The sequence below is a fragment of the Lepisosteus oculatus genome, chromosome 25, assembly GCF_040954835.1.
Source record: "Lepisosteus oculatus isolate fLepOcu1 chromosome 25, fLepOcu1.hap2, whole genome shotgun sequence".
NCBI lineage: Eukaryota > Metazoa > Chordata > Actinopteri > Semionotiformes > Lepisosteidae > Lepisosteus > Lepisosteus oculatus.
In genome coordinates this window covers 10827009-10899097 of record NC_090720.1, presented here as the reverse complement: position 1 = coordinate 10899097, position 72089 = coordinate 10827009, and the positions used below count along the sequence as shown (strand labels likewise).

The window sequence follows — 72089 nt, the reverse complement described above, 5'->3', positions numbered from 1 at the left end:
ACACATCGCACGTTATCTGTACACCTCCATTTTAAAAGAAAATAGTGTTCAGGTAAATATAAATGAGTTTTTATTGTTCTCTGTGTCTATATTAATTGAGGGAGAGACAAATGCAACACACTGGGCTTTCACTGAAGAATGAAAGATTCACAGAGTCAAAAAAGTTAAAGAGGGTGTAATGGTGAAATAGGACATGGCGTGATAAAATCAGACTGCAGTTCAGAACTATACACTATTAGGTCACCATGTGATAACTACTGTATACAGTAACTATACAATAACTGTGTGCTGCTCTAAAACAACTAATATTGCATTACCAGTCTGAAACTCAATGTTCTCAGTTTGCCTCTCAGCTATATAATGATCAGATCTTTCGTACATACAGTAGGTGTGATGTAGGGGCATCGTTGACATCATGTGCCCAGTGTCACGTTTGCAGAGAGCGAATAACATAAGAAAGTTAATAAACAAGGTCATTATGTCCCATCTGGATAATTTTCTTGTCACTAATTGATCTGAGGATCCTTTCCTTTCTCTACCTGAAAGAAGCAAAGGAATCAACTTTCACAGTATGGCTCGGCAGTGTTTCACACTTTCACCACCATTTGTATATATAAAAAACTTTTGTCCCGCTCATATCCTGTTCAAAAATAAAAAAAACAGTTCTTTTTGACAGTCAGAATAAGACACTCCTTTAAGTCTGAGAATGTACAGAATTCTGCATTATGTGTTCATTAATCTATTCTCTATTCTTGAATGTTGAATATTTCCTGTAAAGATGGATGATTTTCTTTGAATAATAAGCTGCTAGAACTCAGGAGGGCAAAGGTGTACTGAATAGACTCTTTCTTGTTTGTAACCCTTTCTTTTGAAAGCTGTTCATAAGAGATTGATGAGGCTCAGAGACTGTGATGTTAAAAAAGTCTATTTTCAAAAAGAAGCCACACACAAGTGGATCGGGGCAACGTCAGCTGTCCTGCGGGCACTGTACCAGTCTGTGGGGGTGAAGCGGGAGCTGAGTTTGAAGACAAAGCTCTTGGTTAACCAGTCCATCTACGTCCCTGTCCTCACCTATGGTCATGAGCTGTGGGTAATGACCGAAAGAACGAGATCGCGGAAACAAGCGGCAGAAATGAAGTCTCTCCGCAGGGCCGCTGGGACGACTCTCCGGGAGAGCCTCAGAGGAGAGTCGCTGCTCCTCCAGATCGAAAGAGTTGAAGTGTTTTGGGCCTCATGAGGACGCCCCCTGATTGGCTTCCGCTGGAGCTGGTCCGGGCTCGTCCCACTGGGCGGAGACCCTGTGGCAGACCCAGGACACGCTGGAGGGTTAATATCTTTCAGCTAGCTTGGGAGCGCTTGGGAATCCCCCAGCAGAAGCTGGAATCTGTTGCTGGGGACGGGGAAGTCTCGGCTGATCTACTTGTCTTGCTGCAACCGAGACCCTCACCAGGAGTAAAAATGGATGGATGGATATTTTCAAAATGTATATTTGTAAATCAACCAATAGCTTTACATTAGAAATTCCTAAATTCAGGTATGATGACACTACAAACCAGAGAGCCAAGTCAAAGCACAGAATGGAATCATCTAACTTCACTAGCAACTGTATGATCTTTTGATCTTAATAGTAATAAAGCATTCAAAGTCAAAGACTGTCATGGCAACAACTTCAACTGAAAATATTTTTCATTCAGTAGTACAGAAACATCAAAAACAGTAGTGGCAAGATGGGACAAAATACGCTTCTGTACAAAAGGGTTATGCTCAAAAACAGGTAACCATTTGACCATAAAGTAAAAACTACTAGCATTTCAGGCCTTTGTTTTGTAATAATTGATGCACTAATTTACACATGGACTGAAAGGATACAATTTTATTCATATCAATAATAAAACTTGCAAAATAAACTGATACATGAGTAAATATATACTGCATGTGAATCATTCTGCTATGATAAAAATAACTGATCACTTACTCAGGCAATACAAAAGATTTTAATCAGAACTGAGTTCAAACTGCTAGACAGCATTGTGAGTGAGTCTCATTAGGTACTCATAAGTCTCATAAGATAAGTCTACAGGCATCGATTTAGACTACCTAAGATATAAGTGCAATAGAACTTAGTTGACCTTTATTTTCAAGGATATTGATCAGCTTAATTTGGATGACTGATTGATATATTTTACTTTGCTTTTTCATCATACTGTACATATATCTTATGTATCTATCTCACAAACCGATGATCCAACATATTTATTTGTCTCTTAAAATTGTAAAGATTTTTTTTTTCATTATAAGCATGTGTATTTCTTATTTCTTAATAGGTTCACATCGTGTTAAATGTAGTAGGTATTGTATGTTATGTCTTTTATATGCTTGCAAGGCAAATGTCCCATCTGGGACAATTAAAGAAGTAAACTTACTTCAACATTCATACACCCAACAACAGGTAAATATTCACTCATACAATTTTGTCAAACACTACTTTGGAATAATAGCTTCTTTCTAGAGGTTATCATGTTATCATCGAATGTGCACTCGTTCACAGTGGAAAGCTTTGCCAGGTCCAGTCTGGAACAGAAATCCTGTGGGGTGAGGAATGCTGGATCAAGTTGCTCTGTAGCAAAGGAAGTCCTGGGAATTAGCCAGAGGATATCCAGTAGGTACTGGAACAATAGAGGAGGGTTGCACTCAACTTCACACTGGATGGCTTCTCTATTGGAAAATGTTCACAAAATACAATTTAACCGCAATTGAGACTTATATTAGGAGAAATATAGAATGTCTGCTGACCAATGTTTCTTAGCTGACACTATGAATATTCGGTGATATTCAGTGGTGTCGGCCAAGTTTATTCTGTGTTTGTTGTCAATCAGGCAAAATTCTGCTCGGGGGTCACAAAACTGCTCTTTTTGTAGATAAAGTCTTGGGCAGAATTCAGTTGCCCACTCAAGCAGTTTCTTTCAGCTGACTCCGTTCGGGTTGTGGTTCACACAGGAGTGGCTGCAGTCAGAGAATAAATAAGCTGTAAAGTTGCCATGGTAAAAAAAGTTGTTTTCCAGAGCCTATTAGGTTGCATTGCCCTGGGAGGTGATTGTTCAGGACATTGTCAGGCGTAGTGTTCATCCGACATGGCAGGTTCCTCACTGATGTATTCCTCTAACACTGTCAGTACGTAACAGCCAAGTCTTTGGTTTAAATGCCACAATTTATACTGCTACAAGCTGCTATCAAACCATGGGCTGGTAGTAGAATCCAGAAAGGCCAGCTGACAGTGTAAGAACATTTCGAGTGTCTACACCTGAACAGCTGAAGTTTTGGTGTAGTGGTGGAGTTATCCACTGTTTGGGATGTGGCGCTGTAAACTCAATTCAGTTCAATTTGTTTTTATATACTGTAGCTCCTTTCACAACAAGGATGCCCAAAGGCGCTTAGTATATATGTCTGGAGCCCACAAGTGACCTTGATCAAATAGGCAAGGGCAGAGAGGACTTGACTTGTCACAAAGAAACTGACACAAAAGAATTATTCAGTACCTGGTTGATTTTTCATTCAAGGCAAGAGAAACATTGCACTTTTTCTGAAAGCCTAATTCTAAGCTTTCGTAGCCCTGCTGATCCAGTAACTTATTGATACATCCATGTCTGTCAGTGTTGACTCCTTGATCAGTTTGGGTGTAGCACAAAAATTCAGTATGTGAGGACTCCTTACGCAAATCATTTGAAAAATGTTTTTTGTTCCATTTTGGCCGCTACTGTTGCCGATTAAACTTGACAGTCAGCTTACATTTTAGTGACAAATAATATTTTTAGGTATTTTATGCAGTAAGGATAGAAAATGAATCACAGATAGTGAATTAAGATTGTGCACATTTACATCAAGGTGACTTGGTTTAGAACAGCTCCCACTGCCATCTTTGCTGCAATGCGCTTGTGTATTTCCATTCCTTGCATGTGATCACACCTTAGTTTTGTCCTCTTCTCCTACTCCTCGAGTAATATGCTACCAGCTAAGGAAGACTTGGCACACACCCCTTGAGTTAAATTGTACACTCTTCATGATACACTCAATCCACGGTATCCGAACCTTATTCGTTCCTGAAAATCTGTATGGAAGGTAGGAGATTGTAAATTGAAAATACAATTTCCTTATTTCTTATGGGTAAAATGTCACCCCATTCCGAACTGAAGACAAGTTCACTCGAAAACCACTCTAAACATATAATACCGTACAGACCATTATAGCAAGCTCAGTGAGCAATGCAGTTCTACTCAAATAAGCCAACTATAGCTGTAAAAAAAATAATTATATCATATTTACATTTTTCATTCTTTCGTAATAGATCGCTATCCAAGTGATTGGCTAGAACAATGTGCATACTGTTGTCGACTATTACGCTAAAGAATCTTTTTCTCTACCTTAGGGCCCATAATGGACAGCAACTACAAAACAAACACAAAAAATCACATTGAAAATGAGAGAACAAGTTTTCACTGTGATTGTAAACAAAGCACTGCAGCCTCACAGTGTCCTTAACCACAATGCCTTGCACTTATCGACTTTGAAAATTATCTTCCAGGTGCTTGCCCAGTCCTGAATTTTATCTATACCTTTTTGAACCCCTTCCACTTTAACAGTTTTTGCATTTCTTCCTAATTTGGTATTGTGATCACATATTTCTAGTTTACTAATTTTACCAGAAACTAGATCATTGTTAAAAATAACCCCTATTTGAATGTTCACTACTTAACAGTACTTTGTGTTGTCAGTCCATACATGTTTCTCTCAATGCTTACCGCCTGCTATTTGAGAATTAATCTCTCCTGAGGAACTTGATCAAAAGACTCCTGAAACTAAATTCACCACATTGTGTGCCATGTGTATATCTAATTACTATTGTTGCTGGTACAAAGAACTCTAACAAGTTAGTTAAGCAAGAATGGCTTTTCTAAATCCATGCTGACTATACCCTCGTATCAGATTTCCATACAGGTAATCCTATAAATTAGTTCTATTATGTTGTTTTTCATAACTACTACATGTAATAGAAGTCAGGATTATTGGTGTATAATTACTTCACTCAATTTTGTTCAGAGGATGACCACCACATTGGCAATTCTAAAGTCCCTGGGTACTACCACCGTCTTGAGCAATATGTTGGAAGAGTTTCATCATTAGCTTCTGAATAACATGTCTTGTTTCCTTGAGTAAAATTGGTCAAATATCATTAGGCTCTGAGGATATATTAGTCTTGAGTGCTTGTAATGCCATACAAACATCTGCAATTCTATGCTATTACTATTCAACTGTCTAATTTCTTCAAAGTCTTCTTTCCACAAAATGTGAACATTTGCTTTGGACTCAACCTGTACAGTTTCAAAATATACAGTATTTTGGAGCATACTGTATAGTGATCACAATTCCCAGAATGGGTCTCTCACTTAGTTTTTCTTCACTTTGTCTTCCTTGTCTGAAAAGAACATACAGTATACTGTATATACTGTACACAAAAAACATTATATTCTTTTGTAATGTGTCTCCAATAAACTGTGCAAGTAAACATTAACCATGTTGCTTATTTCTGTCTTTGCTGTGATATTCCTATAGGTTTTTCCCAGTCTGTGTGGGGAAAATTGAAGTCTCCCATAAAAACTACCTCTTCTTTTGCATTTAAATTCTTAATTGCTTTATATAATGTTGAATTATAGTCAACATCTGTATTTGATGGTCTATAGCATGTTCCTAAGATTATACCTGTGCAATTTGTTTTATAAGTTTTACCCAAACACTGTAGATTCAGAGACTTTTGATTCCTCTAATGCTGTCTTCTGAGCTTGAATATTCTCTTATCTCTCCAGAGCAGTGTATCAGCTAAGTGAGAGCACAGTGTCTGTTTTAAATGCAACTATTGTTGTTTGTATTCAAGTTCAAGGCTAGACCGTGGAACTAAGTTTTTAAATTTAAAATATTTTTTAAAAACTGTGATGGACCGGTGTCCTGTCAAGGGCGTATCTTGCCCTGTGCGTGTTGCTTGAAGAGACAGGCTCCCCTAACAACCCTGTGTGGTAAACCAGATAGAAAATGGCTGGTTGGATTTTTAAATGATGGATTATTATTGAAAGGGTTTCAAGTGGGCAGAAAAAAAATGGAATAATATAGCTTTCTCCTTAAATTTTCATACGGCTTTGAAAATCTGCATTAGAATGTTTGGAGAATTGAATTGCTTATGAATTAATAGTTTAAATGTTGCTTACTTTAATGAGCATGATGTCGTTTTGGAATGTCCGAGCGTTGAAACATGTGTGAGTAAACAGTCCGGAAACTTGGAACACCTGCTCAACTCCTTCACCTTTAGAAAGATTGTGCTCGCTTAAGACAACTTGCATTGAACTGTTTCTGCAAATAAAAAAAAATGCAAATGCAGTAACAAATACTAACACTAGTATTAAGCATGTTCATTCATATATCTCTACACATATATAGTATATAGTTACCATATTTTGTATATGTAAATAACTAATGAACCAAACTGTTGAGTTACACAGCATATACTATATATTTTTATATAATATTGTATATAATATAATATACAGTATATATAATATATTATAAACAATATTTTATATTAAACATATACAATATTATGTTTTAATAATCTGCTTTTATAAAGTGGGAAAATGATACATTTTATTTTTTTAATGATAATGTAACTCCTAATTATCTAACATATGAGTGATATTAATGTTGTTGTGTTTGTTCTATGTATAAGGTAAAAGAGAATACATAATCTCAACGTGGCCCATTTTCTGTATTTTTATCACCTTTCTAACACTTGCAGACAGGAGGAAGGTAAACTTGACAAGGATTTCTCCTTGAGTTTGCATTTGTATGAAATAAAAAAAAATCCATAGAGCACTAATAGAAAATGCCTTTGAATAGAAGGAGTAATACTTTTAGTGCTAAAGAGAGGGTTAGATAATCACATGTATTTTCATGAATCATCTATTAGAAAAATAATTATCAGACAAACATATAAACACAACATCTTCAAAACGTTCTGCATAAGGAATTCCATGAGTGTAAAACCTTTTAATTCAGATTTCAGTCGCTGAAATCCTAATAATGAAACGAGCCTATGAATATAAAGGAAAGGTCTGCTTAATTCTTTGGCTTTTACTCATCTGGCCACGGAGATGTCAATACAGCTCAGAAATCAATGCAGTCACATCTCCCCTCACATGTATGAGAAAGGGAGAAATTGCTACAATGGTGATGATAGGTTAGAGGGAAGAAGCTAGAAAAGATGTGCACAGCACAGTGTTCACCCAGGGAGCTTTTATGAGCTGGCAAGCAGAAGTGTGAGATTAGAATTTGACCACCATCTGAACTTCTGTTAAAAAACATGTCAAATTGTCAAATTCTAACAATGACTAAAAGTGATAACGGATAGAAACGTGCTCAATACTTTGACTTTAACCATTTTTTACTTTTTTACTTTTTTGTCTGGCGGAGGAAATAACAGAACTGAACAGAGATCAGAATTGTCACCCCTCCCCCCAAAAGAATCCCCTAAACACTGATTTCAGATTTCAAACACTGAACTAAGAGCAAAGTCGGTTCAGCTGTGGTTTTGCCACCACCTAGCAGAACGTGCCTATAAAATAAAATGAATGAAAAGCGCACATGATACAGGACACACTCTTCGACTGGTTTGATGGATGCGAATCTGTCATACAGTGTGTAAGAAGCGTGGGTGTGATGCAGATGACCGAACACGGGTCAGTAAAGTGGCAGCACTAGCCGGGCGAGTCTGAAATGAGAACTCTGTGATGGGCAGCAGTAGACACTGCGGAGATGTGGAAGAGTAGCTTCACTCCTGTCAAGACTATAAAGAAAAAAATCATCTGCTTGACGAGCTGATAGCAGCTAGCAGCACTGGCTACCTAGGCACTAGAACTCAATTTGGTGGACAGCAGAAAATACTGCAGGCACCCAGAAGAGTTGCCTGATGTGGAAGCAGGGGGAGAGCTGCCATTTGCTAAAGTTTGCTGGATGGAATGGATGAGAATGTGTTCTGAGCTGAACTGAAATGTCAGATATGTATGCAGCTGGAAGCTTTGGGAGGGTGAAGAGTCGAGGGCTGACACCGTACCAGTTGGAAACCAACAGTGGGGGGGAGTAAATTGGAGAGGGAAGCTCATCATTATAGCAGCCTAGGCCCTGAGCTGTGAATGAGGTAGAAGAGATCTGGTGTAGACCAACACTGTGCACTCACACCCATGGCACAGACTGGGAGTAAGCAAAAGGGACAGCGAAAAGAAGGAGTGTGGAGAGGGAAGAGACAAAACAATTGATAAAGGCTGGAGTCATAGATATGGTGCTTATGATATGGTAATCGATAAGGTTGGATGCTTAACCAGAAATGGAGAGAAAAGGGAGAAGTAAGAAGACCGTAGCTGGCTGTATTAGGAAGAAAAAGAAGGGAAGGGAAAGGGGAAGACAAATCTGCCACAGCTGTTGAGCGTTTATAAAAAGGATTAATGTTAAGCAAGGGAGTTTTTAATGTACAAGGAAGCAGAAGTCAGAAGTCCTGAACTGTTCAATAACACCATCAGGCTGGTTTACAGTATATCAACACAAGAAAATAAATTATAATTATACGGTTATAATATATATATACGGTACGAAATGAGATACTGCCTCAGTCTCATGTAGTGATATTTCAAGTGCTTTCTGTGTCACATCCCATGAAGTTAAAATATCTGCATTACTTACGATCTCTTACAATGAGCTGCAGAGAGCACCCATTGAGGACGAATAAGTGTTCCCCCGCAGTAATGATACCCTCCAAATTGAAGGGACACCTGGTACTTGATTGAGTATGGTATGACCTCTTGACCTCCTATTATCCGAAACTCAGGTGACTCTGAACATACTGTAATGGGACAAGACAGGGGGTTTCATGTCAAGAAAGCATTTAGCAGGATGTGAGAAACTCCACATCTTGACCAAAGGATTCCATTCAGGAAATGGTCTCGATCAAAAATCTTCATAAATTATTTTTCTCACATTTATACAAAAATAATGAAGAACGAAATGCTTCTTGTTCTACTTTGTGTTCTAAAAAATTCACCACAAGTGTTTGATGTTTTGCTAGTTGTGCCAATAGAACAGACATAATGATTAAAATAATCTGAATGATCAACGATGTAGTCACCGAAATTTACCTACTGTACCATCCTTTAACTTCATGATCCGAAGATCGTTCCTTTGGATAAATACTAAATTAACATTTTTAACTTTAATTGTTAATTGAAAGTGATTGCTATATTTTGGGGTTAGAAAGAACCGGCATTGAAGAGTGCATTTCAAACCACAATGAAAGTAAAATGTATGCAGTAATGTGTGAAACCTCCAATTCCAAATCACAAAATAGACCAAATTTCCATATTCAGGGCCCTGTTCTGCCATTCTGAATGAGGCAACCAAAGTTCTGGTAAGGTGAAGCAGCCCTATTTCATTGTAAACAAGCAGACTTATAATTACATCAGGTGGGTAGCTGCGTCAGCATGCGTACGCTGCAAAGGAACAAGTAATAGGTTTATTCCATGCTGAAAAGAGAAAAAAGAAAACACAATGTTTCGGCTGTGGAGCCTTCTTCAGGTAAAAAAGGCACCATGGCCGAAACATTGTGTTTTCTTTCGTCTCTTTTCAGCATGGAATAAACCTATTACTTGTTCCTTATGATTACATCTCTTTTAATCCAAAAGAAGTATAAGCTCTTGACGCTGAGACAGTATTGCTGACAAATATAATTGTTAACTTTCTGAGGTTAAATGTCTGCTGCACAACCTGAACTTATTTGCTCGCACATCACATTACAATACAGTGACTAGTGAGCAGGAAGGGCAGTTTCATGTCACAATTCTCGCAAACTCTCGCTCTCGCCTGTGGCAAGACCAGGTGTTTGTGAAAATATCTCGACAATATAGTACTTTCACAAACCTCACAATTTTGTGCTTTATTCGGAATTTGTAAAACTTTACCACATAATCAATTAACTTCTTTTGTTATCAAGATTTCATAACTGGTCTGACAAGGTGGGTCTGTAGTTTTCCTTTAACTCTGACAGAGAGCAAAACCCTGCTAAATTGTATAGTAAAGAAATAAAAGTTACCTTCTGCAATGAGAGTCAAAATGAGTATAAAACTCTGCTGGAAGAGTTTGCCCATGTTAAACATGCCTAAAGCAAAGGAAAAAAAATGTTTTTTTTTATTTCTATAGACACTGTATAAAAGTTATTAAGTTATTACTGTATAGTTATTATTATATATAACAGTATATAGTTATTAAAGTATATTCTATGTTGGTATAGTATATAGTAATTATTACATTTTTAAGCTATTAAAATAAAATAATATAACCAAAGGCTATAGAAATATTACTACCAACCATGACTGCATATAGTTAAATGTAACTTCAGGAGCTTTGGGCTCAAACTTGTATTATGTGGTTTAGAGGACAAGCAATCAAGAACCTTTAGATATAAATTGGGTTTGAGCCTTATTGAGGGAATGACAGCCAAAACATAAGGATGGGGACATCAGGACACCCCCAATTCAGTGGTCTAACAACTACATAACAAACCGATGAATACAAATAGATAGCGTACTTAAATCTTCAGTTAACTCTCCCGGCTGAGGAAATGCCAGTGCTGGCTGAAGGCTGACACAACCCTCCTTACTTATGAGGAATGAACCTGGGAGGCAGCTGGAAGAGTGCAGTGGGGTTGGAGGGAGGGAAGGTTAAAACTGTGCAGAGTTGTGGCAGCCAATGAGTATCTATTCATAGGAGTGTGAAAGTGAGATTCCTTATTAACCTTCTCCTTTTTTATAATATAACCATTAGGTGAAAATGGAATCATGTCCAACAATACCATAGCAGCAGCTAGACCGCTTTTTGCAATAGCCAACATTATGATATTCCTTTTCTTTATTTTGTATTGATTTCTCATATACATTAACTATATACATTAATATAATGTTCATCTATGCACAGCAGAGAAATAAATAAATCTCACTTCCTCATATTGTGGTTGTAATCAATTGTGATAACATGAAAAAAAAACAGTGCCTAAAAGAGATAAAAAAGCAAATGAGTTGATGGTATGTGCATAATGTCCCTTATTGTTTTAAATCAAACTGGAAAAATCTTATTGGTTTAAGTCAAACTAGCACTCTGTGAACAACCAAAATCATGATGAAGATCACCATGCACACTTAGTGCTGTTGAGTAAAAAAAAACAGCATGCACTTTAATAATCAGTATTTATAGTTCTTGTCCCCCTCCTCCTTATCCTTTCACCAGTTCCCCAGCTGTAATCATTTACACATTTTATCAGTTATTCATTTTTGCACGACAGTCACTGAACAACGTTTTCACAAATGCATTAATATGTGTTATATAATATAAGGGGGATAAAGTGTTACAGTAAAAAATACAAAGGGAGGAACAGAACTTGCAGAAAAAAAGTGTTTGAAACAGTGTTTGAAAAAGGGTTTGAATTTTAATAATATTTCTTAAGGTAATAATCACTATTTATCATCTGGGAGGAAAATTAAAGATGTCCCAAAATGAGACATTCACAACTCTTTTTTCAATTAAAGCATTGGAAGTAAAATGGAAAAAAAAATGATTCAACAAATTAATAAATGAAAGCCAGAAAGCAGCACATTAAATAATTTAGAAATTCAATAGTCAAAATGAAATGGTTGAAGTGTCTGGCTTTTTGGTCTGTATAGTGATGCCAATGGATTTTCACAAAGAAAGAATTGGTGATGCCTTTTGGGGTGTAGGCTTAGTGCTGGAATTTTGGCAATGATGTAACAGAAAGTTAGCAAATTTGTCTTAAGGAGAAAGTTAAAGGAGATCTGAATGCCAGTTTTGGTGGTTAAAGTTTAAAAAATGCAGTAAGCTGAAAATCTGTGAAGGTGATTAATCATTTGTTTTATTTCTATACTGTAGCATAATAAAAATAGTCCAGCTTTTATATCACTGCCTTATTGACAGCTGTATACATCAAAACTACTGCAGTATTTGGTATCCATTATGAAAGACACCACACTAAACTTTTAGTTAAAATTTAACATTCAAGTTGAAGTGATTCTTTAACTGAGTAGTAAATGTTTTGTCATTACTGAAACATTAAATGTTCAAATGGCAATGTAATATATAGATTCATATAGAGTATTCTGTCCTTACCAACAAATCTACCAATCTTGTGTGGTTCGACTATTTGTACATAAATATGTTAAATTCACAGTATATCTTGTTTCTCAAAATTAAAATTACAAGTAAAAAAAAACTTTCTTGAATAGTTACTGGGAGGTTTCTTTTGTTTTTTTACAATAAACCATGTACATTATAGGATCTTTCAACAGCTTTATTTGACACTATCATCACCATCAATTCAGGTTCCATATAAAATTGGTCATGAGTTCTCCTAATCTGATCAGTGTCTTTAAGCGATCATATCAGAACTCAGATGTGCCTGAGATGTATTAATGCAAATTATATGTCCAGTTTGTCAGGTTTTGTCAATCCTGCTCTTCCTTCACCATATTACACAATATCTGCTGTCTGTATCAATAGTCATTAGTTACTAGTTAGTTCTCTTCGTGCTATTATTAGAATTAATATTTATTATTATGATGGAAAAGGAACTCCAAAATCCTTGTTTACCACTACCAAGATTTCTGTAAAATCTCATCCTTTTTGCAGTTGTAGTTTAATTTTTTCTTTGAATAGCTTCAAACACAACAAACTTTTAGATCTTAACTCACCACTGTCTCAATGTGACGGACAGTATTACATGGTGGACAGTAAAACAGGTTTCTTGGGTGTTGAAAGAAAAGGTTCTGCTACCATAAAAACGACAACATTGTGGTAAAAATATGAATATTAAATTAATGAAATTATTTTTTGTTCATCTTTTCATGACAAACACTGAAAAAAGTTTTCACAAATCCATTGGTACCAGCTGTGACAGAAGGGCGATAAAGTGTTACAGCAAGTTAACGGAGCATATAGTGTTGCAGAACTTGGAAGAACCTGACAGGTTCTGCTAGAAAAACAACATTTAAGAATATGTATAAAGGTAAGAATCCTGATTTATCCTGAAGGAAAATTAAAAATGTCCCTGAATTAGACATTCACAATTCCAATTTTTTTCAATTGAAGCATTGGAAATAAAATGGAAAAAAACCCCAAAACAATTATAATTAAACAGAATCTAACAAAATGTATTAATGAAAGCCAGGAAAAAAAAAACACATTAACCTTTAAGAGACTCAATTGGCTAAATTAAATGATTGAAGTGTCTGTTTCTAGAAAATCAATAATATTGTTGAAGGTACGAGTTATTATTTAACTGGAAGGAAAATCAAACATATCTGACAGGTCTCTGAGGTAGATGTTCAGGATGATTATTTTTTCAACTAAAACACTAGACTTAAAATGGAAAACATTAATCTAACATAATCTGTTAGAAACAGGAAAAGATCACAAATAAACATTACATGGTAACATAAAAGAAAGATACACATTAATTTAACCAAGTACTCACCAAACACTTCTTGCAGAGCCTTAGAAATGTCTCTAGACTGGTGGCCTGGAAATTTATCTTTGGCTTTTATACTGTAATTATATCTTTCTTGCTTCTATCGTATAGCATATGTCACCTAAAGTGAGTTTGGGCAAAACAATAAAATGACTGAGCTAGTATGTAACAAAGTATCATGACTTGCCTTCTCAGTTCTCTTTTGAGTCAGACTCACTGGGCTTTGTTGATTCCAGTGAACCAGAAATCAAATACCCCCCTACATTATTGACTGTGGTGAATAGACTAGTGTATCAGATAGAGTGTGACAAGGAAAAAGCACGCATATTCCATTAAAAGGAAGAGGGTGTTGATACAGTTTGAATATGTCAACAAATGAAATAGAACTAGTTGTTACTACAGTATAAGGTTGTAGTTTATGTTGGGTAAAAGAACAATTGAAATACAATAGTATTAGTAGCCATATGGTGTTCAGGAAAGACAATCATGCAGTATATCAAAAAATGACCTAAAATCACATCAACTTAAATAGATCACTCTCAAATAGAAATGAATAGGCTCAGTAAAGAGTTACCAATGATATCTTTGATACCAATTGGATCCTAATATATTCCGAAAACTCCTATTATACATCCTCGGTTAGGGATGTCACCTGGTCTTGAACTCCAACTACATCTGAGGACCTTGGGTGTTGCCAGTTGTTCCTGTGGGATGGATTGTGTGTGTGTGTGACAGATCCCTCCCAGTTGTGTGCGTTTGTGTCTGTGGTTCAGTTCAGTGTTTTTTTTCTCCTTGTGTCCAATGGAAACTCTGTTGGTATTGGTTTCTGCCATGGAGGGTATTTTACGAGAATGGAGAAAATATATTCCTACCCCATGAAAGAAGAGAAAGCACTTTCTGCTTTAAATTACTTTTTAACCAAGATTAGCAATATAATATATTTAATGCAATAATTTAATAGACATCTTACTGTATGTATTCAAAGTTAAACATGGACAGTTCCTAACACAACTTTTGCTCTGACATCCAATTTCATCCCAAATGTATTCCAATAAGAAACACACATGCATATTTATAAAATAATTGGCCATGTTTTCCCTGTTGGATTCTGCAGTGTGCTGCTGTTTCAAGAAAGAAGATATTTTAGCAAGAATTTACTTTATTAAACTGTAAACGCCATGTGATTTTCTTTGAATGTATTAGGGAGACCCTGAGTCCACGTTTTAGGGTGCAGCTGAATACTGAATTAATCTCAAAACATTTCAAATACTGAATCCTACTAAAGTTTTTTTTTCACCTGTTATTTCAGCATGTTATTACCAAATGGCAGTGTACCTTTACAATGAGGAACAGATGGGATGCTTTCAAAGGGCAGAGGTCTTTGCTGTCGAAAGACCTGTTAGCACAGAACTCTTCATAATAGGAGCCCAAGGTGCTTTCTGGGCACACCTGTGAGAGGAGAGATGATTGGACCACTGAGTTTTCGCAATAGTAAAAAATAGTTTTTTTTTATAGGGAAAACCTACTTATTATCTCTTGGACTAGCCGTTTATTTTAAATTACAAATTGCTGCTAGTGTCATCAGATCACTGACTTTATGTTTTAGTAATCCTAAACTGCTTATGCTGCTTTTTTATTACCATCTCAAAGCTCTCCATCCTACTAAGACCCTGTACCAGATTGACAAGGGGTTTGTCTGTGTTTCCTTCTGATTTGGGGATGACAGGGTGATCTCTGTCATTGACAACCCAGGGCTAGTTAAACCACTTCCCTTTGTTCCACATCTGTCTGCCAGTCGCTGGGACCAGCCTCAAGGAAAAAAAAAACTATTGTTGTCCCCATGGCTTTTTCTTCAAGTGCAAAGATCCAGAAACTGTCTTCAAGGATCTTGGCCTGAGTTTGAAATGAAATACGCCTGAACCCTGCTGTCCCAACTTCAGCCCCTTGGAATAACAGTGCAGAGGCTGCATGGGACTAATAAGGCACAAGGAGATAAGTGAGAGTGAGAATCCACTACCTCATTGGTGAGTTCCTTTCACCGAGGAGCAGTGGCTCTGTGGCTAAGGATCTGTGCCTGTGGCTGGAAGGTTGCCGGTTCATATCCCGTGGCTGGTAGAGGAATCCTACTCCGTTGGGCCCCTGAGCAAGGCCCTTAACCCCAGCTGCTCCAGGGGTGCCTTATAAATGGCTGACCCTGCACCCTGACTCCAAGCTTCTCTCTCCCTGTCTGTGTGTCTCATAGAGAGCAAGTTGTGGTCTATAAATTCCTAAAGCGAGAAGTTGTATATGGCCAATAAAGTGATCTTATCTTACCACTTTCTAGAGATCTAGGTTCAGTCTCCTGGTTTGTGGCCAGTAGACATATCACAGCTGGCAGCCCACTGAAGCTCAGCAGGTGTGAGTACCAAGTACCAGTACCTGGATGGGAGACTCCTGGGAAAAACAGGGTTGCTGCTGGAAGAGCTATAAGAGGGGCCAGTAGGAGGCACTCACCCTGTGGTCTGTGTGGATCCTAATGCCCCAGTATAGTGACAGGGATATACTGTAAAAAGGTGTCGTCTTTTGGATGAGACATAAAACAAAGGTCCTGACTCTCTGTGGTCCTTAACAATCCCAGGGTGTTTCTCGAAAAGAGTAGGGGTGTTACCCCGACATCCTGGCCAAATTGCCCCCTGGCCTTTACCAGTCATGGCCTCGTAATAATCTCCATCTATGAACTTCTTTACCACTCTGTTCTCCTCCTCACTGGTAGCTGGTGTGTGGGGAGCGTACTGGCGCATGATCCAGGTGGGGCTGCACACTGGTGGTGGTGGAGGGGATCCCCACTACCTGTAAAGTGCTTTGAGCGGAGTGTCCAGAAAAGCACTTTACAGTATAAGTGTAAGGAATTATTATGATTAAAACAGTGTTGTATTTAAATTTAGAGAGGCATCCTGCAAATGGAAAAGGTCTATTGTTTCAATACATGTGCATGCCAGGATTGTAACATAAAGGGTGAGAGATAAGTGTGTGCAAATACTGTAAATACAGTGGATAATTTTTTGCCAGTTAAAACCGAGACATGTTGCTTCTAAATCCCAAAACAAGGAGTAAATAAAGAGAATTAGGAGGAAGTATTCAGTGAAGATTTCAAGGCTTTTTATTTTATTGATTGATTTTCTTTTTTTGAGACAATCACACAGCAAGAGTTCAAGAAGTGAAAATAACATTTGCTTATCTATCATAAGGCCAACAGGCAGCGCGACGCTTCCAAACTGAGCTAGCACAGCGTGGTAGGCTCAGCTTTCTATATTTTACAGTTCAGAATCTGCAGTTCTGTTAAAGGTCACCCCTGCCCCGAGGCAGCTGATAAATGAGGTCTCTGAAGTAAGAAAAATATAAACTGGTCAGTTTTCTATTTCAATCTGGCTGTACATACAGATTCTTCTATGAAAGGGGATCACCAATTATTCAAAAAATATACTGAAAACAAGAAGTTACATGTTTTCTGTTGTTGGTATGTCCGGTTTTTCGGAATTGAGTAGTTTGTGTCATATGAATGCAAGCGTATCTGTCTAAAGAGCGGGAACAGGAGTAACGATTTTTAGAGTTTTGTGTCTAGGCGGCCGTCAGCAAGTATTTGCAAGCGATTGACAGGAGAGCGGCACAAATGAGTACAAAAAGCACACAGAGTCTTTTAAAGTTGAGAAACAGTTAGGGTCCTGCAATTTTAACCTCCGCAGAAAAAAAAAGAAGATTCAGTTGGAGTTGTTTTTTATAATCCATTCTATCCAGCTCACAAAGTTTGCCACCTTTGTGTAAACACCTGGAAACATGGCATTAGCACAGCTTATTCCCCATGAGACTATGCCTTCTAATACACCCTTGCATACCAGCGGTCCGCCTGAGTCACCCTGTGGGAAGAAATACATTGTTTTAGTGTTATTCTCGAGTAAAGGGATTATTGGATTCATAATCTTCAGTGTTGTACAGCTTTATTACATTTAACACAACTGTTTTATTCTCCTTTGCAATTCTCATGAGAACTTCCATGCGCTTGTTATTAGACAGCCCTCTGACTCCTGTCAAGACACAAGACAAGACTGGAGCCTATTCAGAAAGAATAGGGCATGAGGCAGAAATGACAGCCCATCACAGGACGCACACAATGAAGGAGTAGTGGTTCACGGGCAGAGTGCAATCAGTGGAGTATGTGCAAAAAAGTAGGGCAAATATAGAGGCTTAGAGTGATTGTGAGGGGAGTAAATTTACAAGTTCTAGTGTCTGGATTCCTGCAAAAGTGGTGTGTAATGCCTGTGTATGGGACGATGTCTGTAATGTGATGTAATGCAGTATTACTTGTAATGTTTGTAACTTTCGCAAACTTTATTATGTGTAAAGCTCAGCTCAGCCATTTGGTTGCAGAAACAATTCTGCGAAATCAGACCATAAAGTATCTTAATTTACTAATTAACCTAGTCAGCATGTCTCTGGAAGGTGGGAGTTATAATCGTAAAAACCTCTATGAAAACTCCAACATATGACATCATTTTTGCTCTGCAAACGTATAGCAGAAAAAAATAGTCTGACAACAACCAAAGGGAAGACAGCATGGTGGCACAGCGCTGGAGCCCCGGGTTCAAATCTCATCCTGGGGTGCTGTCTATGTGGAGTTTGTATGTTCTCCCCATGTTCATATGGGTTTCCACCAGGAGCTCCAGTTTCCACCCACAGTTCAAAGACATGCTGGTGGGTTAATTGGCTTCTGAGAAAATTTGCCCTGGTGTGAGTGTGTGTGTTTGTGTCTGTGTGCGCCACATGAGAGACTCGCGTCCCGTCCAGGGTGTATCCTGCCCTGCTCCCATTGGTTTCCCGGATAGGCTCTGTCTTCACCGTGACCCTAAACTGGATAAAGCCGTTTAAAAATGGATGGAACAACAACATGGTAATGTAGACTGATACTGTATGTAGTTATTTATAAATCATTTAAAACTGATTTTTAAAATTATTTTTTTATTATTTTGCTCCAGGACACAAAAAGATACAGGATCTTAAACAATGGGACAAAGAGAAACGTGGGTGAGGGAGGGGAGTAACGTCAGGACTTGTTCTTTTTTAGGTTTGAAGATAATCTGACCCGTTTCTCCATATTACACCCAATTTACTTTTTTAAAAAGAATCAAACCAGACAAAATCAAGGATAATAGTGTGAACTACAGGGACATTTCTGAGGACAGGAGGAGAACTTTACTAAATGTATCGTGGGAGTCTGGAACGAGATATTCGGCTGTGTTGTTAAAGCTGATAGCATGGCTTCTTTCAAGAAAGGTTCTGAATGAGATTCTTAAACTACATACAGTAGCAAGTAAAAACCAAACGAGCCAAATGGCTCACATGTCTGCCGTCTTTTCTAACTGTTCATCTCCATATTTAATATTGGAATCTGTCTAATAACATTAAAGCTGTCACGCCCTCTGCAGCCAGGGGGCGCTCCTTCTCTGTCCTGTCCCTAGTTTCCGGTCTGCTGTCCTTCCTGTCCCTCTCTTTCCCTTGGTCTATATATTTCCGGGTCTTGCACTCTGTCCTCGCTCAGCATTGACGTTCGGATGTCCTGAGACCCGCCTAGCACCAGGGCGCCCCACGTCCGCTCCCTGAGGGCATAGGTTTCTATACGGCATTCCTGAACTCTTTGCACTACGAGCCCGGGCCTTTTTCCCATCTCGCCGCTACGCATATGGGTCTTTTTCCGCTCTCCTGCTCCCCACGGTTGGTCCCTTTGGACGTCCGTGACAAAAGCAGAAGTAAACATGACATTATGTGAGGTACAGTACAGTACGTGAAGCACATTTCGAGGAAGTGAAACCAAAACGAATAACTCACTTGACACGAGTCTTTTCCTCCTGTGTAAGTTCCAGCGCACATCATGTTGGCCGTGACCTTCCCATAGTACTGATAATTACAGACCGCAGGGTTTATCACTTCAATATCCACGGAGCGCAACACAGGAGACAGCGTGTAGCTGTATACATGTGTCACGCCCCACCCACTCACGGTGCAGGTCGTCCCAGTAGGGACGGTGCTGTAGGGCTGTGGCAGGGCGGCTGGCTGGACATAGGCATTGAGATGAGCCGGGGAGCTGAGCTGAAAGAGGAAACACATCCAAAAAAACATAATTTAGCAGTCTGGAATACAGGCTTGGTGATAGCCAGCTAGGGTCCAGGCTGGGGCACCTTTCTGTGTGGAGTTGGCATGTTATCCTTGGGTACGTGTGGGCTTTTTCAAAGACATGCTGTTCAGGCTAAGTGGAGTCTCTAAATTGGCCTTCTCTGTGTTTGGGCACTACAGGGTCTTGTCTGATGACCTCTCTGCTTCTGGGATTAGGCTACAGATTGCCACCAGATTCCTTCCCGGGATGAGTGGCTTTCTGATAATGGAGGAACGGAGCATTATGGGCAAAGGATCAAGTCAGCTGAGCTGCCGAACAATAGTTTTAGGTAAAACGTGAGCTGTGGATGTTTTAGAATGGTTTTACCTGACCTGCCAGCGTCGAGATGAATTACCATTTTAAGAGTTAAGCCAGAACCCAGCTTTGAAATAGAAAAGAGAAAAGGATAGCTGCCTACCAAACTCTCGTAAATGACTAGTACTTTATATTAATGGACTACAGGAGAGTGACGATGCTCCCTCTGCAACCTCTGTCTGAGGGGAGGAGGACGTCACCAGGACATCAGTGATGGTCTTTCCACAGCCTATCAACAATTTCATAGAGCCGGGTGGATTCAGGCAAACTCTCCTCCAGTTGGTCTGAGCAGGGTGGGGGAAATGTAGCAGTCTGGTCTTTGAGGGTACGACAGCTGATCTGCCACCACAGGGTTGTGAACACCTCTACTTTAGGAAACAGACACAATGGACGAGAGTTCGATTAGTTGTGATGAGTTGCAAATGCACATTGTCACATGGGTGTGATGTGTGTGCTTCATATATAAAGGGCCTGAAAGTGTGGTTTGGGTTTTGACAGCAGTCTGGGGGAAGGCTTCTGACAAGTATGTTTTGTTCTAAAATCTGCAAAGCCTGTGCAATAAAGCCACATAATGCATGGTGCTTGAATTCCTGAATTTCATTTTTTAAGTATATAGATCACTCATGCCACCTTTGTTAAGGGTGGAGTCTGTCTGTGCCTAAGACGGCTTTTAATTATTAAATCACACAACTGTGATACTTTGCCAGTGGTCCCCTAATTATTTTTCCATTCTTGCTGTCTTTTTTTAACATTGAATCTGAGAAACAATGAAAGCAGGTTTTAACACAAAGACATATTGTACCTTGTCTTGCAATGGTTTAAACCTTCGAGAAAACCTTACAGATGCAAGGTTTGTAATTAACAAGCTCCACTGAGACAGCCAGCAGGGACACTCCAGCAGAATCACAATATGTTCAGCAAGTAATGAAAAAGAAATCATATGTGGAATGTGCAATTCATAAATATGCCAGTAACCGTTTCTATTAAATGTCAATTGCTATTTTTTTGTCAATCACAGCAGTTTTAAAGCCAAAGAAAATAGAAAGAAGGGCAGCAATGTAGCACAGTAGTTTGCATTTCTGCCTCACAGCGCTGGGGCCCTGGGTTTAGCTGGGGTGCTGTCTGTGTGGAGTTTGTACGTTCCCCCTGATGTTCCCTTCTGGGCTCTTCCAAGGAAGTTCACCAGGAGCACTCCTCAGTCTCTTCTTCCTTCCACCTCGATTCATCCTCATGTGGCTCAGTTTAGCCATTCTAAATCCTTATTCCTGCTAATGTTATTCAGGGTCATCACATCAAATGTTCAGCCCCACCTCTCTTGCATCAGTCTGGCATTTTTCGATCTTTCCATAGCTGCTTGCAGTAGTATGCCTTAGCCGTACACAGCTCTATAGTGATCTGACCCCTCTCCATCTGCCAATTTTCTGATTGCTTTATCCAGTATGGGGCCACGGAAGACGTTAGTACCCAACTCTGCAATCAACAGGCTCAAAACCCTGAACAGGATGCCAGTTCACCGCACGGCACACACATATATGCACACCCTCACGCCAAGGCCAATTTTCCCAGGAAGCCAATTAACCTACCAGTATGCTATTGGATTGTGGGAGGAAACTGGAGCACCTGGAGAAAACCGTCATGAACACAAGGAGAGCAAATAGATTCCATGCAGTTGGCACCCCAAGAATACAGGTACAGTTTGAAATGTTTAATTCAGGAAAATTTAATGCAATTACATCACCATCACCATTGTTCTGAATCACCATCCGTAAGTGTTATCACTTCATAAGATCACTGGAGATGAAAAACATTCATGCTTTTTTCTGTGGTGCATTTCCATGTTTCCCCAGCAGAGGCAGCTGTAACCATGATCTCCTGCCTGCTAATAGCATGCTTACAGAATGCAGAGCATCCCAGGTCCCACAATGCTCTGTTAGAAGACCCTATAGAACTCACCTGGGACAAAGAGCAATCTGACAAACATAAGGTACAAAATTTCTCAATGACCCCAATGATCTGAAGAATCTTTCAGTGATCAACATACGGTGTCAGTGCTAACAGGTTATAGAAGAGTAGCTATGTGCAGAAAGCACTGTCTTGGTTACCTGGGCCATGTACACTGCTGTGGCAGTGAAACAATTGCAACAATCATATTAAGTTTATTTCATTGTTTTGTGAATTCTTCAGTTGATACGCTCAGCCCTGTTTCAGTTACGACCATTGTTAATGTAGTGATTAAGGTGAAACTAATTGCTACAGTAAATTTGGTCTTCGCCAATACTTTCATACTGCATTTAATGTCTTGAAAATTAAGATTGAACCCATCACATTAATCACAAGTGGTGCTTACTTTCAAAAGCATGATATCGCCGTTGAATGTCCTGGGGTTGTAGTAATTGTAAGTGAAGATGTCAGAGACATTGAGCACCTGCTCAAATCCTTCGTCTTCGTATAAGTTGTGCTCACTTAAAACAACTTGGATCAAATAGCTCCTGTGAAATAAACAATATGAGTGATTTAATATCAGGTATAAAATATTTTAATTAATAGTCTTTCGGAAATCATGCTAAATTCACATGTACAGGTAAAGGTGGCATAGTGTGGCTTTTTCTTCTTACTGTATTTCTAACATTTAGGTAACATTTTCCACATAGAAATTCAATCCCAATGCCACTGTGTGTCAAACATCTTTTTCATGGATCATTGGTGTAACAAAGGGTTTGTGCTGATCAGAACCACAAAACAAATTAAACTGAAAACAAATTAATGTAATTGTATTAAACAAAGGAGAATTGAGTTGTTGGTTTTATTGTCAACCAAAGATCACCTGGATCAGATGGTCAGAAGGGCTGATCCTCCTTACTGAGCTCTTACAAAGAGTCTGTACAATTAAGGAAGGTCTGAATTAGCCATCATATTTTCAATGTGGGTAACTGCAAATTTACAACAATTAAAATGAATAAATAGAGCAAATCCAAACTATTGTTATTGCAGATGTTATTTTTGTGTAACAGTTTAAGTCGTTAGTTCAATTAGATTCTAATGAATGTGATTGGTGTTACTTCCCTAGCCCAGCTGTGAGGATGAGGCTGCCCAAACCCCCTGCACTATTGAAAGGAATGAGCCAGGGAGCTGCTGCAAGGGTGTAGATGGGGAGGGATGTGAGACAGAAGTGTGAAAGGAAGACTTGGGTGTGATACAGATATATACAGGAACTGTATGTAAGAGAACAGAAGTGGGCAAAATTTGGATCTAACTCTTGTTATAAACTCATTTTAATTTAATAGTGCCTAATAGTAGTTAAGCTGTATATTTGATGTATTATTAGTACAATATATACAGTAACTTTTTTGAATAATTGTTCAACATGCCTTTTCATTGGAAGCAGGAAGCATTGGAACCTGGCTTGGCTGAAGGTGTCTGGTTGATCTGGGACCTGTTGACCACCCTATTAACCCTGCTATTGAGCAGGGATGTGGGACATCCCTGGCAGGACATCTGATTACTGGGAGTCTGGTATACAAACAGTCAAAGATCTGACCCCCAACCATAATTATAGTTTTTGTCATTAATTGTCATTAAGATTTTGTGGTGTTTGAAATATATACATCTGTTATACTGTAGATATTGCATGTTCATGGTTTTGTTCTGTTTTACTGAAAACCATAAACAGTTACTGTTATTAAGGGAACCTTGTTTTCAGTTATCATTTTTGATTTTATCCACCAACATTTAAGGGAGTATTTAAACTTTATTAAACCACCTGCTTTCCTGTTAGAGCATAGTGATGGAAATGTATGTTTTTATGCTTGCATAGGTGAAATACAATAATGCTTTATCTGTTTAAAATAAAAAATGACAGATTTCTAAGTCTAAGACAGAGAAATAAAATGAATAACATAAATATTAAAACTTGAGAGAGTAAAGTAAAATAATTTAAACATTTGAAAAAAATGTCTTTTTTTAAAACAGGCTTGATTGCCTTGTGCCAGGCCTAAATCCAAAGCATTGTTTTTTTGTGTTATCACTAGAAAGTCTAGCTACAACAGAGAAACAAGGGAACTTAAGATTTATAAGATTTCCCTAATTACAAAAAACAATTTAATAAAGAAAGCTTTCATCTCTTAATACTATGACAAGCAAATCAATTCCCAGAAATATAGAAATGAAAGTGACGCAGTCAGAAAGGGAAAAAAAATACAAGCATAAATTTGCAGTTCTCTGGCAGAACCACACCAGTGTGACAGTAATTCCATTAATCAAAAGAGAACCCAATCCATAAAATAAATTTTCAGCCCACTGTACAGCTATACTGCACTACCATGTTTCAGCATGTTTCAGCAGTCAAACCCATCTCTGCGCAGATTAATTAGCTATTAATCATTTTCTAACACAAAACATGTTACAATTACACGTAAGGACAAAGGTTTTCTGTGTTTTTCATAATTTCCCTTAAAAAAATAAGCTTACTGTACTGTAGATGATAGAATCAATATTAAGAAAGGATTTAAAGTTATTTTAGTCATTCGGTTTGTAGTATGCATTCTGATGCATTTGTGCTAAACTCTGATGAAAAATACATTTTAAAAGGCAATGCCATTTGCCAGTGGTTAGCCTCTAGAATATCATAAATAACTTATTCATAACTTGATATTATTATGAATAATGTAAATTAGAATAAGATCACTCAAGAAGGCCTATGTATGATACATCACTTCAGTTTGAATTCAGTGTTCACCTCTGTTTGCAAGAACCAATCAAATTAGAGAAAGTGTAGCTGTTTTTTAAAGCTCTAAAGGTGTGCTTAACTGTTTTCCTGCTGATAAGGTTACCAACATATGTTATGTCTTGAAGTGCAAAAACACAGTGTGAGACACTTTTAACAATAAAATCATGTAACCCGTCTAAAGAGACGACAAAATCTCTGTTAAGTCTCCAAATAACCATTTCTGAAGAAAGGAAATGCATTTGCATGAAGCTCCTGCTGAATTTGCCTCTGCCATCCGGAGATTTATGTAACACTCTCTATCAGTAAAGAAGGGTATTCCCCACGGTGGAAAACCAGGAAGACGGGTGGAGATATTGTTCCTGTCAAGTTCCTTATTCATACACAATGTCGCCTCAGCTTCTTCACTTACCAGGTTCCCATCAGCAAAAACAGTTATGGTGACTTACGGTTTCCAGCAGTGAGCCGCCGTCGCCACCCACTGGGGATGAACAAGAGTGCCCCCGCAATAGTGCCGCCCTCCATATTGAATAGACACTTGGTACTTCAATGAGTAGGGTGTGACTTCCTCGCCTCCAATGATCCGCAGTTCAAAAGATCCTGAGTATCATGGGACAAGGCAACAGATTATTTTTCTGGCGTTCATTTTCCATGAACGCAACAAAAGTTTCATTCAAGGAGGGTATTGCATGGATGCTTGGTGGGAATATCGAGTGAAAGACTACATTGTGTGATGCAGTGGGTGGGGCATGTGAGGCATAGGAATAACCTCCATTTTGAAGGATGTTTGACATTTCACAGCACCAAATACCTCTTTGTATTTAATTTTAGCTTGTCCAAAGCTGGTCTCCTTGTTTTGGCCCCTCCTCTGCTCTCTCTTGTCATGATATTCCTTTCCACCACTATTTGTATCCGGTTTATGAACTTTTGCCATGGATAACCACTGTCTTTGCCACACTTCTCCCACCTGCCAACAGTCTCTCGTATTGCTCTGTGTCTTCTCTCTTCCTTATCTGCTTCTTATCTTATCTTATGGTGCCATCTCTCAGACAGTCATCCTCACTGTCCAAACTCTTTCGCAGCTCCTGCCCTCTTAGTTCTTCTTAATTCCGACGAGCAACACACATATACCACCTCATACCATCTGCACCCTTTGTGTCAAAAGTGTCAGCCAAAGGAATAAGCAATACATTGTAATTATAGATGTGATAGTTTGCAGTAAAGTTGAGGATAACCATATTACACTATTCCTGTTTTGCATTAAACATCATAAACCTGTGACATTGCTAAAGGTAGCTCACATACAGTGCTTGCTTTGCTTTTTAAACAAGAAAGGAAGTGGAGTTTGCTTTGGAGTTGGAGAATTATACTCTCCTCAGTCTTTGGGGTAACTATTATTAAGAAAGCGCTGGCTTCTACCCACTTCTCGTTTTAGTGTGTCCAGACTGCACTAACACATCTTGTTTTAATATCACAGGGTGGCAGACTGGCTTCTATTCCTTTATTAAACAAATAAATCAGCATTTTCTGCTGCACTTTTATTTTTTATATTTCTGCTTTGGTCCCACACTAGGCATAGTACTGTACTGGTAACGTGCAACACATTTTTGTGTAGCTAATTAAACACCTTGGATTCGGATTATTGCCTTCTTATATAACATGCTTCTCTAAACGTCAGTAAATGCGTTTGACAAATAAATATAGTATATAGAGTAATTTTGAGTGCAATCATTTCTTTGACAGGAATATTAATATCTGAGTAAGTTCAATCAGGTAGCTGCTTCAGCATGCGTAGACTGCAAAGGAACAAGTAAAGGTTTTTTCTACAGCTGAAACGTTGTGTTTCTTGTCTTCTCTCTGCATAAAGTAAATCTTTACTTCTTCCTTAATATCTGAATGATGTTGTTAATGAATCTCCATTTATTAATTAAAGCTCAGAAAACTATTAATGATGGCATGAACTCAAAACTGTGCAATCAGTGCATTTGCATTTTTTTAGTTGGATGGCTGGTTTGGAGATTATAGGATTTTTTTTCCTTGGATGGATGATTGTTAGATGAACCAGTGATTCATTCTGGATGTCGTATTCTTTCACAAAATGAATAATGAGTGAAATATGACAAGTACAGAGATCAAGCTCCTTCACTGCTATGTTTCCCATCCATTAGACTCTCATTAGTGAAGGATTAACAATCACATTAACAATGTATGCAAGCCAATGGGGGGGTTTTGGCATTTAATAAAAAAACAAGAGCCGGAAGCAATAATATATCACCTGGCAGCCCACTGAAACTCAGCAGGTGTGACCCTAAGATTGCTGCTGGAAGAGGTATTATTGGTACCAGTAGGGAGAACTCACTCTGTGGTCTCCGTGAGCCTTCTGTATAGTGACGGGGACACTGTGCTGTAAAAAGGCGCTGTTCTTTGGATGAGACATAAAACCAAGGTCCTGACTCTCTGTGGTTATTAAAAACCACAGGGTGTTTCTCAAGAAGAGCAGGAGCATTACCCCCAGCATCCTGGCCACATTTCCACCCTGCAATTTATTAATCATGGCCTCCTAATAACCCCCATCTCTGAATTGGCTTCATCACTCTGCTCTCCTCCCCACTGAGAGCTGGTGTGTGGGGAGTGTACTGGCGCACTATGGCTGCTGTCGCATCATCCAGGTGGGGCCGCACACTGGTGGTGGTTAAGGGGATCCATATTACCTGTAAAGCGCTTTGAGTGGAGTGTCCAGAAAAGAGCTATATAAGGAATTATTGTAAGGAATTATTATTATTATTCTACAGCTTTGCCAAAAAGCTTGGTTACATCTTGGTGTGAGTGCTGAGGTCAGTCTGTTATATCAGTCAATTCACTAAAACATTTTTACTAGCATTTGCAAGTCTGCATTTGCAAAGTTTAATGTGCATTCAAATAAGAGCCACTTATTGTTGTAAAAAAAAAACATATAGTAAACCATGTTCATTATTCAACATTAATAACACATGATCTACTGCATATTCCAACACGATGGTGTGAATTGCCTTTGTTGTCTCTCATATGATCATTTTTTCTGAAAACAACCTTTTTAGTTTGCAATTGGAACAAAACAAATCCCTTTCCATCCCTCCATAACCCACCTTGATCCTATCATTCCCTTCTTTGAATCACCCAACACGTTCAGGAATACAGTTCAAGCGATGAACAGCTTGACAGGTGCTGTAGGTGATTAATACAATGTTTTGTTATAGTAGAAAAAAAAACATTTTCCATATTGGCTCAGGTTATATTGTGCTTTCCTAACACCAAACCATAATTGTATTTGATTTCAAAGCAGATAACAAGCAAGAAAATAAACCTTTTGCTCCTTACCTCTTACAATGAGAGTCACAAAGAGGGCAGCGGTGTACTGGAAGAATATGGCCATGTTCAACCCACCTAAGATAAAAACCAGATAGTTTATAATGTTATATACAGTATATAAATTGTAGTTTATAACAAGATCCAGGTATAAACATTAATCTAACAGTTAAGATGGTGGTAACCTGAAATTAAAATTAAACATTAGGATCACATTCACGATACTGTATTAGAATCAATATCACCATGGCCTTATTTTGTTCATTTTACAGCCAGAGATGAACCAATTATTTCCTCTTCCTTGTCTGAAACTCCTATAATAGTTTATTTCCTCTTGCATATTTCCTTTTCTAGGACTTCCCCAAAACCAATTAATGTCCAGCGGACTGTGTTACACTGTTGAGAGTTTTTTTCAGATAGCAAAGACAATAGGCTTGGCAGGTTTCCCAATAAAGACTACCACTAATAAAGCACTGATAAAACCACTAACATCAAAATTAAATAGAACAAAAAGATATCGGGTTTATTTTTTGAGGAAAAAAAGTGAACAAAATTTGCACTTCATAACGATTAAGCTTTAAGACAATCAAACATTCAGAAAGTGCGATAAACCAGATTGTGCTAAAAACCTTCGGAAGGTTTAAAACATCAGATTCAAATCCCCTACAGATGTAATGCCTCCAAATGGAACAATTTATGAAAAAACAGCAACACAGAAAGATGTTAGTAAAGATAATCAATTATATTTTTCACATTGCTTGTTTTTTTTAAATTCAGCATTTCATCAAAGAAACAGTAGCAGGTTATGCGTACTGTGTGTGTATTTGCATGTAAAAACCATTGAGAAAAAAAATTAAAACTCAGTACGGACACTCACCAACCACTTCCTGCCGCGCATTAAAAAAATCTGCAAACTGGTGGCCTGGAAACTTCCTTTTAGCTTTTATAGTGTAATAATATCCTCCTGTCTTGTATATCCTCTATGTCTCTGCATATGTCACCTAAATTGAACTGACCTAGTACATAACAAAGAGGGCTATATCCTACAGTGTTTTGATTTCATTTTCTCCCTTGATTCTTGTTCACTTGTGATTGTTGATTCTGAGTAACTGGAAATTAAATGCTACTGTGTTCCTGGCTGAGGATAATAGAATAGAGTATCAGATACAGAAAAAGGGAAAAATACAAAAAGGGTGTAAATCCCATTGAGAAAATGATGAATTATGAAGTGCTGATCTGGTCAGACTACAATGCGTAGTCAATTAGCGTTGAAGCAGAATCTAACTGTAATTAACGACATTGGCTGATGAAGAGTAATGTGGATGAATGTTGAATTCATATTTAGAACTAGAAGGTGCTAAAAAAGAAACTAATTAATGATAATTGCTTACACTTATATAGCGCTTTACTGGACACTCCACTCAAAGCGCTTTACAGGTAATGGGGATCCCCTCCACCACCACCAGTGTGCAGCCCCACCTGGATGATGCGATGGCAGCCATAGTGCGCCAGAACGCTCCCCACACAACAGCTATTAGTGAGGAGGAGAGCAGAGTGATGAAGCCAATTCATAGATGGGATTATTAGGAGGCCATGATTGGTAAGGGCCAATGGGCCAATACATTCCCTGCGATCCCTGCGATGGAAGGCTTTTTAATCTCTTGGGTCCAGAGGAACACCCCCGCATTGTGCTTTATGATGGAATATGACTACCAAATCTCTAAGAATTTGCTGTCTGCCTCTTTACCTTCTGTTTGCAATTGTTTTGTTTTTCAAGTTCTGCAGATCTGTGTTCGGTGTCACAGTTTTAGTTCTTGGATAGCTGAATGCTTGCCGCTTCAGTTAAATAGGTCCTTACCTCTGGTTCTTGTTGACAGTCTCTAGATGATTGGAAATTTGAAATTGAAATATTGGATGTGTCTTTCTTGAAGAAGGGAAGCATGTAGCAGTATAAATTCCATAATTATGTTTTGCCACTTTTACGATTCAGGAAATAGCAGCATTAAATTTTTTTGTCTGTGATTTCTAGTGGGTAAGCTGGTTGATAAAGAAAAACAGATCCATGGGGGTTGTGGTTGATCGATGTTTTAGATAATACTGTTGTCAAAGCAGTGGGGAGGACATTTTAACTTTGCGTGTGCTTGATAGGTTACAATAGGATTGCTCCCACTCAATCCAAAATAACTATCATGTTTCATTGTGTCACCTGTAGTCAACACATTTGATTTGACGTTGATTGTGAATTGTTGATTTGTTGTTTATCAACTGACTGTCCAGATCGATATCCCTCCTCCGATCCTCTCGTATTTTAGTTGATTATGTGCACCTGCCCTCTGTTTAGTCTGCCACCATTTAAGCCTGGCGCGCTCGCTATTCTGGGCTCAGCATTGGAAGATGGACGCTCCTGGAAGCCCGCCTACCACCGGGTCCAGGAGAGACCCGACGGCACAGGCTTTATCATGGCCTTCTGACCATCTGAGTCCAGGGCTCGGAGCACCAGGCCTTGTTGCCCTGGTTTTAGTCCCTGTCCCTGTTCCAGATCCCATTCCGGATTTTAACCTTGTTTGTCTCCTCTCGGATGGATCTCCCGGTTCCTGGACCCTGGACTGCACCCCGGATTCCCCCTTTGGACTGTTTGGACTCGTTTGCCTGTGCCACGCCCCCAGAGCACCGGACCACCGCCGTCACGCCCCCCTGTCTGTCAACCCATCCTGATCCTCAACATTTTTTCCCTGTTATCCCTCTCCACTTACTCCTGGATTATACCGTCTGCACAGGGTCCTGGACTATGCTTCACTGGAACCACGGACCGGTTCCTGTTACACTGACCAGTGAATCATAAGCAGTCTTTTGTTCTGAACAAAAGTCTGAGCGGGATGGCTGCTGCCAATGAGCAACCCTAACAGGAACTACAGTGTATATTTCAGAAATGGATAAATGAATAATTTTGAAAAGCAGCCTTGCAAACAATGACAAAGCCCAATATCTATCCTTAATGTGACTTTATTGACATCTTTATTGACAAATTGTATCGTCAAGTGCATTATTAAGCACCTTGGGGCAACCTTGTTGTGAAAGGTGCTATATCAAAATAAATTCAACTAAATTGAATTGACTCCTGATAATAACAGTTAAAAATCTTCCGATGAGCTTAAAGGTGAGGAGAAAGCCAAATCAATATTTAAGATTTAGAGACCAGACCAATGGAAATTCCTGCGTTTCCGTTCAGGTGGAGAGTTGAAAGCAGTCGAGAGACACCTTGTGGTTTAAATGTGTAATGAGATTTGGCACTTTTGAAGTCCAAAATTTTTAAATGACGTTATATTGATTTGTGGATCCCTAGATTTATAAACTCTGGATTTATAATTTAAAAGATTAATTTTGTCCAAATGGGAAAGATTCTTTTCATGCATTATGATTGATGATGAAGTTTGTAAGTATTTTTAAAATTTATAAATGAAGATAGCGAAATAAATGGAAAATACATTATTTTTTATATTTGTTTAGATGTATATAAGCACATTTGCATATGTATTTACGTTTAATGTTTTATTTTGAATTTGTAATTGTCATAAGGAAGTTAAAGATTGAAAACATACCATTAATTGATGATTCCATGAAAATGCTTTAGAATATAAATTAGAAATGATATTTGTAATTTAATAATTTCAGTTTTAATATTAAATGTTATTAATGCTAATGTGCAATTGTGACTTTACTATTATATTTGGTGTTAAATTAACTAAAAATACATAAAATAATATCAAAATGAAAATATACAGTAAACCTTAATAATTATTTTCATGGTAAAATAGTGCCTAGAAATATGCTCCAGACTCTAACTGGTTCTGGTCTATCATGTTTTTTGGATGCTTTTGTACCTATAGTTCCTGGATCCCATGTCAAAATAGGGGAAATCATGAACTGCAACTTGTACCAGGAGATGTTTGAAAGTCAGCTACTTCTTTCTGCCAAGAAGGTCAAGCTCGTCCAAAAACGAATATTCCAAATGATCTCTATTCTATAGAGTCCTCATATCACACTACAGGACTCATCTAGACAGTGTAAAATCTGCCGGAGGAGGATTTACAAAATACTAGCTACAGGGATTTCACAAAAATGCGTTGAATAGACTTAAATCAATGTTGACAAAGATGACTTTGTTCTGAGCAATGCTATTAAAAACATTAAATATTAAAATGTACATTTTGTTTTTTAAATTAATAAACATGACCTAATCTGTACATTTTTATTTTATTTGTGATGTTTATTATTTATGTTTTATTGTTTCAGGAGAATTAAGACCTTTGCAGGGTACTGCATGTGCTTTGCATTTCACAGTACATTACCAGAATATACAAATATTGTATATTAGATGTCAGATATTAGATATTATAGCAATACCTCAACAACACATTCACAATAAAAAAGGCAGAACAAAATCAAATACAAAAGAATGTAATATAAACAAGTTAAAATATTGAGCATAAACATTTAAAGTAGTTTATTGGTTTTACAAAATGGGGGACCTTGAGCCAGGATGGCCACTGAGCAACTAGAAAAAGCTGCAGAATTAGACACACCTGGGCTGTGAATGAAAGGAAGGAATTCCAAATGAAGGAAGAGTGCTGTGGACAAGAGTGCTGTGGACAGGCTCACTGTGGAATTAGCCACACCTCTACTCAATCAAGAAGCTCATAAAAGAGAGAAGTCCAGAAACAGAGAGTCACTTTGTATCTGAATGGAAGTAGGGAAAATACAGCTGAGTCAGGGACCTCTGTGATAACTGTTTAGGAGCATCCTGAAGCAAGTGGGATCAGTCCAGAAAAGAAGTGTTAAGGGTCTGTAAATAGGGGTTATTTTTGTATTAGGCTGGTTAAAGGCCTGTAGTTCTTGGTGAGGTATCTGGAAAGGGAGAAGTAAATGCTATCGTTGCTTTTACCCAAGTTGCAATGTGATTAATTGTTAAGCCCACAGGTAAAGACCTGTGTTGCTAAGACAGAGTTTGTTGGACCAGGGCTGGGAGCAGTTGTCTCATTCCTCTAAGCCCTGTTACCTGGTAATATAGCAGTGTATCTCCTCATTTGAAAAGGCTCATGCCTAGTGAAGTGTGTTGTGTGAGGGGAGTGCTGAATTACCTTTTATTTAAACGTTTGTGTTCTCAGAAATTAAGATACAGTAGGAGTACACTCCATTTTCTCAATGAGAGTGCTAAGATCTCAAAGGGGGTGCAGGAATACTGGAGTACTGGGATATTACAATCCTAAAAGACATGAGCTGTTTAGCACAGGGTCATAATAGAGCTAGTGTTGGTACAATTGTACACATGAAGTGTTGCTATGTTATAAAAAGGATTATAGATTTGGAGTAAAAAGAACTTTTCATGATCTTGGTGGGGGGTGGATGGGGGTTATGAAATATAGCTGGGATAAAGGGCTTTTCTGCTCTAAACTAAAGAGATTGACTTAAATCCTGAAGGGTGTAGATGGGGATTGAACCAGGGGGCTTTTAAAGTTGGCAGTGAGACAACTGCAGGGGGTCACAGTTGAAAGGTGAAAAGGAATCTTTATGAAGGTGAAACTTAATAAACTTCATTGATGCAGCTGTGTGTGTTTCCTGAAGAGGCTTCTCCACAAGATAATCGAGGCCAAAACACCTGCCTCCTTTAATAAGTGCCTAAAACTTACAAAATAACTTTTCAAGGAAGGATTCTACCAAGCAAAATTCACAGGCTATTTGCAAAACACTTCCAATGATGTCCTATTCATTGTTTAGATGAGAAATGCTATGAAAATGTTGATGTTCACATTAAAGATGTCAACGAAACATGAATAAATCAAAAACTAAAATGCTGATTGTGCAAGAATTCACCCCTTTATTATGACACACCTAAACTGGTTCAGATATACAGTACAACCATTCTACAACTAGTTTATTGGCTTCTACCTGTGTGCAATAATAATTGCTCACATGACTTCTGAATAAATGCAAATGTCTATAAGGTCCCTCAGACAATGTTGCAAAGTTGATTTTGCAACAATCCATTCAAGACATATTGAGAATGTGGCAAAAGAGTTTGGTCAATCGGAGCCTTTTGCTCTAAACTTAGTGTTATATCTGATTCTAAACTAACATAATTGCATCTCTTGATCAACACCATACCTCCTGTCAAGAAAGGTGGTGGCAGCATTAGGAGATGGGGCTGCTTCTCATCAGCAGGGACAAGAAAACTTGTCCAGATGGACAGTGAAAATAGATGAGGCAAATATTGGAGAACCTGTTGTCTGCTGAAGGCAAAAAGGGATGAAAATTGCCCTTTCAGCAGGGCTGTGACCCAAAGGACAAAGATGAAGCGACACTGGAGTGGTTTAACAAGAAGACAACGAATGTCCTCTAGTGGCCCAATCGATCGGACTTGAATCGGATTGAACAGACCTGAGAGTCTTTCCCAGCCACTTAGAGGTTGATGAATTGTACAATAAAGAATGGGGGAAAATGCCCCTTGCACATGTGCACAGTAGGTAGAAACGTATCTAAAGAGACATGTAGATGCAGGAACTACCGAAGGTGCTTCCACCAAGTACTCACTCAGTGAATTCTTACGCAATCAACATTCTTTTTTTGGTGATATTTAACGTCATTTACAGTACCAATACATGTCCAGTTTGAGCTTTCAAGTTTTGATTAGAAATATTCAGTTTAATAAATGCATACATTTGTAATGAGATATTTGGATGCCATTGGAAGAGCTGAATATAGTCTCTTGCAGCACATCTTTCTCACCTTGCCTTTCCTTTCTCTTTAGAAAGCTTTATCTTTCATCTGGTAGATACTATACATCTGTTAAAGCAAAAGCCAGTTTAGGAAAAAATCTTATCCTACAATTATAGTTCGTAATGGGTTATATAAGTGAATCTATGTGTGCGATTTGGTTATGTCTTAGTACATTGTAAATACTGTATGTAGAAGATCAATAACACATGCTGCTTTTATCAGAGACACAATAAGGTTCTGTTTCTGCAGGAGTTACATTATAAATATTTCATTTCTTTGCTGAAATTACCAACGGCTTACCAGCTAAACTGACAGAAGTTACAACAATTTCAGTCCTAAGGCAGTGTTGTCCAATCCTGGTCTCCCAGGTCTTCCGGTGAAATAAATTGATTCTGTTAAATCACTAACCAGCTGGTTTAGCTTGGTACTAGGCGAGATGGAATGAAACTCAAAGATACACAGGCTCTCATGGACCAGGAGTGGATAGCCCTGCTTTTGGATTACAGACTACTGGGTTTTTACCTTAAAAAATCAAAGCATTCTCTGACCATGATACTCATTTTGTAATGGCCAATAACCTGTAATATGCAGCAGCTTTTCTTTACCTAAACTACAGTAAACAGTCCTTCTCTAACAAATGCACTTTCGAAATACCTGTGTTGCATTTTACTATTCCACTGGGGTAAAAAAATAAAAATAAATCAAAATCAGGAATTTCCAATTTAATCACTGTAGGTGTTTTCATCCAAAATCTCCAGTTTTCATAGATATCCTTATGTAGAAAAAAACCCCAGTGATGTTAATTGCATATACTGTATTCTGTTTTTGCAGTCACAGATATTTTTCAGCATATCAATGATATAATACACATTCCAACAAATACTGTATGACGTTCCTGTGAATCACGTTCTTTTCAATATTTGTATATAATTATATAACTCGGGTGAATATTTGAAGTACAGTAGTGCTCATTAAAAATGTTTTGAGTTTGCTTCAGATACTATACACAACGTAGATGATGTGAATGTTTAAGTTCTAAGACCTCATGTGCCTGTGAACTAATTTCTGAGCTTATATAAACAAGGGCAAGCTCCCATCCAACACGAATAAAGACCAATTAATGGAAGATGCAAACAATAGTGTATTGATGTTGGAAGTGTGCTAGAAAAGAAAAAGATCATATCAGTTAAGGAAGTGAAGGCACACTTTGTTGGTTCACTGAATCATATATTGTTGTGGGACAGCAAGGTCGTCATGGAAACTGAAATTGGAACTAAGAAACCTGAGTAATAGTGCTGATGTGATCCCTTAGCTAAAGACAAACGGAGACACAGCTTTACAGTCATTTGAAGCACCTGCTGGAGTGTTGAGGAGCAACAGGCACTATGAACAAATTTGTCATTTTATTTTACGTGCTTTTAAAGGTTCTGGCTGTTAACTGTAAGTATGGGTTTCGTTTCGCTAGTCTGCCCAAGCAGGAAGAAATTTAATAATCATACCTTTTTTGGCTGTTTTACCTGCCTTACTGATAAGCCGCATCACCAGTGCATTCACCTGTGTTTAAAACAATTTAAACGGATTTACATTTGGTTAGGGGCTTAATTTTTACACAATGCTAGTTCTATGGAGTCTGGAAGTTTATATTCTAAGTGTCAATGCAAATGATCAATATGTTTTGCTGAGAAGTATTTTCTGTTACTCTGTGAGGTATTTTCTGACCAGCTGCGAAAGAACACTATAGAAAAGCAGCAACCTAGTAAATAAAAAGTTTTGAGAACTGGAAACGTTACAAATTCCATAAGATGTTTTGTTAGTTTTTTTTTTTCCTTTGTGTGAACTGCTTGAATCCCAGAATGACTGTGCCTCATTTAACTTAATTGGTGTCACCGGAGGCTTAGGTATAACGGTTTCTGATTCTCTATTCATCTGCCAAAGCTACGTTTGGATTACTGTATATACAGTAAAAAAAGTGCTGCTGGCATTTGAATTAAATTGTATCGCTTTCTACAGCTGTACTCAGAACTGAAAGAATAAAATCTATAGACTTTAAAATGTGCAGTGCGTTACATGTGCATTGTTTTGTATCCCCAAAAATCTGTACCTACACATGTCTAATTATTAATTTATGGATGGTAGCAGGAGAATTAGGTTACAACACAATTTGTGTTCAGCACATAATGCTGACTCAGAGCAAGACTTGTCCTGTAGAGAATATATTTACGAATGTTAAGAAAAATAAGGAGAACAGAAACAGAAATGTTTGAATGCAAAAACATGTGCATGAAATGGAAATCGTACTTCTCACACCCAGCTTTTAAAAGCAAGAACTCCACAGGGGAGCTCATGAAATGAGAGGTTAAGAGGAGTGTGTTGTCCATACAATGTTTCTTAAAAACAGATCTTTGAGTGAATCGTTTATATTGATGGAAGATTTTAGCTGGTGCTGGATGAAAGAGTGAGCTGTTCTTCTCCATTACATCAGGAAGCTAACAGAGGAGAAAGAAAATTTGTGCACGTAGTTTAAATTCAAAACTTAAAAAATATAATAGATTGTCTTGAAATTGTGTGAGCACGGTTATATAGATTAATAACGGAAACTCAGATTTCTTGTTTGAGAATGAGGTGTTAGGGGGTGACTCATAGAATGTAGTTGCCTGATTCATCATCTGATCATCTTAATTAATTAATGACAACTTTAAAAGGCTTGTAACAGTCAATAAAAATGGCACCTGTCAAATTCGCTGCCGCTAAATGGAAGAAAGACAAAGCCCTTATAATTCATTTCTAACAATCACATCACATTTCTCTATTGGATAATGAAGAATAGATACTAAACATTTTAACCGTCTTTTATATACTGTAAGTAATGTTCCCCACAATAGATCTGAGATCTGAGGGGTATTTGAACTCTGAAAAACTGTCAACATAGCTCCACATGAAGTGCAATCACATGGTCAAAATTCCCTCTCCCGTTTAAGTGCAGAAGGGGGATTTAACACTTGGGGAGATATTTTCTTTGATGCTTCTGGTTATCTTGTTACAGCGTTGCTTAATTCTGACTGATTCAGTTGCGTGCAAGTCTCGCATTACAGAAAAAAGGCCTGATGTCGGTTTAAACTTGGATTGCGTAGTGTTACCATTTGACATCTTTTTCTACGGGATTAGAGAAGCGGCTTGTGTTTCCTACTAACTAAAAATGCTCTTGCCCGTAAATTGTGTTTGTGAAGTTAATCCATCCATCACAGGGGAGCCGGAGCCTATCCTGACAAGTAACAGGCACAAGGCAGGACACATCACAGGGCAAACGGACACGCATGCACTGACACCAGGACCAGTTTTCCTAGAAGCTAATTGATCTGCCAGTATGTTTATTGGACTGTGGGAGGAAACCTATGTGAACATGGGAGTTAACATACAAAGTTCCCATAGATGGCACTCCAGGTCCAGAATTGAACCCAGGGCCCCAGTGCTGTGAGTCTTGTCACTTTGTGTCCTCTGGTTTCATGATGCTCTTTTTGTTTAGGGGCCTTGGGCTATCCCTAATGTTGAGTGGGTTAATGGGCGAGTAATCATTAGATACAGATGTGACTTTTAGCCATAGAGTGAGGGGGCTACTCTGGGTATGAACCCTGAGCTGTAGCACCTCCTTTGTGGAGTCAAGTAACAGCAGTCAGGGTGGAGAATGGGATATGAAATTTGTAGATCATGTCATAAAATTTCAGTTCTACTGTGTTTTGCAGAAATTGGTAGTGAGCACCTACTTTTTAGCAGTCGATTTTTGATGAAATCCCAGTGGTGAAGGAAAAAAGGCCTGTACCCACGACACACTCATACTGCCACTGGCTCACATTTTAGAACATGTCCTGAACATGTAGTGAATCTTCTGCATGTGAAACATGGCTGATGTGCTGTATTCTCTCTTTAGCTGTAGATGATGTTTTCTAATTTCTAGTCAATGGTAAGAGATTCTTGCTTATGGCAGTGTACTTGAAGACCACTGCACGTCGAATACTACCTGGGCCTTTGCTTTCCTAGGTTTTGAGTGTGTTTGTGACAGTTTGCGTTCACTAAATAGAAGATCAGTTAATAAGCAGTCCATATCATATGGAAGAGGTAGAGGTTTAATCCATGCTGGAAATTGAAGAAAAACATTGCATTGAATGACAATAGCCTTAGAATAAAAATAAACTCCTTCAACTTAAATAGTGCTTTTCTGGACACTCTACACAAAGCATTTACAGGTAATGGGGACTCCCCTCCACCTGGATGATACAATGGCAGCCAGGGTACGCCAGTATGCTCCCCACACACCAGCTCTCAGTGGGGAGGAGAGCAGAGTAATGAAGCCAATTCATAGATGGGGATTATTAGAAGGCCGTGACTGGTAAAGGCCAGGGGGAAATTTGACCTTGGACAAATGGATATGTTTTTATTCTCCTCAACCACTTTTGTGACTGCACATTGCAGTAAAACTTGGTCCTCTTCCTGGTGTTGTAGGAACTATACCATTAGCTTGGCTCTTCTTGGTGATGAACATCTCAGTGGAAACTGGGTTGTCTTTGAACAACTGAATTTAAGGTTTGCAACCATTGTGGAGAATCTTCATACCCCCCTGTAGGCCTTGCTCAGCTGACTATCTTGCAAACTTTTGCAAATATATGCATTCAATTGCTTTAAGTGCTTGTTAGGTAACTGGCTTTATTAAATTCCCATTAATGGTGAATATTTCATCGACTTTCACATCCTGCCAGTGCACATTAACCAAGCTGTCACTATATTTATCATCGGATAATAGCAGATGCTAAACATTACCGTTATCAACAACAATAGGGCATGGAAAATAAATAAATGCTGGCGAAAGTGCAAGAGAGATTAATAGCAAAGTCAGGAGTTCGGAACAGCTTGGTTTACAGAGGCTGAAAAAAAGAGAGGCTGTTATCCTTCTTGCATTCTTTCAGTGTGTACTCAAACTGCGATGACCTTGATGTGTTCTTCATGGCTTCCTTATTCATTTCTCTTTCTGTTCTGTGGCAATTGCTGTGTCAAAGCTGATTCATGAAGAGATCTGCAGCTTACATTCTGATTGAAATGAACCACTCTTGAATTGAGTGGACTTCAAACATGCAGCTAGATAATGGCGTTGGTCATTTTGATGTGGCAAGGAGAATTAAGGACAAAATGTGCTGGAGTGCTCCTTCAACATCACACGCTACAAATGAATTAAGTCAGTTATCCATCAATGCACTACCTATATTATGTATTACCTTATATTTGTACACAATCATGAGATATTGTCCTTTGTATTCTTTCAGGTCAAGGACGTATTGTTGGCGGCTATGCCCCTGTCCCCCACTCAATCAGGTATATTGTGTCCTTACAGACCACAAGGGGGCAGCACTTTTGTGGAGGCTCTTTGATAAACAGGTACTGGGTCTTGACAGCAGCCCACTGCAATATTGGGTAAGCAGCAACTTACTCTTGTAAGATGTAAGAAAGCATGTACGGTAAAAGTCGATGTTGGACCAAGCGGCCTAACCTTACTGTTGAAACAGATTCCTTAGGTTCAAACAATTAAGCAAAATAGGCTGAGGAGTTTCCTCTCATCTCCTCTAGCTCTTCTTTTCCTGAAATGTGAGCCTCTGTGTCAAGTCGTGATGTTTAAACAGGCTACAGTATGGTTCTGTTTCATCATAGGTCAAAGGAAAGGGTGAAGGCATCCTTGGTACAGGGAAGAATGGAGCATTGAGGAGAAAATAGTTACTCCTTACAAATGCTTATGCAGTGCAGGTGACTAGTTTAAAGGGGTTTAATTAAAGTGTCTTGGGATGCAGTAGAATTTCTCTATTGCAGCAGAAAAGGCAGCCTGTAGACCAGATTTGGGATATGTGTTTTATTTAATAAAATTCCCCCATTCAAGAGAATAACAAGCCTGAGTGTCACAACTCCCCACATGTCTTCCCAGGTCTGATCAAATATTGGTAGTTGCTGGAGACTATTCCCTCAGCATGTACGAGGGCACCGAGCAGTATTCCCAACCCCAGCGCTTGATACCCCATCCTGAGTACAACCAGAGCACCAACAATGCCGACATCATGCTCATTAAGGTAGTGTGTGGATATCAAAGGCTATTCTAAGTCCGGTATGCCAGCTTTGGAAATGTTTTCGTTTTTTTTTTTGTTCTTGACTGTTCCTTCTGTCCAGAGACGGCAAAATCATTGGCAAACTATTTGCTATCAAAACGCAACTTTAGTGGACAAGGTAGCTAACCTTGAAGGCACAAGGCAGGGTGCACCTTGGACGGGACGCCAGCCTATTGCAGGGCACACACACGGACACAAACGTACTCAGTCTTGCACCTGGACCGCTTTTCCCAGAAGCCAATTAACCCACCAGTTCGTTTTGGACTGTACCACCCATGTTTTTGTGGAAAACTAAGATTTGTTGTAGCATTAGGACTGTGTTGATAACTTTTACATAGTAGAACATAACAAATTGAATACTCAATGAGATAAACAACCACTTATCCAGTCCGTGTTTCTAGTGTTGCCCACTTCACAGAAAAATGTTCTCCAATAACCAACCCTGTAATATGAGGTAGTATGTATCTCCTATGTATCACAAATACACTTGCGCTTCAGTTGAACATAAACCATAGTCTCATTCGAAACAGCTGCTGGCCTAACAGACAGCAAACTCATTTTGGTGTGTCCTTCCACAGCTGAAGACTCCTGTGGCTCTGAACGGCTATGTTTCCATTGCCCCACTCCCACGTCAAAATGCCTCCATGCCTGAGGGCAGGGTGTGCCGCGTCTCTGGCTGGGGCTACACCAGCTCCAACACAAACCAGATCCCCAGCACGCTGCGCACGGTGAAGCTGCCCGTCATCTCTTCTGTAAAGTGCAACAGCACCAACTCCTTCAACGGCAGCATAACCTACAACATGATCTGCGCAGGCTACAGTGCCGGAGGCAAAGACGCGTGTAAGGTGATTGGAGGGATATTGTCCATTCATATCCTATTCAAAGGGCCTATTTAGTGAGTCCAACAGGAAGCTCTCCAGCCATACCCTTCAAGCAATGCCCTTCTCTGGCATCGTGCCACGTTAGAGATGCACGCCAGCTCTTCAGCTGCACACAAGAGACCTACATTGTGCTCTGTTTCACTCTACTGTAACGGAGGCAAGTAGTGGCTACTTCCACACTGGAAAGTAAAAACAAAGCAAGAAACTCCAGTATTCCCCTTTTGTTTTTCTTTTCAGCTCATCTAGATTCCATGCCCGTCCCTATTTTAACCTCCTTAAGTACGAAGGAGCTCTACGTAGTCGGAATTCTGTTTTCTCTAACGCACTGTAAGACGGAGAACTCCGGGACTAGCCGACATAATGTTTTACGGCTTCAGGCTGCATGAAGGGAACAAAATAAGCAAATTTCTTTTTTTCCTCAAAAAGTTAAGAACAAAAACCAATCAGTTTTTTGTTAAACTAAATCTCTAGAAATGATTAGGCATGACTAATGTACGGTATGAACTCTGTCACTGGTTTATCAATCTGCTGCGCACTGCAGAGTCTTTATAAATGAAAAATTCAAGCCCTGTTACAAACTTAATGGGCACACAGCAGAGCCTTGACCTATTCCGGGGGTTTTGCTTCAATCATTTTACTTTCTATCACCTTCCGTAAATATTCCGTTTTTAAAAATTAAAAAAAGTAACGTAAGAATAGGAAAATAAAATTAAAATGTGACACACATTTGCCACATGGCAACATGAGAAAAAACAGTGTAAATTACAGTGCAGAGTTCAAATAGAAAATATGCAAAAGCTTAGACTTTCCACAGTGCATGAATAAAAACATTCCTGTTCCCTGGGTGGTGTTTTTTGCTTTAAAAGCCAGGCAATCAAGGATGATTTTTATGTGCAGTCTCCTGGCTCATGCTGTGAAATACTTTCACACACCTTCTCATCAAAACCGTCTACAATGGAACTGGTGCCTGGCTGGGTTTCTTGTCACAGCAGTGGTGTACTGTAGTTGGAGTTTTGTAGATTTTTAATAGGTTCCTTAGACTCATTCTGTCCGCAGATGAGAAATTCCATTATCTAGAAAATGTTACTGATGTCAATTTTTTACTTTTTTATTATGACAAATAGTATTAATATTTTAAAGATATTTGAAAGAATACTAAAAAAATAGATCTGGTTTGACATAGAAAAGCTGTGTTCCACAGTTCAAAATGAACTTTTTCAGCAAATCAAAAAGTACCCTACAAACCATTTCACCCATTAGGTTTTATACAAGTCATCTTTATGAAACATTCTTTTTTTTTTCGGTATTAGTCAATTTGAGCTTAACAAAGTCCCGAAAGTGAAACTGTGGCAGATATGGTTTTTCCAAAGTGCTTAGTTTAGAAAATGCTGGGAGTCCTCAAGAAATTTCTAAAGGAAATGCTAGTTTAGAAATCAGTGTTTCCTTTAAAATGAAATTACAAGCCATAATGCAGTGCTGTGTTGTGAACTAATTTAAGCTTTAATTTTCGTGGTTAAATCTATTTTGTTGCGTTTCGTGCATCTGGTTAAATTAACTTTATTTCTGGCATTCTGAAGCTCACATACTGTAGGAAGGTAGTATTAGCATGTCTCCTAACCTGGAACAGAAATAATAGATCTCCAGTTGCAACACAGTTGAACGCAGGATCTCTAAGAGATTTGTTGTCGTCTCTGCAGGGGGATTCTGGTGGTCCGCTGGTCTGTGAGGGCCGTGTGTATGGCATTGTGTCCTGGGGGAATGGCTGTGCAGATGCCAGGTATCCTGGAGTTTACACGGCAGTGTCCAAGTACAGAAGATGGATCGACAGGACCATATTTAGCTCTTATGGAAGGTGCTCCAAATACTAGAGACAGTATGCCATTTTCATTGTTAAAACCAATCCTGACCAATTTGTTTTGTGCATGGAAGGCGAAATGACTACTAAGAGTTTTTCCTTAAAAATGTTATGTGTTAAGGCCTGTATACATCGGCTCCAGAACTGTAACATGTGTATTTTTGTAACATGTATTTTCCCTTTGCCCTCTTGATATTGCTGGAAGACCACGCAAGGCTCCCGAGAACTTGACCCTGTTTGTCCAGGTTCAGTGGTGATCTTACAGCTTAGGCTCTGGGTCATGCACAGTCATAAAGGTCTCATTTGCTCAATCACTGTATAAATATGTGGAACATCCTTGTTAATACAAAAGCCCATTTACAGATATATATCCTTAAAATACTATTGTTAACACAGATGTGATTTGACAGTGGTGCCATAGAAGTGCTGCATTCCACAGTGCAAAATTCACTTTTTCTATCCACCACATCTGTATGAAATTCCAAAACTGCTTGAGCATTTGTCTATACTGCTACATGTCTGAAGGACAAAGGGAATGCAATGCTGGGATCTAATGGATTTTGGTAAATTTATAGAGATCTCAAACAATTTGAACAGAAAACTCGGATTAAAGAATAAGAAGTTTCACGATATTATAATCTGACATAATAGTAACATTGCAAACATCAGTGTCTTTTACGGTATAATTTGTATGACCTTCAAGGCAGCACTGACGCACAGACCTGATCAGCCACTGTGCAGACGGCTGTGGGAATGTAATACCACTCCTCCTGTGCAGCTGTCGCCTTCTAGAAAAGCCCTGCAGCCACGACTGCGTCCTGTTTGTCTTATTAAATGACTATCAATTCATATTTGTAATTTGAATTTAGCCACTTTCAACTTTTCTTGCATGCTAAACACTGAGCACCTTTGAGTACAAAATCGCATGACGTGCCTCCTAATAATCAACTAACCTACTGCTTCAGCTCACTTTTTGAAAATGGAAATAACATCATGAATATGCTTAAGCTATTAACCACAAACTTTGCCTCATTATGCCTCACCATGCTTCTCCTTTGCTTTTTGTTTAGTTTGCAGCCTCAATCTTTCAATTATGTTCCGGAAATCATTTTTGTCTTTCTCTGGAGCAACATGCTGGTCAATCTTAACATAAAATGTGTTGCCTGGAGACGCATTTCACATTTTGTTAGAGGTCTTACACAAATCTCCTTGACTTTGCAGGCAGAAAGGATCTCAAATGTTTAGTCCCAAATGGACTCCTGTTTTGGTAAAACTTAGGCTTTTCTCTTGAATATAAATCCCTGTTGCTGGTTACATTTCATAGCTCTTTTTGTTTCTATTGATGAGCAATTGACACTTTTTTTTAGAAATGCCTTAAAATAAAAAAAAGCAAAGTGCTGTACAAGAGATCTTGGAGAAAGGCGGTATGTATATTCTTGTGCAGTGTCTGAGGCTAACCTATACAAAGGTGACCTAAAATGAAGTATTCTTTGTATCTAAGATGCCTAATACTATATACTGTATCTAGACAGCAGTGTGGATTGGCAACTAGGACTTCAGACTCCATACAAAAGAACTTGAAATCTTGGGTGGAGTGCAGCTTTTTTACCTTTTGTACCCTTGAACAAAGCTTCACTCAGATTGCTCTGATAAATCTCCTGGTGTTTAAATAGGGCTCCAAGTTGGCACGGTAAATAAACTTCTGAATCGACTTAACTGGCAGTTATGAAACAATTCCTAACATCAACAGTCAGCTAAAAACCTGCATGTATCACTACTATATCAGCTTGGGCTGTAATTAATATTAGTACAGCTTAAATTGGGTGCGAAATAAACAAACAAGCTTGTCTTGAATTGCTTAAATCAAAAACATCAAACACCTCAAGGTAAACCAGACATGAGTAGGCGATATGAAGTGCAGTAGCAAATCCAATACATGTACCAGTCGAACCTAACTGACCCATTTTCAATTGTTAGCATTGTGTCTTAAAGTTACTGTAAAAATGTTTCTTTGAGTGCTACAAACTAGATCTGTCAGGTCTGACTGTTAAAACAAAGTCACTTAACTTTCAACAGATTTGTCAGATGAAAAATCAAATCGAAGATGTGTGGCATTACGTTACATAGTCTTTAAAATAAATGTGAAATAGATTTATTGGGAAATTAACTTTTGCATATATTTTATTAGATATTGCCATAATCCTTATTATTCCTGTAATATTCTGCATTCATGGCTGAAATAGATTCTCTCCTTCAATTCTCTAATTATTTTTCATTGTAGGAGAAAAAGGTTGTGATTTGGTAGAATTGTGGTTTTGTTATGGGATCCCTGTGGGACTGGGGTGGCTTAGTTTGAACATGATTGTTAATAGCAAAATTCTGGTCCCTGTCTGACCCACAATAAAGGAGCAGCTTGCAGCATATTTCAGAATGGGCTAGATTACTGAGGATGGCTTGATCCTTCAGCGTTGCTGTATTTGCTTAAGCAAAAATGTTTGTTCTCCCTCAGATCAGGAGCAAGAGAAGTAATTGCCTGTGCAAATTACATCTTTGGGTCTTAACAGTATGAGCCTCAAGAAATCAAAGTCCCATAATACATTCAGCTTTATCCAAGAAAAATATATTATGTATACACCATACAAGAAGCCTATGATGGTAATATCAGTCTCTCTGGAATGTAATGATCATGTGAATTCATCAAGGGGTCATGACCTTCGGTAATTTGCGTTCTGTAGCTTGTATGCTTATAGATTATTTTGGTGTAAAGCCACACTTGAAGGGAGTGATTTTTGGAAATCTAATTTCCAAAACTTAGTAGGTTCCCTTTTGTGAGAAGGCATCAGACTATGTACATGTCATAACTGTCTATTATCTTCTGCTGGAACAGAGTCTCTATAAAATGTCATCTGCTCCTGGGCCTTTATTGTGTTCATCCAACTGTCTTGGATAAAATCTTATTCTTGTCAGTTTCTGTCTTTCAGAATTTAGCTCAGTATTTTCTTCATCAAGCAATAATCCATTGATCTTGATCCATGACCATTTTAGTCTCTTCACTGTTACAGTGATGGCACGCAGCTCAATATCTGATTTATCTGGAAAAGGTTTGTTCTGGACATTCTGGGAAATGATTACCTTGAATGAAAAACAGCTCCTTCATAAGAATGCAAAACAAAATGCATAAAAAACATATAGCAACATTTTACATGAACACATAATTGTGTTACATTTTCACTTGACGTCTCTCAAAGTGGAGTTTTGATCTTTGATAACCATGTGCTTGTAATGTCATTTGCGCAAAGAATTGGGCTGTTACAGTGTGTTGCATAGTGTTTATGAAGGAGTTGTGATGGTGATTTGGGTTGTGCACTAAATAGATCCAGGATCTCCTGTGGGTTATTCCGCAGTAAAGGCTGTTCTCTATGTAGAGTAAAAATCCACCGGAGACCTTTTTGTCAAGGAGAAGAGGAGGTTATAGTATACTGTATTTGGCCAAAGAAAAGCACCCTTCTTGCAATTAGGAGGACGGTTCTAGCAGGAAAAGTTACAGCTGACCTTTTTAATACACTTACTTAATAAGGAATACATAGAGCTAAAGTCTCAAGAGGAAAAACTTATTTAATTTCTATTGATCAAGCGACCTTTTACTTTAATCATAAGATGTCTATGTAACTGAGCTATATCAGTGTTTTCTAAAAGCAGGTAGTTGCAATTGGCCTTCTACACAAAAACAATTCTTTGGTATTCTTAAAACAAGCCTTCTTTGTGCCTGCAGGCCCCTGGTCTTGTCAACAGTAGATGCATTTAATGTTGCAGCTGAACATGGTGTACAGAGAAAGAATTTAACCCTTCATCTACATGATATCAAAGATGGATCGGAATTAAATTGAGAAAAAAAAACGAGCAATTGCCACTGCATTAAAAATGTCAAGTAAAAGAAAAAAATCTAACTGAAAGTGCATTTTCTGAATTCTGGGGTTAGGTATACAAATATTTATGTATATGTTGACTTGTGACATACAGTATTGAAGAAGGCTGACTATGATATTGTCAAGAGAGCAGGGAAGTCTGCTGATGTGTTTGTATATATAGAGATGGTGCATACTTTAAATATTTAAGTCCTCATTTCTGTTTCCATCTAAGTTACTCAAAGCCAACTGCAAATAGTTCAGAATCTACTTCTTTTCTGCATTAAAAATATCTGGAATTGAAATCGAATTAAGAGCAATATGGCTGGCAACTAATTGAGAAGCATAGTGTAGAAACATTGACAACTAATTGCAAACAATTATTGGCAAATGTTGCTAGGAATAATTGTTGAACCCACTCTTCTGTGAAACTTTTAACAGCATGTGTTATCTGTTTTGTAGTACAATAAAGTAATATTATTAAGATTAAGCTTCTATTTACAATTCTTTTTGTCTGTGTAAAAATGGGACTGTGTGCATTTCAATTTTGTAAGGGTCAAATGGAAATATGAAAAATGGAAACCTTAATCACGCAGTTTACAATGGAAGTTTTATGTGCAATATTGGCCTTGCAGGTTGAAAGTTTTAAAATATGCTAATGCAGCTGTCTCAGGAGTGCTGATGAAGAATGAAGAATGTTGTTGCTGAGAGATGTCCGTTCAATGCTCAGATTTAAGTGTACTAAAGATTTTGTATGTCCAAAGAGTCATAAAGCTGTCAGGAATTCAACATATCTGGTTGAGTGACAAACACAATGACATTTTTAAACCACATGCATTTGTTATCAGAAACCTAATTTGTCACTGCTGCTAGGCTTTTGTTAAAATATTTTCACTTTGTTCCCGTTAAAAGGCTGGAAAAATGGGGTGGAGGTTTTTTCATATTACAACGAGAAGCACTGAAGTTGCTTAAATTGCTGAACAGGTAGCCAGCAGCCATATTACCCTGCAACTCACAACTGGCAGCCCACTGAAGCTGGATGGGAGACCTGGAAAAACCTAAGGTTGCTACTGGAAGAGGTGTTAGTGGGGCCAGAAGGGGGAGCTCACCTTGTGGTCTGTGTGGGTCCTAAAGCCCCAGTATAGTGACGGGGACACTACACTGTAAAATTTGCCATTCTTCAGGTGAGGCATAAAACCAAGGTCCTGACTCTTTGTGGTCATTAAAAATCCCAGGGTGTTTCTCAAAAAGAGTAGGGGTGTAACCCCGGCGTCCTGGCCAATTTTCCCATTGGCCCTTACCAATCATGGCCTCCTAATAATCCCCATCTCTGAACTGGGTTCGTCACTCTGCTCTCCACCCCACTGAGAGCTGGTGTGTGGTGAGTGTACTGGTGCACTATGACTGCCGTCGCATCATCCAGATGGGGCTGCACATTAGTGGTGGAGGAGGGGAGTCCCCATTACCTGTAAGTGTAAGGAATTATTAAGTCCCCTTACCATGATTGCAGTAATAGCAAAAAGGACACATTATCTTTAACAGCAAATGAACATCAGCTACACAATTGTTGAGCTACTGGATGCCATGACCACCCCCTGGTGGTGAAACTGTCTACCCCTCACATTCTTGTCTCCAGCTGTTCGAAGGGATTGTGGAAGAAGATGCAGGCATCTCCCAGATGTGGTTCTGGTACAGCAGACTAGGACACTGCTGTAAGCAATAAGGACAAAGACAAAAACCCACAGTTTCTCACCAAGAAGTATGAGCCCTCTCAGAAACTCTAAACATGCATACTAATGGAAATAGTCAAGCTGAGAAATGTGTACCAAAAATAACACGACTGCATTGATATGTACAGTGTATTGGTACAGGATGTTAGAGCAATATGACCCTCTGGCCAGCCTCCATCAGTTTAATGCCTGTCAGAAAATTGGTAATGCACAAAATAATCAGTCCTAGAATTCCTTGGGTGCCGTAATATTTCCTTTTAGTACTATACTGTACATTAGCGACTTGGCTTACTCTGTGAACTGTCAATGACACAACCACAAATTTTGTTAGCTTTGTATTGTGACAGACCTGCCTTAGAAAATCTGGGCTTTGGAATGGTTTCATCCACGGAGCTGCATTTTCTTGTAAAGTACAGTCTAACACCACAGTTAATTAGCAAACAAAGTTAGTGCTGTTCTAATGTATTTTGGAAATCAGCCCCCCAAAAACTAAAAATCCACTTTAGGTGTTAACATTTTATGATGAATGTTAAAAGTGGTAATGCACTTGTCACGATTATAGTCCCCCGTCCTTAAGGGTGCTCCAGCCCTTTCACGTGAGACTGTATTCTATGCACCTGCTCCCCATTCCCAGCCCACCTTAAAAGCCAGGCGCTGATGCTCATCCGGGCTCTGCATCTGATTTCCATATCGTGCGAGTCCGGGACCTGGAAGCGCCTGGTCCCGTTAAGGTTTTAACCTCTGTTCCCGTTCCTGTTCCCCGTCCGCCAGTTCCGACCCGGCCTTCGTGGTTTTTAATCCTTCTTCTGATGGATCTCCTGGTTTTGGACTTACTCGTGTGTTTTGGATACTCTAAGGATTACTCTCTCGGATTGTTCGCCTCGGCCACGCCTCCCCCGTGCACCAGCGCACCTTGCACACGCCCCCCTGTCTTCTGCCCCGTATTCCTGCATGACGTTTCCCCAGTGTTTCCCCACTCCGTCGGACTGTGTCGTCCGCATAGGGTCCGGAAAGAACTGTTCGTTACAGCACTGTGATCTATAATCTGTGCAATGTTAAAGGAGCGGACAAGCTAGGCAGAGTGTCTACAACAGAGGTCTCCACCACTGGTCTTGGGGAGCACTAATTAAGTTAGTCCTATATACTGTATGTTTTAATTATTAATTAAACAAGTAATCTGTTCAATTAAGAGAACTGTTGTTCTTAAGGATTCTTGATCTTGAGTCTAGATCTTTAGGAGTTTAGACTTTTAATAAAAATGATCATTTTAATGGCTTTATATAAAGCCTGTTGCATTAGAAGCAGGGTTATAGACCCCTGTATAGGTCCACAGAGTATATCAAGTGATAAAGGCCCAGTTTAGTTTTTTATATTGTGAAAATGTGAATACCTTATAACTGCAACAAATAACTGCATTCATTTGATGATAAACAGTACTGGTATTATATTGTGTGTAAATGATAAATTATCAAGAAGCAACAATAACAGGACTTATGTACAATTGTAACAAATATTGTTTTTATTAGCTCAGAAATATTAATGGAAAAGTATTGTATTTGAATTCCCAAACACCTCCAGAGTGAAATAAAATAAAACAATTGTCAATTAGATTTCTATCCACGGAATACCCAACACAAGTCGTCTTGCTGTGAATTCTAACCTTGCATACTAGTAATGTTATGTCTTGCAGTGATTCCATGTGTTAAATGTTTCATGTACCACAGCCTTGTGACATCAATCTGGAACATTTGATCCCAGAAATCTCTACGGGCTTCAACAAACTTGATACAGCTGGGTGTGTCACAACACTACAGCCTTTATTAATAGTTTATGGCCTACTTAAATAGATAACATAAGGGTCTCTAGTTCCAGAACCGCCAGTTACAGTCAGTGAAAACCAATATGCAGCTACTGTACTGCTACATATGAATTTTATACAATTGCATGTCTCAAATTATAGCGTGAAGAGACACCCACAAACTCATTATTTCTGGAAGCCAGTTGTGTGCATCTGTGGTGTAAGATGATAGAGCTTTGTTCCACACTAGAACTGAATCCTCAATCTATAGAAAGACCACAGTTGACACACTCTGTGGCCCACATTCATAAAACATTTACCACCATGCTAAATTTACACTGCTTTTTCATTGTAAAACAACACAATGAAGATGCAGTGCGTGAGATAAATCTTTCAGGATACCAATTTCAGAGTAGGCCGTTTGTTTCTTTTTTATTTTGTAACAAAATAAATCTAGCTAATTTGCCATGATGGAATGATTTTTTAAAGCTGTGGCTACTTGGATCAAATTCTTCATTTGAAGTTTCTTTAATTGTAGCCAGAGTTTAGTGGTGTTGCACAAACCATCTTAGCATGATGACATCTGTCTGAACTCAGCCAGACACCAATCTTATTACTAGTTTTACATTTATTTGCCCTGAAATTAAATGCTAACTTTTACCATGCCTTTACCGTCTATTACTGAACTTCATAATGCCATGAAAGACCACAGTAATTGTATTTAGCAAAGCCGTGATATTACCCTTATAAATGGTGAAACCTAGTATAATTATATTTTGGCATGCTAAAAGTCAGTCAGGTTTAGGAAAATATAGATTTACCAATGTTAACATCAGGACATTTACTGGAGTAATTTGAATTAAGTACTTTGGTCAAGTAGAACACTAGAAAACCACATACATTCAGTACCCTTCAGATTTGTTCATACTTCATATATCTTAATTGCTTTGTAATAGCAGTTTCAACTTCTAAAAGCATTCTAGTGTTTTGGTTGCTTGCGATGTCTCTGATTCTATTTGAAGGCAAACATTTTTTTTTATCCTTCTGATAATTCTCTTCACAATGCAATTCTTTAAACCACTAGTCCTTTTTTCTTCATCCTATATCTTGATTTAACACGTTACAGGAGCCTTTATTACTTTAAGTCCCTAACACCACAAGAGGGCACTTGATCCACTGCTACTGTAAATATCTGGAAACTTCAGTTAACACCAGCACTGCCATAAGAGAAATGTGTCTGCAGTGTCTTCTCAACCAGTCTGCAGTGTTAACTGGAGCTTGATTAACTACCAGCGTCCTCTTCAGCCATGGTTATGACTCGGAAATAATTATTCTGATTGGCTGGTTCCTTAAAGTTGAGATAATTTAGGTTCTGAACATTAACATCTCATGCAAAGTTTGTTTCACGGAGCATATTTCACAACCCTAACGTACTGTAAAATGTTGTTAGTGTTTTACAAGCACAATAGTTCTGTGGCAGCCGTTGTTTAAATTCAACTGCTGTCTACCTGACCAGTGGCCTGTGTCCACGATGAATTCATTCATCTTTCATCATTCATCTACTGTCCCCCAAGCCCGTCTACATTGTATGGGTGACAGGGCCTTCTCCTGCTATGCCCCCAAGCTCTGGAACTCTTTGCCCAAGGATGTCAGAGAGTCACCTTCTCTAAACTCCTTCAAATCCAGACTCAAAACCCTCTTCTTCAGAAAAGCCTTTACTGAACTGGTTCCATTCTTCACCCCTCTGCTCTTCTTAGTACCACCATCCACAGTCTCTTCTATATATTGGAATTGTGTTTTATCTTGTGTAGTCTTTTTATTTATTGTTGTTGTCATCCTGTAAAGCGCTTTGAGAAGCCACCTTTAAAGTTGCTATATAAAATAAAGTTTATTATTATTATTATTTATTATCTTGTTGTGATGGCCAGTGTAGTTAAGAATCCTGTGAAAGACTGAAAACAACAAAGCTCTCCGCAGTCTAAGGAGTAAATATTATTATGCTGTGTTTGGCCATTTATTTATTGCTATTCCTAATTTGGACCCAAGTGATCTGCACTGTGACAAGATCGTGCTTTTACGATACCCGTTCTGAAAGCAAGTTGGAATTTAGCAGTTGGCTGTAATTATGGTTCTGGAGCCTCAGTGTGATAGATTTGTTTCTGTCTCAGCTTTGCTTCACAACTGGCTGGGAATGCTCACCCAGTGCAAGTGCATTGCTGGGCTAAAGAGGGACAGCTTGAAACGGCGTCGCAGTTTCGGTTGCAGTTTGAAGCTGGCATGAGCTCTTGGGAGCGGGCATATGAGTAACAGGGGGATCCAGCTTGACAGAGCAGTTCTGAGTGCCATGGACTTTCATCCCACCTGGAAAAACCTACTTCTTTATCCCTCCATCCATTTTCTATCCACTTCATCCAAGTCTCAGGGGAGCTGGAGTCTATCTTGGCATGCGACAGATGCAAGATGGGGTACACCCTGGATGGACATACAGTACAGATATACACACTTATACTGGGGTACAATTTTTCCCCAAAATCAATTATCCTACCAATATGTATATATTAGCAGCACCCAGAGGAAATGAAAAATGGGGAGAACATTCAGACTCCACACACATAGCACCCCCAGATTCCATCTGAAATTGAAGCCAGAGCCCCAGCAATGCAAGTCAGCAATGCTAACAACTGTGCCACCGTGTTTTAAATTGAACTTATTTCTTGCGCGCTCTGGGGCAATTGCTAGTACAGGCTTGTGCACTTTTTAAAAAAAAAATACCTGATTGCTCGTTGAGTGCAGGATTTGTTTGCCTCGCAGAATCCTTTCTGAGAAGCCCAGCCGCCTGGATGTCTGTTCCAGCTCAGTAGTCACCACTGTCCCACAGACACTGATGCAGTTTTCAAGGTTTTGCATCTTTTCCATTACAGGAGTCGGAAGGGCACGGAGGTTTAATTACTGGTAACTGCACCAAAAATACCAAAAAAACTCACGCAATACACTCAGAAAAACCTGAGTGGAAAAGAAATGCTACTGTGTTATAAACCAGCAGCACAGAATCTAAAAAATGACTTTTAAATGTGAAACTTGAACAACTGACCGATTTCCATATGTTATGGGACTGATCTTAAAGGCTTGTCTTTAAAATAAAAAAGATGAATGTTTTATGATAACATATCAATGGAGAAATAAGATAACAATGATTTCTGATGTCATGAAGATGTTTTTTTTTACAGTTTTACTTTGTTGAAACTAGACTCACCTGCCATTCATACTTTAGATGTGATGATTGCTTCATTGCTGCTGTATAATGATACTGTAATTAGATTTAAGCACATTAAGATTAATTTCATTATGCATTAATAAACATTTTACAATCACAATAAAACTTTCTAATGTTAAATCTATAGCACTTAATAAGCAATTTATGTGCGGTAATATTAACAGATGAATAATGGCTTATAAAACACAAATGTCTTTTTTTAGTAGTTATAAATCTGAGTGAATGAATACTTTTGCAGGAAAGCAAAAGTAAAGGACTGAGACGTGAGTGAATTACTGATAACTGCACAAAAAAATAAAACACTCACCCAATACACTTATAAAAACCAGAGTGAAAAAGAAATGCGACTGCATTATAAACCTAAAAAATTCAGAAAATTAAGAAAACTGACCACTTTTAATCTGTAAAGCGACTGATCTTAAACAGGCATGCCTTTCAAATGAAAAAGATTAACATTTTATGATAAAACATCAATGGAAAAACAAGATAATAAGATATAATCTCATTAAGACTCAGTTCATTGTGCCTTTTGAAACGCAAATGTTTGCAGGAAAGCAAAAGTGAAAGAACTCAGAGGTCAGCTTGTTATATAGACTTAAAAATTGTGATATATTTAACAATCATTCACCAGTTGTTATAGTCCTCAAACAGAAATGCCAAGGTGTGGATGTTCAATCAAATGCTCATTGCATATTTACATATCATAACATATACTGTATACTAAATTTACATGATAGTTGTTAACAGCTACAGTACATATATAACGCTTTTATAGGTCTTAATTCTGTCTATTCTGTGTATGTTATACCTCTAACTCATTGCCTAAGTTTTACTCCACACCTGGACACAGTCCTGGTTTTACAGTTAAGGGTGTGGTGCTTTCTAAGAGAATGACGCTAAGAATTCAGTTCAAGCTTGAAGGTCCAGTGAAGGGTGAAGATTGTAAACTCAGCCTAATAATGATTATATAGCGATTTTCTGGATACTCCACTCAAAGCTCTTTACATGTAATGGGGACTCCCCTCCTCCACCACCAATGTGCAGCCCCACCTGGATGATGCAACGGCAGCCACAGTGTGCTCACAACACACCAGCTCTCAGTGGGGAGGAGAGCAGAGTGATGAAGACAGTTCCGAGATGGGTGTTATTTGGAGGTCATGACTGGTAAAGGCCAAAGGGAAATTTGGCCAGGACGCCGGGGTTACACCCCTACTCTTTTCGAGAAATGCTCTGGGATTTTTATGACCACAAAGAGTCAGGACCTCGGTTTTACTTCTCATCAGAAGAATGGTACCTTTTTACAGTCTAGTGTCCCCGTCACTGTACTGGGGCATTAGGACCCACTGCAGGGTGAGCACCTCCTGCAGGCCCCACTAACACCTCTTCCAGCAGCAACCTTAGTTTTTCCCAGGAGGTCTCCCATCCAGGTACAGACCTCGATCACACCTGCTGAGCTGCAGTGGGCTGCCACCTGTGAGTTGCAAGGTGATATAGCTGCTGGCAGATTAATCAGCCTAGATTAAAGGTTAAAAACTCTGGTCCTGGGGGCCAGACATTTTGTTTCCTTCACATTTAGTCAGCTAGTTAACTTCCATCCATCCGTTTTCTCACTGCTTTATTCAATACGGGGACATGGGGGGGAACCTATCAAAGCAAGCAATAGGCACGAAGCAGGATGTGCCAGAACGCCAGGCCACACACAGGCACACACAGGCACACACATACACACACTCACACTGGGGTCAATTAACCTACCAGCATGCCTTTAAACTGTGGGAGGAAACCTGTGGATACAGGGAGAACATACCAACACCACACAGATAGCACCCTAAGAACTGAACCCAGGGCCCTAGCACTACAAGGCAGCAATGATAACCACTGCTGCCTCACCATACCACCCCCTAATTAACTTTTTCTTAATTTGACGTACTGCATATACAGTAGTAGTTCAGGTGGGGAGCTGCAGCAGCATGAGTCGGCTGCAAAGGAACACATAATAGGTTTATTCCATGCTGAAAAAAGAAGAAAGAAAACACAACGTTTCAGCCGTGGAGCCTTCTTCAGGTGTGATGTACTGTATATACTGTATTTCTTTTTCTATCTCTTCAAGTGCTGTTGTTTTATATAGACATACTGTATAAAATTGCCCTCTGGGAATGGTTATAGGGCGCACCTGGCCCCTAGATCATGCTGAGTTACTCAGCATTTGTGTTTATATACGGCCTTGTAACTCATACCTTCCAAGCTTTTTCTGGGGCCTGCAGATATGATCCCTTTCATCTAATTCATTGTGACACTGTATTGTTAAAAATCAAAACATGTCAGGTTCTTTTAATGTCCCATTATTTCCAGCATGAGATAAAAACATCCAACTCAAAAGGCTTTCTGAAAACCAATATATTGTTTTTATGTGTTGGCTAACACAGAGCCTCAAGATTAGCAGCAGCCATAATTCGTGAGCATTCAAGGGCTGGAGAGAATCTGACCTTCCAATGACCCAAGAAAGCTTTTAGTTCTAACTAATGAAGTGAATGATTAGTAAATTACCTCACTGAAAGCTCAGACTGACTAAAAGGCCGGAATATTCCCTGGCCATTCTGAAGCACAATTGAAATTCAGGCCTTGGAACAAGATGGATGAAAGTTTCTTAAGATAAGGGAATTCTTCATTGGCTCAGACTGTCCCTTTTTGTTTCGATTAAGGCCCACCAGCACAGATTCCAACCTTTACAAGAACTGTTGTTATGACCATTTTTTGTATTTCTACAAGGATTTTGAATACCTATAGGAAAGATCATTCCTGGGAAAACTGATGCATTTTTAGAGATAAAAATGGCAATTCACCATATGGTGCACGATGAAGACAGATGGTACCTAGTGGTTTTATGATGTTTTCCTGGTCTGACATATATCATGTGTTATGTGCTGCAATATTCAGTGACAGTGAAAGGAGCTGTGCCAAATTACACTTCCCTTTCCCACTCTTTGTATATTCCACAGTAATATTCTCTCCTCCCCTTGGAACGTGCTCATTTAATCCATAGAATGGCTTAATACTGCTCTTTGGGAAAGGAATGAGAATTTGCTTCTCTGTGCTTGGACCGTATTTTCAAAACATTCTTTTCCACCTACTGTAAAATGTGCTGTGCTCTCGACTGTCTAGAGAGCCTTCTGTGTGGAGTTCCTATGTTGCCCATGTGCAGATGGTATTTTTCAGGTGCCCCAGTCAGATGCTGTTGCAGACTTTTGCCCTGCCTTGGGAAGAGAGCAGCCATGTGGATTTCTGGTTGTGGATGGACGGATTATTATACTAGTTGCACTGCTAGCGGTAGTAGTTACATACAGGACAATAGTAAAGGTATAACAAATATATATGACCGAAAGAGTCCATTACCAGTGAATCCATAATACACTTCCGTTTAAATCTTAGACTGTAAACAATTGAACTTTTTCAGATAAGAGATATAAATTAAAAAAATATTTTTCTGTGCAGTAACTTGTAAACTTGTATAATACCACTCCTTAGGTTGCTTAGGAATGCCATCAAATTCACAAATAAGGGTATTTCATGGCTTTGATTTGAATTTTATCTAACTCAAGAAGACAGCATTAATACCACAGTCTCTATCTCCCTGCTTTTACAGGGCTGAGTGATAAAGATAAAGTAAAGCAATAAAAAAGGCTAATATTGAACATGTGTCCCAATTTCAGAAGAACATCCTTAATGAAATGCACTTACAGCTCAAGGCTAGTGGAGCAAAGTTCTTCGATATTAATAGCCTTATTACCAGGCTTTCTGTGGATGGGAGCTTTGAAAGCAGGGGGCAGACTTGCAGTAAAGCCTTTGAGGTCATTTGTATTTCATTACGTTTAAAAGGCAGACAGGAGGCAAGGCTGAAATGAGTAGCACAATCAGAAGAAAAAAAATCATGTCAGTAGAGTATGTCAGAGACACATACGGTAAATGTACTTGGCAACCATAAGGGCTTTTGTACCTACTGGGAAAGACTGTACTAGCAAGAGACCAGGAAGTTGTTTCGTCCTAGAAATGAAAGGGAAATCTACAATCCCCTGCCATATCACTGTCAACTGTTTAACAATATACCTGTGAGAAACAAAAACAGTTTTGTATGTTTTTCCTTTTTCCAGGAATGAAATGCACCTTACTTGTGTTCTTAACCTGTTTAAGATACATCTTTTCAGTGGCAACAAAGAAGGGACACAATTGCATAATGGTATACTTGTTACCATTGTATGGCAGCATACTTAGAACTGACAGCTATATAGTAACACAGTACCAGATAGGAAAGCCTGCTTGGTCACCTCTTCAGAAAAACACCTGAGTTTTATTTTACTGTTTTTCCATGAGCTCTACACTGTCTGTAAAAAGGATTCCATCTGTCTTTTCACCTTTTCTAACAAATTGGTGTAACGTGGATATACACTCAGAGGTATTCGATATACAGTGTAAATACTCAATTGCTTTATTAAGTAATGAGTATTTCTAAAAAAAAATCCGGAACTTGCCTTTGCTTTGATTGAATTGAATTGATTGATGGAAAAAAGCACCCCTCTGTTTTCAGGGAGAACTTCCTCACAGGCTTGCAACTGAGGTGTCTGGAGATAAACCCACGTGAACACAAGGAGAAAGGATAGACTGCCCATAGAAAGGATCAGGCTTGAGCTCAGCCCCAATACTACTGTACCATGCAATCCTAAAAAAGTGCAGTATTAACTAAATGATTTTTAGACGCTTGTTTGAACAGTGTGGCAAAACAGTTAGACAGAATCATGGCAGCAAGAGACCTAGTGGTCCTTTGTTAGCACAAAGCACGCGTGAATCACTTTTACTGCAGTGCGCAACATCTTTTCTCTGGTTTGCAGCATGCCTCTGAGCATTTTAAAAGGACAAAAGTCACGAAAGATCTCTCAAGAAGCCTCAGCTCAAACCAGTGTATTCCCCTTGCTCTCCAGTGGAGTGGCCACGATTTATTCAAGTTATTTTGCTCTCGCCTTTGTCTGTTTTCTGCCACACCCTTTCCTTGCTCTTATATTGACAGCTCCAAAGGCTGGGGTTTCTCAAGTTACTCTGCTGAGAATCACCCCCACCCCCACTCCCCCCCTAAAAAAACTGGAGCTCTTTAATCATGTTTCTGAACGCAGCATGAACATCAAAAGAACCAGCTACTTTGTTCTGCAGCTGAAGACGCTGCTGATAATTTATTTTTCTCAGCAAATCAGATCTCGGCTCATCGACACAAATGCTCCTTCACTCCTGCAGCCCGCCTACACAGCTAGACAGATTGTCACATCACCGAAATTAGAGGAGAAGACATCCCTAGAGTTTTAATTGCCTTCTGTTGCATTAAAGTTTCAGGGTAAAAGACTGTTATTGTTTTAAGATGTTACACCAAGGAAATCTGAAATTAGCCACATCCTGGGGTGAATTCTAAATCCCTTAATTACTGCCAGACTGGTAAGGTGCTTGTCCAAACTAAACTTGTTTAAAAATGTCTCATGCTTATAACCAGATAAATGGTTCTGTTTTACAAGCAACAGCAACGAGTTTGATAACGGGAAAAAAGGGGTGACTTTCAAACTTTTATACTTCATTGTACAGTAATAACTTGTAAATGCATATATTAAAACTGGCAAATCTGGAGTAGAATAGAAGATCAAAATGTTTTTTTTTGTTCAGAAGGTTTATGGATATAAAGCGTTGATGCCTTCATATTCATAAAAAAGAGAAAGGTGATGTCCTTAGAAACAATCATTAAAACCTTTTATTTTAAAACTCCAGTCTGCATTGCAAACTTCATATTGTATGTTTTTGCAAAGAATGTTTCAGCAGCAATGTCCTTAAAGAGCATTAACTCTTAATGAGTTCCAATCTGTTCATCAAGAAATCCCCACATTGAACAATAAACATTTTTTTAAAGAAAAGACAGCACAGTGGACATCACTTTTAAAGATGGCATTCAGAGTTGAATAGTAGAAAAATAGAAGAGATTTCTAATTTCTCAGACAGGCTACCATCTCATTTGCATCATAACCAAAGAAAGTTCCACATTGAAAAAGGGAACCATTCATAAATTCTCGCAGTCCAAAGACATACTGATAAGATTCATTTGCTTATGGGAAAACTAGCTCTGGTGTACGTGTTTGGATTTGTGTCTGTGTGTGCCCTTCGGTGGACTGGCATCCCATCCAGGGTGTGTCCTGCTTTGTGCTTCTTACTTGTGGGAATAGGCTCTGCTGTCCCCTGTGATCCTGTAGTGCATTAGCAGATAAGAGAATGAATGAGTGGAAGGTGCAAAATATTCAGTCAGAACTGATTAACTTCTTGGAATACAAGCCAATTAGCCACAGCTAAGAGCTTAAAGGGAATCGCAGGAGAGAGAGAGATTCACTAAACAAAATAAAAGGGGGAGCAGGATTTGTGTCTAGCAGCTATATCACCCTGCAACTCACTGTGAGCCTGGCCAGTACCTGGATGGGAGCCCTCCTGGGAAAGCTGAGGTTGCTGCTGGAAGAGGTGTTAGTGGGGCCAGTAGGGGGCGCTCACCCTGCGGTCTATGTAGGTCCTAATGCCCCAGTATAGTGATGGGGACACTATACTGTAAACAGGTGCCGTCCTTCGGATGAGACGTAAAACCGAGGTCCTTACTCTCTGTGGTCATTAAAAATCCCAGGGTTTTTCTCGAAAAGAGTAGGGGTGTCACCCCAGCGTCCTGGCCAAATTTCCCCCTGGCCCTTACCAATCATGGCCTCCTTATAATCCCCATCTATGAATTGGCTTCATTACTCTGCTCTCCTCCTCACTGAGAGCTGGTGTGTGGGGAGTGTTCTGGTGCATGATGGCTGCCGTCGCAACATCCAGGTGGGGCTGCACACTGGTGGTGGTGGAGGGGATCCCCATTGCCTGTAAAGCGCTTTGAGTGGAGTGTCCAGAAACCCGCTAAGTGTAAGCAGTTATTATTAGAATTATTATTATAATTATTTTAGAGTGACCACATCCAGTGTAAGACTCTAGCTCAGAGCAAAAAACAAGTGGAGCAGGAACAAATTAAATTTTGCACCAAAAAAGCCAAATTTGACATTTCATATGGACTACGTGTTAAACATTGACAACAAAGAAGAGCAGAAAAAGAAACTTTTTATGCACTAGTAATACTAAGAAAGTGTTTCTTCTTTAAAAATTCTGGGATATTTCCATGGAGATTTAACAGTGAGAGGATTAAGGGAAGATGGCGTAGCAATTTCTTCACACTCGCTGGTGGGTGGATAATGTGTTTTTTTTTTGCTGCAGTGCCTAAAAATGATTAATCCAAATTGAGTCATGAAACGGTAGCAGAACATCCTGAATTACCACGCAATCCCCAATAGACAACGTAATTATTGTACTTGGCATTGCAATATTCCTCCAACAGAGGTGTCTGTGAGACACCAATAGTCTAATCCTGTCCTTTATTTACTATTGTCTCTGCATCTGTTCACTCGTTTGCAAAAGCTGAACATACACAAAAGATCACAAAAGGGTCAAAGGGCTGAAATCATGAACATTTTCCAAGAAAATTGAAAGAAAATGCAAAAAGAATAGAATCAGTTATGGACAGACCTTACGGGCCTTAAAAATTAATCTCTACCTACTTACTAAAAGCAAATTATAAAGGCAGCACTTGTGTCCATGTCAGATTACGGTTTTTAGAAGCAGTTTCATGAGAAATAACAACACCTAACAATTAGAGGTTTGAGTACATTAAGTGGCATTTGGGTTAATCTGCTTGGTTACTTGGCCAGAGGATGAGGAGACTGGGACCTCCATACAGAGTAAGGAGTGATCAAAGAGCAGCTACAGTCCTAAACACAATCCCAGAACATTAGTGAAGAGCTTCCATTTAATGGAAACTCATCAATTTCTGCACATTGTTGGGAAGTTTGAAGTTTTGATGTAAATTGACCTAGTGTTTAGGTCCGGGCAGATTAAGACCGGATGTGAATTTCGATGAGAGCCAGAATCTTCCAGGCTTTCAGGACATGGCTGGCACTGCAGGGAGATCATGTACAGAGATTTTCAGAGGTTACGTGGTCAATGTATTTTCAGAGATCAGAGGTTAACCGTTTTGGAGAAACAAAAAAATTACTGCTGATGTGGGATTTGAAGTATTGTTTTTCTTCTATATCCTGTATTTAAGTTCATATTTATAAAAAAAAAACACTTATAAGAAATCTTATAGAAATTTCGGGTTTGTACTGTATATAATTCCTGGGTGAATTCAAAGGGACTTGACTCAAGTGTTAGCCTTGGGATGAACTCTCTCTATCCAATAATTCTGGGTCGAAGAACTGATTAGAAAAAAAAAGTGAATAACCACATTATCCTGAATATTAAAACGCAATAAGTCAGCACATGAATTACTGGATAATATCCCAGATATAAAAAATGATATATACAGTAATGCCCCTGTGGCAAACCAGCGATTGGAAACACGGGTGAGTTCCCCAGGGGCGAGGTCATCTCGTTTAGGAGAACCACATTCTTCGGATTCTAGCGAGAAAATCACTGAACTGGCTGCACCTGGAGATTTAGTTCCCTATAAAAGCAGTCGCCGGGACAGTCAGCGTTGGTCTTTTCACGGGCTTTCACGGTTTAGTAAGATAGTGAACATTTTTTTTTTTAAAAAGGGCAACTCGGAGATGAAGGTTTTTGTTGAATTAGAAGGCTTTAGTGGGATAATACTGGTAGCAGCTTCGGTCGTTTTCCGGGTCGGGGCGCCGGTAAATAAGAAGACGGTTAATGAGCGCACCTGGCCAACCGGAATCGACCGATAGCGGTTCTTGCCACTGCTATCCGGGAAAAGATACGATTAGGGATCATGAGGAGACTCCTTGCGATGTTATGGGGAACAAAACTTGTGGTTTTCATAACCTCTTAAAGGGGAGCAGTACTAGCTCCAAAGAATTAAACAGCCGTCCACAACGTCTGTTCTATAGAAATATTAAATATAAAAGACATTCATCTCCTCTAATACATTATCTCTCCATAATCCACGTAAGCAGGAAACTCCAACGTGTTTCAGAATTAAAACTTTAAAGATATTTTCCGTTTTAAGAAATGCACTGAGTTTGTCTCAAGAGGTTTCGTGACAAATAGGATTATATGGTACAGGAGAGGTGCTGAACATCCAAACAGTGATTTTAAGTTGGAACAAAATCCTTTTGCAGATTTAAATATTTTTGGTAAGCTTTGAAAGCAGTAACAGTTTTTGATTCATACTGTACCTTTAACAATGTGAATTGGTAGTGAATAGTACATTCATACAGATTGTATATACAGGAATTGTAATGTACATTCCAATACAGATGTGTATACAGTACATAAATTCAAGAAAACTGGGAGTCATTGGAAGTCAGTGAATACCTTTACAGGGTATATACAGTACTGTATCCAACTCTATACATGGCTCTGTGTACTGAATATAACTGTAGGTGTTTCTCAAAGTTCACACAAATTAACAGCCGTGAGAGGTAAATAAATTCTAAGGAGTGTGAATTGAATTGATTGACACCTATGTGCATATCAGCATGTTTTTATTTTATCTACAACATAAAATGTGAATGATCTTTAATGCTGTTCATTATCTTGCTCTGACTGTGGGATGAAGCAAATTGAGAACTGGGAATATGTAAGTCCCTGAGAGAACGCCCACATCCTAATAATGAGACATAAAAGAAACCAAATACCAGCAAAAATACATTTTCAGATTTTTGACAAAAATTGTCATTTAGTCTAAGTGAAGGTTTGAGCCTACAGACACATTTGCGCTGGTGAATTAGAGGGTGATGAACCCTAACAATCCAATACTTCTGGAGCTGTTAAAAATTGATTCACATAGAAGCTGCAGTACTAATAAGAATGAAAAATTGAAAACTGACCAATTTTCTACCTTGATAGAGCAGTGTTGACATTGTAAAGTTAGTTTGACATTCTCTCTGAAGCAGTCAATACACTAAAATTTTATAAGAATATAAATATACTATAAGATGGACTAATCGGTTTCACTAGTGCATGTGACTGGCTGAAGCTTAGAGGCTCAAATGCCAGGTATTCATTTTCAGATTGGTTTGAAATTGTTTGTATCTTCTCAACTGTCTGGAGACTGTCTGCTACAGGAACTGTTCAATAATTAAACTAACAAGGTAACTTAACACTGTTTGTTTTAACACAGTGAAGTTTCACAAAAAGACTTAATTTACTTGGGGGTAAGTTGTCCACTGACTGGACACACTGCCTTGTTAGTGTCTTTGTCGACTGATACCTAACCACCTCCATTCTGAACAGATTTCGGGGAAAAAAAAACCCTGGAAAATAGGATTTCTGTATTGGATAACCATTAGAGGGATACTGGAATGTTTCAAAGCCTGATAGAAATGGAGGAACTCCTCATCTTTTAAGCTTGATCACCTGTGATCACCCTCCCCCTCCTTAAGATAAACATGGCAACTACTTCACTATATCTATCAAAGGAGAAATGCAACTGTAGCACTTTGGCAGTAAACACTCATCTGCATGCATTGCATATCCAGATTTGCCACTTAAATTCACTGACAAGGACTGATTACCAATACATTTTCTGTAAGTAAACAGAGTATTATGCTATGGAGATATAAATCGGTACAAAGAGACCGACAGGGCTGTCCCCACACACTCCTTGTCCTCTTCCGGATTCCACCACAGCCGTTCCAAGTTGGTGTGAAAGTGATCTGATGGCAGAGCTATTTTTAATTCAAAGGTGTTACCTGACGTGCTCTTCCCTTAGAGGTTTTGCGGAGAAGAGCCGTCTCGAGTGACGGGCTGCATTTACTCTTAATGCAGGCGGAAACAAGTAACGGGAAAAGCTCCATTTCACGGGAAATGGGTGCGAGCTTTTTCACACTGTTTCCTTAAGAGGGAATCGACGGATTTGCTACAGTACATACAGTATGTTGTTCCACCAAATAAAGATTCTCACGAGATCAGGATCTTTTTTTCCCTGTTTCTTCCATTTTCATTATTTCTATTCATTTTGTTTTCTGCTAAAGACGTGAAAGGAGCTATTGCATGTCATTAACATTTGAAATGATTTTATTTTTTAAAAAAGGTCCAGAATTTACATTTTCAGTTTTCCTGTATCAGATTGTGGGGAAAAAGCATAACAATGCATTTTGCTCATATCTGCAACATTCAACCATAAATAACTCTAGTGGTTTGTCCTAATATTTTGAAATTTGCAAATTAAGCAGTCTGAGGGCAGGTTGCCTTTCCTTTAGAAAGTTAACATTTGGTGAGGGCTTCAATGGCGGGGTATAATAATATAAAGAGATCAAGAAATCAAGATTTTTTTCTATGTTAAACTTGTTTGCAAATGCAGAAGAATGTTAAGAATTTTTAGAAAAACGATTAGCTAATTAACTCTTTTCTTGACTGTAGTCCAGCACCGTACTAACAAGTAACAAGCTGCAAGCAGGATAAAGTATCTGTACAGTAGCATTCCTCAGTATAAAAAACCTTTCCAGCAGTAGGATCATTTATGAATGCATTGTTTGATATTAATATAAGAAAATAATACTAAATAGAGAGCACGGTACAACACTATTTATAGTAGTATCTGTTCTTTATTCTTGTAGCTTCTGTAGGCTCAGACTGACACACACATCCAACTCTTTGTGGAGAGGCTGTGCTTTGGGTATTCTACAGTTACACACCCTCCCTCATTACAGTCAGTCAAAACATTACAGGTAAAATCAGAACATTTTGGGAACATGATTGTTGCACACAACATCAAAAGATTTTGTATCTGCATCATAATGCATCTGAGAGTGAGGAAAATAGGGGGAACTAGCATACAGTATAATTTAATACTCCCAGAACGTTTTGTCCATTCATCACCATGAGAGTACTTCTAACTTCAGTGTTATAACTTTCAACACCAGTTTTATTTATGGATCTTTCTTTGGGCTACAAAAGCACCACCAGTGGAGTTGAGGGACTCGGAGGGCTTCTGCTTCTGGTACCACCTGATGTCGCCAGATTGTAGTGTTTCAGTGTCTGCTCTGTTCACCACATAACCCATATTTAACAACTGTCTGTTCTCTCTTGTGGGTTTCACCAAAAACAGAAGGACACAGCTTTTATCCTATATAATATTCCTTAACCTATTTCCACTTCATAAGAGGCTCAGCATCTTGTCCAGTTCTACATTCAGCTCTTCCAAGATCACGTATATGATTTCAATGAGCATACTCTTAATTCAACATTTTCCCTTCACATTCCAATTCCAGCTTTCTCATGCTTCTAAATTCTTTTTAATTTGCTTTTTTACTTTTATATGAATCACCTGTTTGCTCTTATACAGTATATAGTAGTTCATCTTGTATTCAAGCTCTAGTGCACCACCCAGCAAGGCAAGTTGACTAGAGAATAGACTAATAGACTGTGGTTTGAATCTTCCAAGTTCACTACATCTGGTAGATGACAACCATACTCCCATGCGGTAATTAATTATTCTTTATTCTTTATTGCCACACAACAATAGTTGGTGGAATTTGCTTTCGGTTCGGAAAAGAAGACAGTTGGGACATACATACAACATATACAGTGCACATTTAAATAGGACAGAAGACAAACAAACATTGTCACATACAGTGTGTAAACAGCTTTCCATGTAGCAGCATAATTATAAGGTGGGATTCAGAGTTCAATGTGAATTCAGAGTTCTTATGGCAGTGGGAAAGAAGCTGAGGTTCAAGCAGGCGGTCCTTGAGAGGGAGGATTTGAAACGTTCTCCAGAAGGGAGAAGCTGAAAGAGAATTTGAGCTGGACGAGAGGGGTCTGAGATTTTCTTGGCATGATTGGAGGTGCACCTTGAGTAGAGAGATGAAATGGAAGGGAGTTCACAGCCAACAGTCTGTTGTTCAATGGTTCTTGGATACCTGGTGCACAAATGGCTATCTAAAGAGACCAATCCAACATACAGCAGAAGTCTCGAAGGTCCCTTGAATTCTTATGAGCCCTTAGTACCCCATGCAACGCTGTACCTGTCTAATTACCCACCTGGACAGACTTTGTTCAGTCTGCATTTTTACTGTGATGAGCAGCACCACTGTTTTGTTGGCAAGAGCTCCTGTTGATCTTAACTCTGGAAAGAACTGTGGTGTTTGCAGTGTGCAAAAAATCTGAATAGCTCAACAGCGCAAGGGGCACATGAAAGTGTGCTCATGCAGCAAGCACTCTCACATCAAAACAAATAGAGTAGGGTTGCTTCCTACAAAATACTGTCGACAAAAGCCTGTGATAAAAGTAGATTATTCATTCTGTACAATGCAAATTGATCTGACTAATGGATTTATGTACTAACGAATTATAGCATAACTAGTCTGTTTTTTCCATTTATTTGAGAAGAGGAATTCCCTTGCCCTTTTTTACAGATGACCTCTCTCTGGTCTTAAGGAGCCCTGAGTCACACATCGAGTAATAAAATTGGGACATGAAAATTTCCTTGCGAGTCGAGTTCAGATAAACTTGTCTTATTTCTAATATGGTTTCTTGTGTGTTTGTGACCCTTCGATAATGAGCATTTGATGAAGATTTAATGTCTGATCCACTGGAGTGGAAAGCAGGTGCCTGTTGGTGGATTTGCCATTTATCATGAGAGTAACGATCCAGTCACCACTGGGAGGCTGAGGCCATTTTGAAACAATAGTTGTAATAAAACACACTAATTAAAATGAATGAGCCCTTTCAGATTCCCTCGTTGGAACGCTAAGCATCTTAGGTGTAGGATAAAACAACGCTTGTCTTCCAAATTACACCTTATGCTTCTTTTTCATCCTTTCCTCTGATTTAACTTTATTTCAATTGTATATTTAGCTATGTACTGTATGCCCTCACTCGGAATTGGGGGAAATTGTTAATTAATACATTGTACAGCAGGCCATACATTTTTTATATGGAATGAAGGAGACTTTCAAGAATGTGTTTTGGTTTCACGAAGAGGATATTTTCATACTGATCATAAAAACGGCAACAACAATTATACCAATAACTGATAAACTGATATTAATGCAAAGAAAAAACATAAACCCACAGCCATGAGCTCCAAGCAGGTAGTAAGAATTGCCTTCAGTCTGATGCCTTAGGTCAGCCAATCTGTGTGGCGAGTTTGAGGCATGAAATAATTTTGAGAAAACTGGTACAGTATGCTGCACTCTTCCCTGTCATTCTTCTTTGTTGTCTTGCATGTGTTGCTGCAGGGATTAACACAGGGGGAACTTTTGTGGAGCCATAGGACCAGGGATGGCTTGGTTCATCCTGTTACATTAAGTGCTTTGGTGAAGCTTGTCAGTGAACAAGGATTACATTACACTGGCTGAGCATACGTGGAAATTGTACTCCTGAATTGCAACAATCATTTTATCATTTGGAATCGTCGGAAGACAGACAGCCATGTTTGTAGGCCGGTTTTACTGTTGGGCCTATCAGACAAGTGATGTATGATACAGCTCTAGCTGCAGGGTCCAGTGTGCCTTGGGTTCCTTACTGAAAATTAGCAGTTCAATGATAATTGGTAAATAGGTAGATATTTTACTGGTACTAGTACCTTCAAAGCTTTTGTTTCATTAAAAAAACAAAAGGGTCAGAATAGTTGAAACTGTGTAAAACCAAATTTGGTAATGTATACACAGACACATCATTCTAAAAGGTTTGCTTATTTGGTATAAAGTTGGGAAGAAGCACTGGTAACCACATGCTTACATGCTTTACAGATAGTTAATCCTACCTAGTTAATGTTAAACTACTTCTTCCAATTCAGGAGGAAACCCATGCAAACATGTAGTTTAATTAGCACCAAAGGAAATCAATATCAAAGGAATCTGTCAGTTTCCAGTCAAAAAGTAGTTAAACCTTATTTTAGGTGTATGGTATGTGAGGGAGGATCTGTAGTTCCAGATGGGACCAACCTAAGTTATTAAAGAGTATTTTAATTTATTTAACTGGTATAAAACGCATCCACTCAGATGAAGGTCTATCTTTGAAGCTCATAGGTGCCCCTTGTAGTGTTTGTTTAATATGGATGAATGTACAAGGTGTAAAAGGTAGCCTAGAACTCCTTTCTTGCGCATTATAAATAAGTTTGTAGTCACAACTTCCTGTGATGTCATCGGATAATGCACCTGCTATAAGACGGCTGCTTTTAATATTTTAATATGAGAGTTTTTTTTAAACTGGTGGGTTTTTCTTAAATGATTAACTATCCAACATCTGAGCATCTAACAATTTTCCATGTATTTTTCCATTTGCTGAAAGCTTAAAGCACAGTCTTGATTAATACTTCAATCAAATTTAATTGATTCAGAAAAGGGTCCTCATTCTAATTCGTTCTAAACTAATGTAACTGGACATGAGAAGAATGATGCATATGACCCTGTCTGTCACTCTTAATACGTACTTGGACATACTTTTTTATAGTAACTTATTTTTTCTGTGCTCCAGCATGTTGATATATTTTCAAATATTGCATTATATACAGTAGAAGTAGATGTTTAAAATGGGTTTTTCTCTGCTTATGCAGTAGTCTATTTGACCTAATTTTTCTCAAACACAAAAGATTGAAGCGGAAGAAGAGTATCCTTTCAAAACTGCAAAAGAATAATAAGTTACAATAATACGGTATTTTAATTCTGTGTTTTTCTTTAAGGATGATAGGGTGGTGTAATCTTTTACATTCCATTTATTCATAGCTGTCATGATTGGAAGTAAATCAAATCCAAATTAAAGTGCGGAAAATTCACCCGTCTGCCGATGCACTTTAACAGGGCTGTTAAGTCTTGTTTTGCAGAGGCACCGTGAAACAGGTTGTAACTAAACACAACTTTGAAGGCATTTCAGAATATGCCATATGTGCTTAGTAGTGTCCTGCCTAAGAAACCACTACAGACGGGTGAGCACTTTTAGTAACAGGCTGCTCCAGCTATGGTGTTCAAGGGAACAATTCCGCAGGTCCTTCCTCCCAGTGGCTGTCAGGGTGTATAACACTGCCCTAGGCTAGGACTGCTAGCCCTTCATCTGCTCATCTGTGGACAGCATGTTGCACTCATGTACTTTTTGGACACTGCATTAATATACTGTGGTATTTTCAATCTGTATACTGTATATCTATGTGGCTCTTGCACATCTTTTATTTTACAGTGACTGTTAGCATATTTTACACACACCTATTTTGCTACTTATTTTATTTTGTATTCTATATACTAATTACTCTATATGCTCTACAGTGTATATACTACTCTAATGCTGTAGTTATTTTAATTTTAGTCTATTCTGATGTCTGTCTTGCTTTTCTTGGGCTGCTCTAGTGCGTCAATTTCCCATCAGGATCAATCGTCTTATAAACATGTAACTCTTCATGTATTACAATGAATAGAACAAATTGCCAATATATTTATTTTAACAAGTATTACACTGCTACTCCATAGTCAACAACTACATGGAAAAAAAAGCTATGCTGTTTATTATTCCTTACATAATTATAACACCAACAGCAGGGTGAGCACCCCCTACTGGTCCCACTAACACCTTTTCCAGTGGCAGCCTCCCATCCAGGTACTGGCCAGGCTCACATGAGCTTCAGTGGGCTGCCAGCTGTGAGCTGCAGGGTGATATAGCTGCTGGCTTTTGCCATGTTTTACAGTTTCTCAATATTTCAAGAATAATGGCATATAAGGTAAGTGCATTTTAAAGACATGGATATAAAGGGTAAATCAAGACATTCATATATTTCATAAGATACATTTTTCTTGCTGTCCCAGGACAGTCTCCATGCACCAAGACAAAATTTGTGCCAATTTTAAATTTGCACACAGTGGAGACCTTTGGCATTTGTCTGTCTTAATGCAAACGTTATACTAACATGTGCATAGGTTAATCCTGGGTATATAAATCCAAGCTGTGTGACATGATGCGTTATGTCATTGAATCAGAGGAAGTATAGTTCCAGCACACATTACTCAAGACTGTTCAAGCTGGACAAATTTCACATCTGCTCACAAAGTTGCACCAAAGCGTGCGAAATAAGCCTCACCTTCGTTTTGAAGTCAGTAAATACAGTGATGTATTATATTGTCGGAAGCAATCCGAACAACTGACTGTACTTCACAAAAAAAAAAAAACCTTCAGGTCTAAGAAATATAGTTGGTGGATACGCAGCTAATAATTCATTGACAACTGCGGGTGACAACCAGAAAATGTTCAGTACCAGTGCTCTCAAAGAGCAATCTCTCTCCGTCTTTCATTTTTAATCTGAAAAATTGTCACTGCATTGAGTATGAATTTGACATTTTGCTTAAATAGAACTTGAAATCTCTTGTGTGTCTGGATTTGCGATGCTTGTACGCGCCAGCTACCCAAGGAAATTGCCAGGTTCTGAAAGGGAACAGCCGAATATCTTCTGTCTTTTGGAGCTTGGGCACGTTAACATTAAAAAAACGGGTTTTCTAAAACCGGGAAGGC

At 38.7% G+C, this 72089-nt stretch overlaps 3 protein-coding genes across 3 annotated transcripts in view; 1 reads left to right on the top strand and 2 right to left on the bottom strand.

Moving 5' to 3' along the window:
* LOC102692582 (trypsin-like) overlaps positions 1–10241 on the bottom strand; it is a 15544-nt gene extending 5303 nt beyond the window's left edge. The window contains exons 1-3 of the mRNA XM_015336831.2: positions 10178–10241; positions 8776–8935; positions 6255–6396 (exon numbers count right to left, since the gene is read on the bottom strand). Coding sequence (XP_015192317.1) covers positions 6255–6396; positions 8776–8935; positions 10178–10241 — 366 coding nt within the window. The remainder of the gene's footprint in view (positions 1–6254; positions 6397–8775; positions 8936–10177) is intronic.
* A 6499-nt stretch (positions 10242–16740) lies between these two features.
* On the bottom strand, positions 16741–29087 carry LOC102692787 (trypsin-like). Its single transcript, XM_006641906.3, has 6 exons — positions 29063–29087; positions 28198–28263; positions 25290–25440; positions 22465–22606; positions 19478–19738; positions 16741–17511 (listed from the first exon to the last, which is right to left on the bottom strand). Exons 2-6 carry the CDS (start codon positions 28250–28252, stop codon positions 17356–17358), a joined length of 765 nt encoding a protein of 254 aa, XP_006641969.1. The 5' UTR covers positions 28253–28263; positions 29063–29087; the 3' UTR covers positions 16741–17355.
* Positions 29088–36294: 7207 nt separating this feature from the next.
* LOC102688622 (trypsin) lies at positions 36295–47705 on the top strand. The gene is made up of 5 exons (XM_015336820.2): positions 36295–36399; positions 40272–40419; positions 40922–41063; positions 41678–41944; positions 43678–47705. Exons 1-5 carry the CDS (start codon positions 36345–36347, stop codon positions 43846–43848), a joined length of 783 nt encoding a protein of 260 aa, XP_015192306.1. The 5' UTR covers positions 36295–36344; the 3' UTR covers positions 43849–47705.
* Positions 47706–72089: the final 24384 nt, after the last annotated feature.

Excerpts from the sequence above, each read along its gene's own strand:
- LOC102692787 (XM_006641906.3), bottom strand. The coding sequence starts at position 28,252 with ATGGCCATATTCTTCCAGTACACCGCTGCCCTCTTTGTGACTCTCATT. Across the intron at positions 25,441-28,197 it reads TGTGACTCTCATTGTAAGAG|GATCTTTTGAACTGCGGATC; the intron begins GTAAGGAGCAAA and ends CATGATACTCAG. Across the intron at positions 19,739-22,464 it reads GCGATATCATGCTTTTGAAA|CTCAGCTCCCCGGCTCATCT; the intron begins GTAAGCACCACT and ends TTCCTCTTTCAG.
- LOC102688622 (XM_015336820.2), top strand. The coding sequence starts at position 36,345 with ATGAACAAATTTGTCATTTTATTTTACGTGCTTTTAAAGGTTCTGGCT. Across the intron at positions 41,064-41,677 it reads CCGACATCATGCTCATTAAG|CTGAAGACTCCTGTGGCTCT; the intron begins GTAGTGTGTGGA and ends GTCCTTCCACAG. Across the intron at positions 41,945-43,677 it reads GAGGCAAAGACGCGTGTAAG|GGGGATTCTGGTGGTCCGCT; the intron begins GTGATTGGAGGG and ends TCGTCTCTGCAG.